This window comes from Pan troglodytes, chromosome 17 (genome assembly GCF_028858775.2).
Source record: "Pan troglodytes isolate AG18354 chromosome 17, NHGRI_mPanTro3-v2.0_pri, whole genome shotgun sequence".
Classification (NCBI taxonomy): domain Eukaryota; kingdom Metazoa; phylum Chordata; class Mammalia; order Primates; family Hominidae; genus Pan; species Pan troglodytes.
The window spans coordinates 61,590,934-61,663,022 of NC_072415.2; the positions used below are offsets into that span (position 1 = coordinate 61,590,934).

The 72,089-nt window shown below is 40.0% G+C and overlaps 1 long non-coding RNA gene, 1 other non-coding gene and 1 pseudogene across 2 annotated transcripts; 2 read left to right on the top strand and 1 right to left on the bottom strand.

Annotated features, from left to right (window-relative positions):
* Positions 1 to 5,212: 5,212 nt before the first annotated feature.
* LOC112206303 (small nucleolar RNA U13) lies at positions 5,213 to 5,314 on the top strand. The gene has a single exon (XR_002940536.2). It is a non-coding gene; the product is annotated as a small nucleolar RNA U13 (small nucleolar RNA).
* Positions 5,315 to 18,773: 13,459 nt separating this feature from the next.
* On the top strand, positions 18,774 to 47,080 carry LOC104003154 (uncharacterized). The gene is made up of 6 exons (XR_675702.5): positions 18,774 to 19,000; positions 19,440 to 19,733; positions 20,028 to 21,534; positions 23,220 to 23,316; positions 37,331 to 37,601; positions 41,217 to 47,080. It is a non-coding gene; the product is annotated as an uncharacterized LOC104003154 (long non-coding RNA).
* A 24,343-nt stretch (positions 47,081 to 71,423) lies between these two features.
* Positions 71,424 to 71,972, bottom strand: LOC100610996 (probable ribosome biogenesis protein RLP24; annotated as a pseudogene).
* Between the last annotated feature and the right edge of the window lie 117 nt (positions 71,973 to 72,089).

Consider the following 72,089-nt stretch of genomic DNA (forward strand, 5'->3'; position numbering starts at 1 on the left):
GATGGAAAAGTAATAGAAGACTCCTATACAATATGAGAGAGCCTGGGTCCTGGTCTTGTTTCTACTGTTTGCTGTGTGACCTGGGGTAAGTCCCTCTCCTTTCTGGGTGTCATTTTCCTCATCTATAAAATGAGAAGGCTTTAGTAGATGCTATCTAATATCCATAACATGGGTGCAATTTATGGCCTAAAGGTGACTTCAATATTTCAGTCAATATGAATCTGAATTGCTCACCCTTTTCCGTGTTTAACTCATCAGAAGGCTTGACTGGGGCTGAAGGATCCACTTTCAATCTCACTCATATGGTTTTTGGCAGGTCTCAGTTTCTTTCTAGCTGTTGGCTGGAGACTTCAGTTCCTTATCACATTGGCCTGTCATAGGAGAGAGAGACAGGGAGAGAGAGAGAGAGAGAGAGGTGTGAGAGAGAGAGAGAGAGAGAATGAACATGAGATCTTAAGACTGAAGTCACTGCCTTTTTATAACCTAGTATTGGAAGTGACAAAGCATTACTTCTGCTGATTGCTATTGGTCACACTGGCCAATCCTGGTACAATGTGGGAGGCAGGGGTCACTGGGGGCTATTTTGAAGGCTGGATATCACACTGTGAGCCTTTAGATATCTAACTTCTTTCAGCCTCACCTTCCCTTCTATTTAATGGGAACAAAATTACTGTCTAGAGATGCTGACTTCATAGGGTTTTACTGAGGATCTAGTGAAATGATAGATGAAAAAACCCTTTACAACTATAAAATACGTTGGGTGAAAAATTTGATGTCGTAGATCTGGAGGGGAGATCTGAAAGTCAAAGAGAGGGAAGAATTACAGTCTTATAAAGGGAGAAACATGGGTTCTCTTAGGTCACAAACCCTTTCCCCCACCACACACTTCTAAGCTCCCCTAGGGCTTGACTAATTGAGACCATATGGAGTTTGGGGTTAGTTTGTTTATTTATTTACTTATTTTTTGCATAATAAGCTTTTTGTTTCCAAGAAAAATAACTGAAAAAATGAGTTTCAATACAAGGTTTGAAAAGTTTGGAGACATTAACTTGTTCTCACCATACAACTTGTTAACTGGTCAATTGTCCATGAATTAAAATAATATGGATTCAATTTTACTGAAATGATACATAGCTTGGAAAAACATTTTGGGTTGCACTGAATTTAAGGACATTGAATGGTGCAATCTAATAAAAATTGCCTTGTGTCCTGAGCTCACATAACCTATTGAGGTCAGCATCAAAGACCATCTACAGGCAAAATGTTCCTGTCTACACACTGGCTGGTCTCATTTCTCATTTGCACATATTGAGCCACCTCTTGACAGCTGTTGCTACACAAATAGGATTTATAATGGAGATGAGAACCCAGTGCTGAGAGTGTAATGTCTGAGGTCCTCTGTTGAGCCTGCAACACATCCCTCTGTGTTACAGCAGAAGGACCCCATCCCCTCCCTGCATGAACAGATATATGGCGGAAGGACCCCATCCCCTCCCTGCAGGGACAGATAGACTATAGCTGTATATAGAACAGTGGTGGGGTTGGTCGAATGCCATAAGACACACATGCTTAAGCAGAACAAAGGGGTGCACATTGAGTCTGAAACAGGGCAAAGCATTCCCACACAAGGTGATAAGTCCAGTGCAGCCTGTGAGGACTCCTTTTCTCTTTGTAAGAAAGTGTTTTAGGCCCAAGTCCAGTTCTTGCACAGCCCAGAAGAGGTTGAAATGCTGTGCACATAAGACTGCTTTTCCCAACGACTTTATTTCGTCAGACCAGCTTCCTTAAAGCAGGACACATATGCATGGGAAACCCTGGGCTCCGATCCTTACTGCAGAAAATGAGGACTCTGTCCCAGGTTCATTTGAAAAGCACAGAAGGACGGTGATTGATATTGCTTGTTATAAACGTCCACCCGTGGTCCTTGTGCTTTAAAGAAGGCAGTCTCATACTGGTGGATTGACTCTCATCTCTTTTTTTTTTTTTTTTTTTTCGAGACAGGGGCTAGCTCTGTCACCCAGACCACAGCGCAGTGGAATGATCATAGTTCACTGCAGCCTCAGCCTACTGGGCTCAAACGATCCTCCTGCATCAGCATCCTCAGTAGCTTGGACTACAGGTGCATGCCACCACACCCAGCTAATTTTTAAATTTTTAGTAGAGACGAGGTCTTGCTATGTTGCCCAGGCTGGTCCTGAAATCCTGGACCCAAGTGATTCTCCTGCCTCAGTCTCTCACAGTGCTGAGATTACGGGAATGAGCCACCATGCCTGGTGACCCTAGTCTCTTGTAGAAGTGACTCATCCTATTCCTATGAGAGAGTAGAGGAGGATAATTATGAATGAAGTGTTACATCAAAAGTGGATCATAGAGGTCCCTGAATATCAGGTAAAAATGTTAGATTTTTCAGGAGACACAGAACCATGTGAGATATTTGAAAAGGGAAGTGACATGATCAGAGCTGAGTTTAGGAAGATTAGTTTGATAAGATTGAACAGAAAGTAGAAGGGATGGGTAATGGTGAAGTAGGTAATTTTGCTAAAATATCCACTCTGTTCAAACAACTAAAATAGCTGGAAAATCTAAAAATCATTTTCTTTTATGTGTCAGAGAATGAAAAAGGTAGTCAGGAACTATGGGCTAAGATCTCGGTGGAGATGAGAAACTAGAGAGATGAGATCATCATCCAAGACTACTTTGTTCTTGAGCATTTACTGAACTTGAAAAGATAGATTCTGTCAGTTGTTTTTCCTCTTGGCTCTCAGCTCCATTTCATCTCTTTGCTTTGTATCTCAGGGCAACAAGCCTGAAAACTACTTTTCCCAGACTTTCTTGCCAGCTGAGTTCTAGTTAGGTTCTGGCAATGGGAAACACTAGAGGAAGACTGAAAATGGAAGAAAGGGATGAGAATATAACAGTGAACCCAGACTGAGAAAGTAACAATCTGTCCTGCCATTCAACAGGCTAGGGCAACAGCCACAGATAAAGCCTTGATAGGTCCTGGATTCTTAATGTTTTTCTCTCTAGTTCCAGAAAGCTGCCAAAGTGTAAAGTTAATGGGAAACAATATTTCTCTAAGGCCATGCTGCAGTTGTATAGTGTCATAATATCTTCTTTAAATCACCACTGCTTTCCTACTCATTGGAAAATACCTTTTCCAAAAATCATTTGTGGTTTGAAATTATATCTATAAGAATAAAACACATCTCAGTTTTGCCTGAAGGATCTGAGCCTGTTTGATATAGAGAAGCAAACTTGATATCCAATCTGTATGCTGAGTTTCAGATAAGTGATTTCTAGACACAACATACCACATATGTCTTAACTTTTTAGTTTCGAAGGAAACAGGACTCTGATCCACTTTGCAGTCCAGATATGATATTGACCCTTTACACACAGCCTTGTTTTGCTTTAAGCCTATTCAAACACTGCTTCACTTTAATTTCATCTAAACTGTACACTTCTCCCAAATCCTGTAATAACGCTGTCTTTCCTGGTGTTTGGTGAGATGCTCCATGGTTCCTCTGGTGTTTCCCTTGTTGCAACAGCCGAATAAATCTGTCTTTTTCGAACTATAGCGTTGCCCCCGTGGTCTTAAGTTGATTGGACGAGGAGAGAAAAAAGCCATTTTTCCACTTCTGACAGTGAGTTATTGTAGGCTCCAACAACTTTGGTGTTGGTTTCTGCAGCATTGATGGGGTTAACTCCTGAGCTTCTTAGAAGCGGTAGGTCATTTTCAGTAGCAGTGCCAGGAGCAGTGGCAATCGTGTGGGCTGGTGGACTACAACCCAGGGGTTAAGGTGGCTTCTTGATCTCTGGGTGATATTTCCTTTCCCTTTCACTTCTCCAGTTCTTGCAACATTTTTACTACCAATTCTCTGATTATAAACAACTAAATCCTTCTCTGCTAGAAATATAGGGTGGTTTCATTTTTCTCAATGGTCACTAGCTGATACAGTATCTAAGGTTCTGAGCTGCACTTTGGCAGCTTTCTGAGACTAGAGAGAAAAACAATAAGAATTCAGAACCTGGCCGGGCGCGGTGGCTCAGGCCTGTAATTCCAGCACTTTGGGAGGCCGAGGCGGGCGGATCACGAGGTCAAGAGATTGAGACCATCCTGGCCAACATGGTGAAACCCCGTCTCTACTAAAAATACAAAAATTAGCTGGGCGTGATAGTAGCCGCCTGTAGTCCCAGCTACTTGGGAGGCTGAGGCAGGAGAATGGCGTGAACCCGGGAGGCGGAGCTTGCAGTGAGCCGAGATCGCACCACTATACTCCAGCCTGGCGACAGAGCGAGACTCCGTCTCAAAAAACGAAAAAAAGAAAAAGAAAAAGAAAAAAAAAAGAATTCAGAACCCATCAAGGATTTCACCCTGGTAAGTAGGAGTTAATCAGGAATAAAACAGCTCCCACAACTGAGCTTCCAGTCCTCCGGGTAGATCACAAAACCCCAAGCCTTGAAATTGGATTAAGATGGTCCTGGTCGACTTAAGCCCTCTAGGCTTCTTAAATTAATCAGTTTTGGAAAATTCTCTATCTTCTCAAATATTGCTTTTGCTTCTCTTTTGGGAATAACAATTAATTGCGCGTTGCATATTCTCATTGCATGTTCTATGTCTTTTACCTACTTCTCTGTATTTTCCATCTTTTTGTCTGCTGTCCATACTTCATCTTGATAGATTCTTTTAACCTAATTTTTAGTTTAATAATTCTGCTGTATCTAATTTGGGATTAAAGCCATCCATTGAATTCTTAACTTTTGTTATTGCCTTTTTACCCAATTCTAGAACTTCCAGGTTTTTTTTTCAAGTTTGTTACCACTTTTTATAGTTGCTAGTTTCTTTGCTTTTGAATTTTTAAAAATTTGGCTTTATCGCGTTTTAAATTTCTATACTTTTAATAATATGCTTAAAATACATAAATCAAAAATTGATAGAACTACAAAGAGAAATAGACAAGTCTGCAATTATAGTGGGATATGATGAAATACCTCTGTCAGTAATTGATAGAAGCAGCAGACAAAAATTATTAATAATGTGGAAAATTTGAACAGCATGATTAACAAAACTACTTAATGTCCATATATAGAGGTCTGCAGTCAACAACCATAGAATGCATATTATTTTTCAAGCTCACACGGAGTATGAAGATGTTGGTTCTTCCAAATGCATATGAAGATTCAGTGCAATCCCAGTCAAACTACCAGGCAGATCCTTTTGTAGTTCGTAAGTGATGACTGGGTTTTCACCCTCATGCATGAGATGTGCCTCTCTCGAACCCTGTTATGATGTAGGCACGTTAACCATCTGACATGAAAACAAAACAAAATACCAGTCAGGTATTTTCCAGAACCTGACAAACTTATTCTAAAATTAACCTAAAAATACTAATATTAAAAGACTGAGAATAGTTAATACACGCTTGAAGAAAAATGGATACTAAAATTAAAGACAATAATTAAGACACCTTTGAAGGAAAAAAAAAGCTTGAGAAAAATTGGCCTACTCACTATCAAGACTTGTAAATTTATAATGATTAAGATAGTGTGATATTGGCATGAAGACTGAAAAATAGACCAATGGAACAGGGGACATAAGCCAAGTATTTATTTATATGTGTATATTAGTATATAAGTATATATAAATATTGGGAAAAGGCTATCTTTTCAATAAATAATGCCAGGACAATTTGATATCCATAAAGGAAAAAATGAAATAGGATCCTTTTCTCACACTATATATAAAAGATAATGCTAGGCAGTCAGTAGACCTAAGTGTGAATGGCAAAGTGGAAAAGCTTTTCGAAGGTAATACAGGTGAATGCCTTCAAGACTTCAGAGTGTGGAAAAACAAGACTCAGAAAGCTCTAACTATAAAATAAAGGATTGATGTGTTTGTTTTTAAGACAATATTAACTACTTTTATTTATATATTTTAGTAATTATTGATTTTCATTAATATTATTTTAATTGATAAATCAATATACATTTATGGGGTGCAATGTGATGTTTTGATACATGTATACAAAAAGGAATTACTAAATCAATGTAATTAGCATATCTAGCACCTCTGTTTTTGTGGTGAGACATTTGGAATTTACTGTCTTAGGTTTTTTGAAATGTATAATACATTATTATGTAATGTGCAATAGACCTCAAAAACTTATTCTTCCTGTTTAACTGAAACTTTGTACTCTTTGACCAATATCTCCCTATTCCATCCCTACTTCCCTGCACCCCCCAGCCTCCAGTAACCATCATTCTATTTTCCACTTCTGTGAGTTTGGCTTTTTTAGATCCCACATAAGTGAGATCGTACAGTGTCTGTCTTTCTGTGCCTACCTTAATTCACTTAACCTAATGTCTTCCAGGTTCATCCACGTTGTTGAAAATGACAGGATTTACTTCTTTATAGGGTTGAGTAGCAATCCATTAGGTTATATACCACATTTCTTTATCCATTTATCTGTTGACAGATGCCTAGGTTGATTGCATATCTTGACTATTGTAAATAATGCTGCAATGAACATGGGAGTACAGGTAGCCCTTAGACATTGATTTAAGTTCCTTTGGATATATACCCAGCAGTGGGATGGCTGGATCATTTGGTTGTTCTATTTTAAGTTTTTTGAGGAACTTCCATACCATTTTACAGAATGGCTATATTAATTTATATCCAGCAATAGGGTACAATGGTTTCCTTTTCTTCACATCCTTGCCAATGTTAATCTTTCCTCAGTTTGGTAAATAGCCATTCTCACAGGTGTGAGGTGATATCTCATTATGGTCTTAATTTGCATTTCTCTGATGATTAGTGATGTTGAGCATTTTTTTCATGAACCTGTTGGCCATTTGTATGTCTTCTTTTGAGAACTATATATTCAGATCCTTTGCCCATTTTTAAAATTGGGTAATTAGTTTTTTTGCTCTGGAGTTGTTTAGGTTCTTTATGTATTTTGGCTATTAACCTCTTGCCAGGTACATGATTTGCAAATATTTTCTCCCATTCTGTGGATTGTCTCTTCCTTCTGTTAATTGTTTAATTTGCTATGCAGCAGCTTTTTAGTTTGATACTATCCCATTTGTCTATTTTATATATATATAAATTTTGTTGCCTGTGTTTTCAGATATCTATATCTATATCTATTATCTATCTATCTATCTATCTATCTATCTATCTATCTATCTGTCTATATCTATCTATATCAATTACTGCCCAGGCCAGTGTTGTGGAGCATGTTTTCTTCTAGTAGTTTTATAGTCTCAAGTCTTATATTTAAGTCTTTAGTCTATTTTGAGTTGATTTGTTCACATGGTATGAGAAAAAGATCTAATCTCACTCTTCTGTGTATGGATATCCAGTTCTCCCAACACCATTTATTGAAGAGACTATCTTTTTCCCATTGTATATTCTTGAAACCTATGTCAAAAATCAATTGGCCATAGATGTATGGGTTTATTTCTGGGCTGTCTAAAGGATTAATATATTGGACTACATTAAAATTAAGATCTTTTGCTCACCAAAATACAAATAATGAGAGGCAAACAGCAAACCGCAAGATGGGAAAATATGTTTGTAACACATTTTTATTTGTCGTGTAACGAATAAAAGGTTTATATCTAGAGTATATTTTAAAACTTCTTCAAATTAATAGTAAAAATACATGTTATCTAATAGAGAAACGGGAAGTGACTTAAATAAGCATATTACAAATAGGATATCTAAATGACCAAGTAATGTATGAAAAGACATATATGCTTATTATTACTTAGGGAAATGCAAATTGGAACTTTGATAAGATAACACTGTGTACTTATCAGATTGGCTAGAATGAAAAAGTTCAACAATTACAAGTGCTGGAAAGGGTGCTCAAAGACAGAAACTGCCATTTATTGCTGACAAAAGAGTAAATTGGTATGCTGCTTTTAGAACACAGTCTTTGCAGTGAGTAGAAGATACCCATACCTGTTGACTATACCTATACTCCTTGACATGTGCCCTATAGAAAGTTATGCTTAGGTGTATCAGGATTCATATTCACAAATGTCCATAGCAGCATTGCTCATAATTGTCTATTTCTGGAGTCTCCAAGCTCCATTAATTACATGCCTATCTTTATGCCAATATCACCCTGTTTAATTACAGTAGCTTTATAGTCAGTCATGAAATTAAATCCCCCAATTTTATTCTCCTTTTCCAAAATTGTTTTGCCTATTATCAGTCCTTTGACTTTTCATGTAAATTTTATTATATTTTTAATTTTTTTAATTTTTTTTTTTTTTTTAAGACAGAGTCTCGCTCTGTCGCCCAGGGTGGAGTGCAGTGGTGCCATCTCAGCTCATTGCAATCTCCGCCTCCCAGATTCAAGCAATTCTTTTGCCTCAGCCTCCAGAGTAGCTGGGATTACAGGTGCCCACCACCACATCCAGCTAATTTTCGTATTTTTAGTAGAGATGAGGTTTCACCATTTTGGACCAGGCTGGTCTTGAACTCCTGACCTCAGGTGATCTGCCCCCCTTGTCCTCCGAAAGTGCTGGGATTACAGGTGTGAGCCACTGCGCCTGGCCCCTCATGTAAATTTTAAAATCAGCTTGTCAATATTTTTAAAGTTGTCTGCTAAGATTCTGATCGGGACTGCATTGACTGTATAGATCAGTTTGGGGGAGAACTGCCATCTTAACACTATTGATCAATCTATGAGCACAGTGTATTTTTCTTCAGTTTCCTTTTGTGTTGATTTATAGTTTTCAGTGTAGAGGTCTTCTACATTTCTTGTTAAATTTATTCTTAAGTATATTATTAAAAATTTTTATTTTCTAATTTCTTATTATTAAAATATAGAAATGTAATGGATATTTGTAAATTGACTGCGTTCTATGACTTTCTTAAATTCATTTGTTAGTTCTTTTTTTGTTTATTCCTCAGAATTTTTTATATACATGATCATATCGTGTCAGTAAAGAAAGTTTTCATTATTCTTTTCCCTTTATTATGGTTTTATTTATTTCTTTGAGCCCATTAGTTAGATACCTCAGTATAATGTTGAAGAAAAGTGGGGGTGGATGACTGTCCTTCATTCCTGATCTTGGGCTGAAAGCACTGAACCTTTCACCATTGACCTTCACTGAATATGAAGTTGGCTATAGGTTTTTCACAGATGCCCTTAATTAGATTGAGTTTGTTCCTTCCATTCCAAACTATGAATTTTTGTAATGAAAGGGTATTGAATTTTATAAAATGCTTTTAAATTTTTTAGTATCAATTAAAATGATGATATGCCTTTTCTTCTTTTTCATGTTAATATGGAGAATTACATTGGCTGAGTTTTGAATATTAAACTAAGTCTGCATTCCTGGCATAAACATTACTTAATCATGAATACATTAGGCTTTATATATATTGCTGTATTTCATTCACCAACATTTTGTTAGAATTTTTGTGTCCATGTTTATGAGAAATCTTGAATTATAGTTCTTTTTTTTCTTGTGTTATCTTTGTCTAGTTTTGTATTAGGATAATACTGACCTTGTACAATGAGCTGGGAAGTATTTCCTCTTTCTCTGTTTTCTGAAGGACTTTGTGTAGATTTGGGTGTTATTTATTAAATATTTGATAGAAATATTATTAAAGCAATCTTGCCCTAGAGTTTTCTCTGTGAAAAAGTTTTAAGTTATGAATTCAATTTTCTTTTGTTGATATAGGGACATTTAATTTATTGATTTCATCTTGGATCGATTTTCTTATTCACGTTATTAAAAGAATTTGCCCATTTCATCTACATTGTCAGATCTGTTAGCTTAAACTTGTATAACATATTCCCTTATTATCCTTCTAATATCCATAGTATCTCTAGTCTTATGCCCCTTTTTTCATTCCTTATTCTGATAATTTGTACCTCTATTTTTTGTTTTGCTCAATCTATTGAGGCTTGCCAATTTGTTGGTCTTTTCAAAGAATCAGATTTTCTTTTCACTTTTCTTTTTTATTGCATGTTTATTTTTTATTTTATTGTTTTCTGCTCTTTGTTATATTTTCTTCTCTCTCTTTACTTTAATTTGCTCTTGTTTTTTCATTTTATAAGGTGAGATCTCAGATCACTGACTCTAGATCTTTCTTATTTTTAACATAGGCATTTAAACACAGTTATTAATTTCCCTTTAGGCATTGATTTAGTTCCATTCCACAAATTTGATATCAATGATAATTTCATTGTTACTCAGTTCAAAATATTTTCTAATTTCTTTCATGATATCTTCTTTGACCAGAAGATTATTTAGAAGTACACCATCTAATTATTTGGGTTTTCTCAATTGTCTTATTGCTATGGATTTCTAATTTAATTTCTTTGTGATCAGAGCACATACATTGTATTATTTCAATCTTACATTGCTATAAACTTCCCCGTTGGTACTGATTTTGTTGTATTCCATGTATTTTCATATGTTTCATTTCCATTTCCATTTGTTTCAAGACATTTTAGAATTTTCTTCTTAATTTCTTCATTGACCCATTGATTATTCAAGAGCATATTGTTTAATTTCCATGTGTTTTTGTAATTTTAAAAGTTCCTGTTATTGATTTCTAGTTTTATTTCACTGTGCCCAAAAAAGATGCTCGATATGATTTTGATCTTTCTGAATCTGTTGAGACTTGTTTTGTGTCCTATACTGGATAATGTCCACGGGCTGCTGAGAAGAATGTGTGTTCTGCAGCAGTTGAGTGAAAGGTTGTAAATATTGCTTAGGTCTATCTAGTCTAATGTATAGTTTAACTTCAATGTGTTTGTTGATTTTCTGTCTGGATGATCTGTCAATTACTGAGAGTAGGGTGGTGAGGTCCCCTACTATTATTGTATTGTGGTCTATTTTCCCTTTAGATCCATTGATGTTTGCTTTATATATTTGGGTGCTCCAGTGTTGTGTGCATATATATTTACATTTGTTATATCCTCTCACTGAACTGACCCCTTTATCATTGTATAGTGACCATTTTGTCTCTTTTTATGATCTTTAACTTGTAGTCTACAATTGACCCTTGAACAACATGCGTTTGAACTGTGTGGGTTTACTTGTATGCAGATTTTTTTCAGTAAATATATTGGAAATTTTTTTGGAGATTTGTGACAATTTGATAAAATCACAGACAAAGCACATAGCCTAGAAATATTGAAAAAAATTTTAAACAGTTAGATACGTCATGAGTGCATAAAATATATGTAGATGCTAGTCTATGTGTTAATTGACTGTTTATGTAATTGATAAGGCTTTTGGTTAACAGTAGGCTATTAGTAGTTAAGTTTCTTGGGAGCCAAAAGCTATACACAAATTTTCAACTGTGCAAGGGGTTGGCACCCTTAACCTTTGAATTATTCATGGATCAACTGTGTTTTATCTAATATAAAAGTATAGCTACTCCTGCTTTTTAATTGGTTTCTGCTTGCATGGAATATCTTTTTCCATTTCTTCACTTTCAGTCTGTTGTGTCTTTACAGGTGGTGATTTTCTTATGGGAAGCATATAGTTGGGTCCTGTTTTTTTTTTTTTTTTAATCCACCCAGTTACTCTATGTTTTATTGTTTTAACTGAAGAATTTAGGCTACTCTTACATTCAGTGTTAATATTGATAGGCAAGGAGTTATTGATAAGTAACTTATTTTGCTACCTGTTTTCTGGTTGTTTTGTAACTCCTCTTTTTTTCTTCCTTTCTTACCATCTTCCTTTGTGGGTAAGTGATTATTTTCTGGTAGTATGTTTTAATTCATTGCTTTTATTTTTAGTGTATCTATTACAGGTTTTGCATTGTGGTAACCATGATGCTTACAAAAACCATAGATAGAACAAGTTATTTTAAACAGATGATGACTTGTCTCAGGTCACAAAGAAAATAAACCAACATAGGAAAATCTAAAAATAACCTCTACACTTTAACTTCATCCCCTCACATTTTGACTTTTTGTTATCTTAATTTATATCTTTACATATTAACAAGTTGCTTAGTTATTATTTTTTGTAGTTTTGACATTTAGTCTTCATACTAGAGCTGTGAGTGTCCTATATACCACAATTACAACATTAGAATATTCTGAGTTTGTGTATTTACTTTTACCAGTGGGTTTTACGCTTTCAGTTTTTTTTTTATTGTTGTATGTTATTGTCCTTTTCTTTCAGATTGAAGAATTCCCTTTAGAATTTCTTACAAGACAGGTCTGATGGTGATGAAGTTTCTCAGCTATTGTTTGTCTGAGAAAGACTTTTAACTTTCTTTTGTGTTTAAAGAATAGTTTTGCTGGGGTATGGAATTCTCAGTTGGCAGTTTTGTTTTTTCTTTCAGCACTTTGAATATGTCATCCCATTCTTGTTTTGTTTGTTTGTTTGTTTGTTTGTTTTGAGACAGAGTCTCACTCTGTCGCCCAGGCTGGAGTGCAGTGGCATGATCTCGGCTCACTGCAAGCTCTGCCTGCCAGGTTCGCGCCATTCTCCTGCCTCAGCCTCCCGAGTAGCTGGGACTACAGGTGCCTGCCACCGTGCCTGGCTAATTTTTTGTATTTTTAGTAAAGATGGGGTTTCACCGTGTTAGCGAGGATAGTCTCGATCTCCTGACCTTGTGATCCGCCCGCCTCGGCCTCCCAAAGTGCTGGGATTACTGGCATGAGCCACCGCACCCGGCCGTCATTCCATTCGTTACTGAACCTGTATGGTTTCTGATGAGATGTCTGTAGCCAGATGGATTGGAGCTCCTTTATATGTTATTTGCTTCTTTTCTCATTCTGCTTTAATGATCCTTTCTTTGTCCTTGAGATCTGAGAGTCTGATTGTTGTATGCCTTGAGGTAGTCTTATTTGGATTGAATCTGTTTGGTGATCTCTGACCTTCCTGTACCTGGATATTTATATTTTTCTCTATGTTTGAAAAGTTTTCTGTTTTGTTTTCTCTGAATAAGCTTTCTACTCCTTGCTCTTTCTCAACTCCTTCTTTAACACCAGTGACTCTTAGATTTGCTCTTTTGGAGTTATTTTCTGTATCCCGTAGGTGTAGTTACTTCCTTTTCATTTTCTTTTTTCTTCTCTTACAATGTGTTTTCAAATAACCTGTCTTTAGGCTCACTGATTCTTTCTTCTGCTTGATCCATTCTGCTGTTAATAGCCTTTAATGCATTTTTTTATTTTAGCAAATGTATTTCTCAGTTCCAAGATTCATTTGATTTTGTAAAAATTATTTCAATCTCTTTGTTAACTTTCTGTGACAAATTTCTGCATTTATTTTCTGTGTTATGTTGAAGTTCACTGAGTTTCCTTAAAACTGATAATTTGGAATTCTTGATCTGAGAGTTCACACATCGCCATCTTGCTGGGTTGATCACTGGCTCCTTTCGTTGTCTGTTTGGGGAGACCATGGTTCCCTGTTTGCTGTTGTTTCTTGTGGACATACATCTATGTCTTTACACTGAAGGATTAGTTAATTATTTCAGTCTTTGCTGTGTGGCTTGTTTTGGTCTTCCTAGAGTGTGTTTGTTTAGAGGTTCTTTGTGGTTCACATGTTGAGCCCCTTTTACCCTACCTCACTGCCTCCTTTTTGGCAGTAGATGGCACCTCCTCAAGCCTAGGTTTGCCTTGATTCTCACAAACATTCAGACTGCTGCCCATCCCGATTGGGCAGGGGCTACCCAGGCTGTGTGGAAAGACTAGGCAGGGTTTCATGTCCAAGGGACCTGTGGACCTTACCACCTATGGTGTGATGCTGCTGAAAAGCTACACTGATTTGGCATCTCCTTTGGCTGAGATAAACAGGACAATTTCAAAGGCCAGGGTTGCTAGTCCCACCTTCTCTGTTCTTCTCAAGCTGCCCTCAGGGTTTTTCCTCCTTTCAGCCACTCAGAATTTTTTCTGTGGTTTAGGCAGGAAAGGTTTTCCAGTGAAGAAATTCGACATGGTGGAAAAGCTAGCTGTCTGCCTGGATCTCACTTTTTCTAATGTAGAAAGTTTGATTCTGTGGGGACTTTTCTGTGCAGTGCGCGGCAGCTTGGGGAAAGGACATCACAGATGTAGAGTTCATTTCTTGTACCATCTACTCAGAGTTTTTCACCTCTCTATGGCCCTGGGGATCATTTTGGCCTCAGATTTGAGTTCTGAGATACTGCTGATGATAATCTTGGCTCTAGATATTTGTTTTCAGTTTTCCATGGGGGAGAGTGAAGCCAGATTGCTTCTACTCTGCCATTTTGGTGAAGTCACTCTTCTCAGTCTTTTACATTTATCGAGATTTGTTTTATGGTTAAGGATATTTTTGTGTACTTGTAAAGAATATGTATTATGCCTATTTTTGTGAATGTTTTACGTGCACTTATAAAATATGTATTATGCCTCTGTTGGGTTGAGTGTTCTATAAACATCAATAGAGTCAAGATAGTTGATAGTGTTATTCAGATATCCTGTGTCTTTGTTGATATTTTGTATGATTGTTTTAGCAATTGTTGAGAGAATGGTGTTAAACTTTGCAGCTATGATTGTAAAAATGTCTACTTCTCTTTTAAATCTGCTAATTTTTTCTCTATATATTGTGAAACTATTAAGTACAAACACAGTTATGATTAAGTCTTCTTAATGAATTGCCACTTTTAACATGAAGAATTATCACTTTTGTGTCTGCTAATACTTTTCTTCTTAAAATTCATTTTATTTGATATTAAAATAGTTACTCCATCTTTTTGTACTTACTATTTACATGATTTATCATTTCTTTCCATTTACTTTTAGCCTATCTGTGTCTTCATATTTAAAGTTAGTCTTGTGTATATAGAATATAGTGGGCTTGTATTTTTTAATCTATTCTGACAATTTTTCCCTTTTGAGTGTTTAGCCTATTATTAGTAATTACATTAAATATTGATATAGTTTTATTTGAATCTATTTAATTATTATTTTACTTGCCTCTTTAATCTTTCTGTCTTGACTTTTTCGTTATTAGAAGATATTTTAGAATTCTATTTTAATTTTTTCATGATTTTTACATGTACTCTTTTGCAATAAAAGCATAATTGCTGTAGGATTACAATATATAATCTTATCTTTCTACAGTCCCTTTTCAGCTACAATTGTACCAGTTCACATACAGTATAAAAACTTTGCAACCACATTGCTGCAGTTCTAGAATTCAGTTCTAAAATTTTTATATGTTTGTTTTGCAGTATTTACATTTTTCTTCTGAGATTCCTATCCTTGCAATTGTTGCAAGCATATTTTATTTTACTCCACTGAGCATGATTACCATAGCTGCTTTAAAATCTTCGCTGCTAATTCCAACATCTTAGGATCAGGATAAAATCTCACTTGATTTTTCTTTTCTTTTGAGAATGTGTTCTGTTTTTTTATTTTTTTACTTACAGTGGCATGATCTCGGCTCACTGCAACCTCCGCCTCCCAGGTTCAAGCGATTCTTCTGCCTCAGCCTCCCAAGTAGCTGGGATTAGAGGTAGGTGCATGCCACCATGCCCAGCTAATTTTTGTATTTTTAGTAGAGACAAGATTTCACCATGTTGGCCAGGCTGGTCTTGAACTCCTGACCTCGTGATCTGCCCACCTCGGCCTCCCAAAATGCTGGGATTACAGTCATGAGCCATTGCGCGCCCGGCCGTGTTCTGATTTTTAAAGCCCTTACATGTTGGCTAATTTTAGATTATAAGTTTAATATTGTGAATGCAATCTTGTACAGATTCTGGATCCTGTCACTTTTCTTGAATGAGAGTTCTTTTATTTTAGCAAGCAACTCTCTTGGCTGGTCCTGTGTTACAAACTCTGTTTCTCATGCAGTGTGGACTCAATTTAAGATCTTTGTCTTTAGCAGAGCTGCTTTGAGGGGATTTTTTTCCCCCCAAATGTATGATTCAGGAGTCAGTCAGCAATGTGTATAGATGGAATTTGGAGACCACATTTCTGGCCCTTTCTCTGTTGGGACTGCTCCCCACCCTCACTCTTTCACAGTCATAATTCTCCAGACTCAATTTTTAGGTTCTCCCGGCCCAAAAGACTATGGTTTTGTGTGTGTTTGTGTTTGTTTTTGTTGCTGTTTTTTGTTGGCATCCTCCCCACCTGGCACACAATGCACTTACTGCAATTAGCACAAGGTTAAAGGTCATGGGAACAGAAGCCTGTTTCCTGCAGCTCTTCTCCTCCTCCTCTCTGGAAGTTGTTCTTGCTTCTGTCCTCCTCCACCTTCCTGGCCTGCTGATTCTGGACCACTAAGCACTCTATGTCTTTACTACACCTTGACATTAGGGCCTTTATGTATGTTTGATGGGATAGCAGTTATGCCGAAGTTTTTGGCAGAAGGATAGACACATTGGTTATAGCTTGGTAGAAGGAATAGGCAGAGATGTTCAGAGTGTGAGTTCAGAGTCACCTTCATGGTAGTTCCAGAGTTTCTGGAGAGCAACATAAAGTTACCTCTTTCTTTTTATCCCTCTCTTTTTCTTGTGTTTTAAATTATCCCATTTCTATTGAATTCTATAAATAGACTCGTGTCTCTATGGTTTTGGTAAACCTCTTTCTACTCAGTAACCTACCTATTAACACATTCTTTCTTTTCTTCACTTGAAAATATTGCTTCTTTCATGACCTCCAGATTTTAATCTTCTGTTTTATCTTTAAACTTCTGAAATCAGGCTTTCATGATCACCATTTCAAACTGCTTTTGCTCCAGACTGCCAGAGACTACCTAAAAGCCAAACCCAACAGATACCATTAATTCTTGTCTTATGCAATTTCCCTGCTACACTTTCCAAGGTGGTTTCTTTTCTTTAAGTCTCATTTTCTGACTTTATGACACTAATTCTCAAGTATCCATCGTGAATAACTTTTTCTTCATTTTTCCATTCAATCTGAATATTCCAAATGATTTAATTCTCATGACTTTTCCTTTTTTTTTTTTAAATCCCACATATTCTCCCTGGACAATCTCATGTATACCCATGGCTCAATTGCCACCCTATTGGGGGCTTTCATAACTAGTTTTCTAGCTGTCGTGGACTGGTCCTTGCCTGCCTGTCATTCTTCACTGTCTACCTCACTCTTATATACACCTGCTCTCTCAGCATCTTCAGCTACTTGAGCTACCCTGAACGATCTTGCAATTTCCACAGCCTGTGCTGCTCTTTTACAGGAGTCTGCAACCCCTGGGCCATGGACCAGTACTGGTCTGTGGCCTCTTAGGAACCAGGCCGCACAGCAGTAGGTGGGTGGCAGGTGAGTGAGCATTACTGCCCGAGCTCTGCCTCCTGTCAGATCACTGGTGGCATTAGATTCTCACAGGAGCACGAACCCTATTGTAAACTGCACATGTGAGGGGTCTAGGTTGTGTGCTCCTTATGAGAATGTAATGTCTGATAATTTGTGACTGTCTCCTATCACCCCGCAGATGGGAACATCTAGTTGCAGGAAAATAAACTCAGGGCTCCCACTGATTCTGCATTATGGTGAGGTGTATATTATTTCATTATCTATTACAACATAATCATAATGGAAATAAAGTGCACAATAAATGTAATGCGCTTGAATCGTCCTGAAACCATCCCACCCTCAAATCTGTGGAAAAATTGTCTTCTGTGAAACTCATTCCTGGTGCCAAAAAGGTTGGGGATTGCTGCTCTTTTACATTTAATAGTGCATCTGGATTAAGGGTCTTCCCTTAATCTAAGGATTATCCCCTGTTTTACTCCGTTTAGTGTTGTTACAACAGAATGCCTGAGGCTGGGTAATTTATAAAGAGAAATTTGTTTAGTTCATGATTTTGGTGGCTGCAAGGTTCATGATTGAGCAGCTACTTCTAGTGAGGGCCTCAGGCTGCTTCCACTCATGGTGGAAAGCGGGAAAGCAGGCAAGTGCAAAGAGATCACACGGCACAAGAGGAAGCAAGCGAGAAAAGCAGAGGAAGCCAGCCTCTTTTTAACAGTTCATTCGTGTGGGAACTCATCCATTCCTGTGAGAGAGACAGAACTCACTCACCCCCATGAGAGGGTATTCATCTATTCCTGAGGAATTGTCCCCATGACCCAAACTCCTCCCTAGGACCAACCTCCAAACACTCATTTAACTTGCATAACAAACCCATAAGTGAAATATTGCTATTATTTCTGAATTATAACAAGAAAGTAAAAGCTCAGTCTTCTTAATGGCTAGCCCAGGTTCACAAGGCAGTGGGGAAAGGGCCGAGACTCAAATCTATGCTTCAGATGTCAAGGTCCACTTTACTTCCACTATATAGCTTGCATCACTTTACAGTGCTGCTAATGGCTCATCATGGGGAGCCAGATAAAAGCATTTAAAGAGGAAACAATGCAGGCCCCAGGTGACTTATACTTTTTATGGAGGGAAGACTGCCACACCAAGCCAATGAAAGTGGCTCAAAATCCTGTGGATGGGCATAATCTTCTTCAAGGAAATTTTCAGATTCTTTTCATCTACTTCAACAGTTTTCAGATGAGATGGTTGCCAGAGAGGGCAGGGCTGCACAGTCTCCATTCCACAGGGGAAGGGAAGCAGCTTTCTTCTCTGGCTTGACCGCTCTCCTCAGTGCTGATGAGACATGCAGACCACATGAAAACCACAGGTTTCTTCAGCTGCCAACATTCGGAAGGCTCAACCAACCACTGTCTCCCCTTGTCATTACTCAGGATAGTCAATATTCATGATCAGAGGCTTATGGGCTGGATGTATAATAAATGCAACATGGGTTATTAGGATTATAAAACCTTAAATTCACTTTTTTCTTCTTAGATTAAAGCAATGCAATAAAGAATAAAAGCTCATAAAAATGCCAACCAGTTACCTTCAGCTCTGTGTATGTGAGGCTGCTCTTTGCAAAGTCAGATACAACAGCAACATACAACAGGTTGATTGAGAAAGCCCAGCCACTGGCACAGAGGTTAGATATGCCCCGGTGCTCCTGAACAGGAGATGGAGCCGGACTCCTATGAATAGCCAATTTCATGAAATCATCTTTGAAAGAAGTGAGTAGCACTTTTTATTTTTACAGGGAGACATTGTTCAGTATATAAGAGAAATTAGTCTTAGAAATTTTGAGAGTCATGCAAGAAAGATGTTCTCTTTGCTTTCACAGACCTTCAAAGGGGATGCTATTGCCAATCTAAGCATCAAATCAAATGAGTTGCTTGATTAAAGAACAGGGCTACCTTGTGTCTTTTTTTTTTTTACAATTTCTTTCACTTTTCAAAACCCTTTCCGTTCTTCCGGACCCATCTTCCTTGCTTCATGGTTTAACACCTCATGCTTCCTTGAGTCAGTTAGCCAGGAGAATAAGAAATTTTGGCTGAGTATTGTTAGAACGGAGGCACTGGCCCACCTAGGAAGTTAGCCTCCAAACAATGTGCTCAGCAGTTCCAAATCTAGTGGCTCAAAGCCTCATCTCCCTGGCTTTGTTATCTACAGGTGCTGACCTGCTTGGTGAATGCTGGGATCTCTGGAAGAGGGAGGCAGACATCACACACCAGCTGGCAAGTGGGAGCTGGCATGCAACATGCCCCAATACCACTCCCCTCCTGTCATCCCTATCTCCTAATGGTGCCTCCTTTTGGCCAAACCCACCTTTGGCTGGAGGGCAACAGAGCCCATTGACATAGTCCCCTTGCATCTGCTACCTGGGGAGAAAAGCAGGATGGACACTGAATCTAGAGAAATGAAGGAACCCATCCAGAAGAATACTGCTTCTTTATGCTTTTGTAGGTGAGTACTGAGTTGTCATAGAAAGTAGTTTTTTAATTGTGTGTTGTGGTCAAAAAGTTCAAGAAAAACTGGGATAATAGATGGAATTGTTCTGGATTTGCAAGTTGAGGGTTTACCAGAAGCTGTAGCCAGGCAAAGCTGGGATGGGCAGGACTGACTCCAAAGAAAGTCTTTCCTTTACCTCCATTCGACACTGGTTTCTCCTTATGCCGACTGCCTGTGGATCCTACTGCTGTACTTGTTGACCCTTGATATGTTTTGTTTTATGCTAACATTTGAAACTCTTTATTTTAGGTGTACAAATCAGGCCTACCCATGATATTCTAAACTCCTTGAGGAAAGAAGTGGAGTCCTGGGCTTCTGATGCAGCCTCCACAGTGCTCAGGGGATAGCGACACTGGCACCCTATAGATATTTAATTACATGTGGACTGGAAGAGACCAAGCAGCTTCCTGGTATTTCAATCAAATCCGGTGCTCTAGACCTGTGGCTCGCTCTGAGCAAACTATAATGAGTTGAACTTGAATCTGATTCCTGCTAAGAAAGGTTTCATTTTAATAGGCAGTAAGGCTATGAGCTAACACCAGAACTCATTCGAGTTACTAGACTCACTGAAACTCCTCACAGGATCCATCTTTCATGTTTTCTAGATTTTGGTATTCTTATCTAAACTGCAGACCCAGAAACCCTATGGACCCTACCTTTCCAATTATATTTCTGGGAAGAGTCATTCTCTGCAGAGCTGAAGCACGTAACAGAAAGTTCTCAACCTGAAAAATATACCTTCTGCACCCAAGCCCCACTTTCTGCCACTATTTGGTAATCTCAGGTGGGTGAGGTGGTCTCTGAACTTCAGCACTCTCATGGTCAGAGCCACAAGGGGTTACTGGGAGGCTAAAGGGAAGTGGCAAATGTGGCTGAGATTCAGAAAGAAAAGTAGCAAGTGTAGAGAGGCAAGGACTTTTCCATCTTTCAAATTCCTTAAAGGAAGCCAAAGTTCATTTTCCAGTCTCCTTCAGATGCCTCTCCAATCCTTCACAGCAGCGCACACATACCGCAGAAGGAACTCACCATCACAAAAAGATGACAGAGCACTGGGGGCTGGGGTGCCACTTGTGTTGGCTGAGAGCCTGGATGCATGTGAGGTCAAGCCTGACCTTGGGAAAGCTGCTCTCTGGACATTACTTGCTGTGCCACACACACAGCTTGGGTTTCTGAGGAAACAACACAGGCTCTAAGGAGGAACTGGAACGGGGCCCAGGGTATATCTTTTACAGCCCTTACTTTTGAGGAAAATAGAAGACAAAAGGTTTTTAAAAAACACAAAGTGTATACACAAAGTTTACAAGTTTGTGTGTTTTAACATCTACTCTCCTTAAGAATAAGTAGACAGGAAAGATATTACCTGATATGGGTTAAATTGTGTCCCCAAAAACATGTTTTGAAGTGCTAACCTTTGGTACTTGTGGATATGACCTTGCTTGGAAATAGGTTTTTGCAGACGTAACCAAGTTAAGATGAGGTCATATTTGATTAGGCTGAACCCTGAATCCAGTATGACTGGGGTCCTTATATAAACAAGAGAGACACACGCAGAGTGAAGATGATGTGTTGAAACACAGGAACAGTGTCATGGGATGCTGGGGACAGCAGTTGGAGTGATGCATCTATGGGCCAAGGGAATGCCAAGGATTGCCAGCCATCACCAGGAGAGAAGCATGGGTACTGATGCCCTCACAGAGCCCTCGGAGAGAGTCAACCCTGCTGACACCTTGATTTCAGACTTCCAGCCTCCAGAACTGTGAGAGAATAAATTTCTGTTGTCTTAAGCCACCCAGTTTGTAGCACTTTATTATGGCAGCCCTGGGAAACTAACACACTACCCTTATTTTCATGCTGAGGAATGTAAGATAGTTTTAGGCACCACCTGCTTCTATGCAAGTTTTATGATCTCTCCTCCTAATACTGCAGAAATTATGGGTTTTACCATCTTAGTATATAGCATAATATATCCAGCACACATTATATATTTAGCACTTTATTAGAGTACCCTAGTTTGCTCTTCTGAAAAACTGTGAGGCTGCATTTGATGCTTTCTAAGGCTTTTTTTCCCCTATGTATTCTCTGATCAGAATACCCTGCTCAATGAAGCCACTGGCAATGAAGCTCATTAAAAATGAAATCACTTAGGCAGGGAGTTGGAGAGTGACTCATTTAAAACATTGCCTCCTGGAAACTGAAGTTCATTGAACACAAAAGCTTTTGGAGGGACTCAGATTGGTAGGGACTCTGCAGTCTGACAAAAGGGTCTGGTGACAGGGAGCATCTGATCCCATCTAGGGAGGGTAGGGAGAGGGAGTCCAGAGAGGGAGGCATAAACAAGCCTTCTTCAGACATGCTACCTACGCCTCTCCCATGGCTCCTGCATGCTTGGATGTTACACTTCTTTAAAGAGCAGGTGACAGGTTGCCCCTGGGACGCTCAGAGCCAGGCAAGGTGGGACTTGGCCCTGCTCCCCCTTCTTCTATCTGAAAAGTTGCCCTCAGTCCCACGGGGCCCCTTCCTGTCACACCGACACAGCTTGCTGGTTTTTGTTTTCTTTCACTGTCATTTTTCTTTTTTCAAAAGTTCCTCACAGGAAGTGTTTGGCAGGCAGCTCAGGCCCGGGCTGAGATGGAGAATCTAGCAAACTTGTCCCGCTGATTGATTAAACACTGAGGAGGCTCCAAGACCCAAGCATGAAATTCCTTGGCTCTGATTGTGCTAAGGGTAGAGCTCACTAATGAATGGAGTCTGATTACAGCCCAGCCTCTCCAGTGCCTCCTGTTGCCCCAATTTGGGGGATTCTTCTGCTTCGAGTACATCATGGAAAGCAGCACAGAGTTCTCAGCAGGATCTGCGATGTCTGATCCAAGAAAGATTTTTGTTGTTGTTGTCGTTGTTTTTTTAATCCTGATCGTTGCTCTCAAACCCTTCTCTACACAGCTTGGCGTGGGGGGTAGTTGATTTCCAGTGAAACCAGGTGGAAGCAGTGCCACTGCCACCTGCGAGGAGGAAATGGGCAACAGTCTGCTTCATCCGTCCTGAACATTCAGGCCTGAATGTTCCAAACTGATGCTAAACTGAGACTCTCTGAAGGCCCATGGGGAAGCCTGGCATTGTGTAACCATTTCTTCTCGCAAGGCTCTCCCCTCACATTCACAGCCTGCCACTTAAAGCTTTGGGAGACAATGTAGTTGACCTGTAGTTCTTCCTGTATGTGGTTCCTGGTCAGTCACTGGGCAAGGAGGAGGCTGCAGGCATTGTGCTATCCCCTTATCTCTCTCTCTGTCTGTCTCTTATCTAGTTAAAATCAGCAAATGGAGCTTGGTCCTTCGTTTGTAAAGTAAGGGGGTGGAAAATTATCCCTAAGTTACCTCCTGGTTTAGAAAAGTCTTAATGCTGTTTTATAATAACTCACCCACCTCTCCTCTTCCATGAGCTCAGAGCGGCCCAGCCCTTGGAATATGTTTCTGCCACAACAAGGAATATAGGAGGAGTTGAACAGGAAACCTGCCTCCTATCAGATTCACCTGAGGACGTGGTAAGACATGAAGATCTGAATGGATGCTTTATGCTGCTCTTATGGGACTCCCCACCTCTTTCCCTATCTGAATGCAGATACCTGCATTCTCCTAAACTTGGGATGGTTGTCTGGGATTTCCAGCCATAATTCAGCTTTGTCCTTTGGTAATTGCATTTCGTGTACTTGCGTTAGACTTTGTGAGAATTTGTAGAGCTACCTAGCCCACACATACCATGCCCTTCGAGGACTCTTAGGCACATAGACCTACTTTCCACCATCAAGTCCTGGGCTCTCCTAGAGGAACTTGGCTGCTTTTAACACTTTCCTGGATCTGGTATCTCATGTGTCCTCCTGACTCCCTTCCCAAGTTCAGAGGTAAATTTTCTTGGGCTTAGGATGGATCTCTGAGTTGGTTGTGGGGCTAGTTTGCCAAACTGACAGATTGGGAAGTCCAGCCACTACGGTGCTGGTCTGGTCCTTCTTGTATTTTCTGGCATGAGAATAGAACTGTCTTAAAAGATTGGCGAAGGACTGAATCAACAGTTGTGACCATCTTTGAATGTCAGGACGGTGGTTCTCAACTGATACGTGTGGCTGGGTATTAGGAAGGTAGATGTAGTGTGTGCGTTGGCACATATCATTATTACCAAGATACAATTACCAAATGGGTGTGTGTGTCATAACTACCAAAATGGGATGTGTCTGTGAATGGGCTAAGACAATTTGATATATCCATTCTATTCCTCTGCTTTTCTGTCTTTTAAAGCTTCCCCATTCTCTTATCCCAACTCTTTTGCCTCTCCCCAACACACAGATTGAGAAATATTGTGTTAGAGGAAGGTAGGGGCAAAGAGATAAGAAGTTCACTACATAGTTCATCTGATTACCTGTCTTAGGGAAATGCTAGCCGATGTAACAAACAAACCCTAGAATGTTACTGTCTTATGTAACAAATGTTCTTTCCTCACTAATGTGATAGTTCAGTGTAGTTGTTCCTGAACAGTAGGCTGATCTCTTTTACACAGTAATTCAGGGACCCATGCTCCTACCCTCTCATGGTTTACATCTTCTACCTTGGAGTTCTTTGCTGCAGGTGGCTGAGAAAAGAGAGTATGCAGAACTCCCATGCACTTCTCAAATTCCACGGTCTGGAAGTCAAAATATATCACGTCCTTAACATTCTGTTGGAGAAACAGAATTATTGGCCCTTCCTGGAAGCAAGAGGGGTTGTGCTAGGAAATGTAGTGGGTGACTATGTGTCTACCTCCCAGCAATACTCCCACTATAGATGTGCACATATTTTGGTGTTCATCTATCCATCTCTGTCATAATTGCTCATATATTTATCAGAAACTTCACATCACAGAGCTCAGAAACTTTCTTTTACTGTGAATTTTTATATAAATAAAAATAGAATTGGTAGCCAGCTACAGGAAAAAAAGGGGGTAAAAATATGAATCAGATCTGTGCATAAATCTTGGCTTCAAAATTTAATAATTGTGTAAATCTTGGGCAATTTTCCTAAACTCTTTATACCTCAATTTACAGATCTGTGAAACAGGGATAATAATATTTCTTTATGAGGTTAATGGCTGCAGATGACATAAATAGAGGACTTGGCATATAATAAGTGCTCATTAAATAGTAGCTTTTATTTCAATCTCAATAAAATCATTGCAAATGGATTTTCATCAGTTAAGACGTTACTGTTCAACTCACAATATCCTAAAGTTTGAGACTTTTCTTCTGTAACCCAAGTTAGAATTTACTTATTCTTAGAAGGTTAGAGTTAGATGGCCCTTGAAGATTATCTGATTTCTGGGGACATTAGATGACTTTTTCAAGGTCACAGAGGTAATTATTGGCAGAGATAAGACTAAACTTTAAGTCTTTTCACTTGTAGATCAGTGTGCTAGCCAATTCTTTCAGTTAAACTTGGTGAAACTGAGTACACTGAACTTGTAGCCTCCAAGTTGGAGCTTTTGAGTGACCCATTTGGCTGCCCAAAGCAGGCCAGGGACACACAGCTGTCCTCCCCCCTGCAGTCCTGTCTGTTTATTCTGCCCACTTGCTGAGGAATGGGCTGTGGACAAGCTGTTTGGTTTGTTGCATATGATTTCTAGGCTAGCTTTTATTTTCCTGAATTGCCCATCATTTTCACTATCATGGTGCAGGGATTGTCTTCAGAAAATGAGCTTTGTTCTTTCCAGAGAGGTTACTTCTAACCAGTTATTAAAATAGGGCTTTCAGTTCATCTTCTCCTGAAAAGTGGTAGTGCTTTAAAGGACATAAAAAATAGATTCTCTAAGTGCCATATTTTAAACCAATATTTTTCTTCCTACCCCTCCTTTTTCAAACCACTGGAGACCCTTTCTTTCAATGGCTTTCAGGCTATTAATATTAAGAACATGCCATATCCATATGTTGTGTGAGTGAGCACGTATGTATTTCTCACTCAGTAAACACATTATAACATTCTATAGTGAAAATCCAACATGACTCAGCATCATTGTTTTGAGAAAACTGAATTTCTGCCAATCATTTCTAATAAAGATAGTAACCTTCAACTCTGACTGGTCACATGTTGACCACAAGAAGAACGAGCAGAGTAGCCATTGTCTGTCTGCTGTACACTCAGGCAGTGTCACATAGGGCCTGGTTATAGCATTATCCTCGCTTTTTTCTCTAAAGGGTGGCCTTTGCTAACCCTCATAGAGAGGACTTAGTAATCAGGAAATATGATCTTACTGCCTTTTGCACTTTGGAGAAGTCTTCTAGAGTTTCTTTACCACTCAAAATGACAAGGTGAAGTCCCTTTTCCCACCTCCCCAGACTTCTCCAGATTACATACTCTAGTCTTTGGGAAGGGATAATGGATTCTTAGGTAAAGAGACCTAGAGGGTCAGAATTTCAGAGACAGGAATTATTTCCAGCAGAATTAATTGCTCTATACCACACTTCCAAAGTGTGGTTCAGGCTCAGACCTTTGGATGGAGGATAGCCTATGAGGTTCCCTCTCCTATCCCTGTCTCTCCCCCTTTTTCATGCATCCCTCCCTTCCAAATTCATCAGTCTGGATCTTTCCACCCTTTGCCCCATGGAAGGTGTTCTTCCTCCTATCTTATTCCCAAAAAGAAAAGCAGGATCCTTTGTTCCTCCTTTTCTCATAAATTATCAGGCTTCAGTCATTCGCCGGATATTAATAAAAGTGCTTCCCTGGTTTAGCTATGATAGACTGGGAATAGTGGGTTCTGGTCCCAATAACAACTTGTTTTCCTCACTGTTCAGCTAGGAAGCAGTCACATGTTACCAAAGAGAGAGTTCTAAAAGACAGTACCGTCCAATATCATATGAAGAATGGACAGTCCCACAGTTAACATGGATTTAACTTCACTTCTTTTGAAATATTAGACCTTGACATTATTGTGTTAAGGGGAATTTGACTTGTTCCTTTGGCCTAACTCACCTTGCAAGGGTTTCCCTACCCCACTTACTGTAAATGTCTGGCACATTTATATTGCTACCCAGAAACTCAGGCACTAGTTCTGATTATTTTCTTCTATCTTAATATACCTATGCCTTTAAATATGATGATCAGTGTAAGGGTTGTTGCCACTTTATCCTCCCACAAAAGATACAAAAAATATATAATATACATGTAATACCCCTAATACAAATATTATTGCATGGACAAATAACTTGAGTTTATAATTAGATTGGGAAATTGTATTAGTTATGCCTCCTATTGTTGCAAGTGGCAGAATGTCAGCTGGGACTAAGAAAAAAAAAAGGATTAACTCATATAAATGTTAACTTCAGGGGGGTGTATTTAGCTTCAGGCGTGGCTGGAGCCAGGGTTATCAAGCAGTATAATCTCTCTCTTCCCGTCTTCTTGTCTCTCATCTCTGTTTGCCTGCCTTGGCTTTTTTCACAGCTGCTGGCAGCCACAGGTGTACTCTGTTGTTACAGTTCCTGAACCCTCTTGGACAATGGTCCAGAGATTATCCTAACTTAGGCTACTCAATTCTAGAATCACTTATTGGGAAGGGGGATAATTCTACTGATTAGTCAAATCTGCGTCTTCTGTCAAACTCTAGGAAGGAGGTATGGGGGGATTAGCCCCACTTCAACCACAGAGATGAAGCCAAATTACTTTAGAATGGGGAGGAGCTGTTTCTTATAGGAAGGGATGCTATACAGGTAACAGATCTTCACATGTCCACTCTGGGAAGTATGGTATTTCAATGGGAAACCATAAATGGTACCATACAGGGTGTCATTAAATACTGGAGTGCTGAACTCAGAAAGTCAGTGTAGAGGGAGCTCCTAAAGACAGCGAAGTCATGGAGAGTTGAGGGTAGTCAGAGGATGTTTCATACAGGAGGTGCTGTTTGTCCTGGATTTTAGAGAAAGCTTCCAGAGAGATAGTGGCTAATAAATGAAATAAAGACATAGCTAAACACTGGAAATGAGAGGCGGGAGTCTAAGGGAGTGGGAGAATCATTTCAGAAAGAGGAAGAAGACCTCGTCAAGGACAAACTTCTTACTTTACAGGCCTGTGAGCTGGCACTGGCGGCATGAGGAGCACTGGGCATCTGACAGGTTAATATCTTTCTGCTTTGTAATATAATAGAAACCTCTCTTATAACTCTTGTTCTGGAAAAACAACATAAATATTTATTTGTTGGTAATTCACACTTTATATGCAGTGTGTGTGTTGTATTATCTCAAGAACTGTGTGATCTTTTGCCCTCAGAGTCACATCATGCCCTGGGTGGAGTGTCACAGTATGATGAGTGTGTTCTCACTCTTGTTCACAGCCCATGGTTCCGCAGGTGGACAGAATAAACAGACAGGACTGTAGAGTGGAGGACAGCTGTGTGTCTCTGGCCTGCTTCGGGCATGATTATAAGAAAGGCTTTGCTCCTGGGGGAGCAAAAAGCCTTTGTATCTTACTCTGGGCTGTGCTCCCATGTTTATTTTAGGAGCAATGGAGATGCAGAACCCAGCATGACACTTGGATGACAATTTATTTTTAAAGGGGTTATAAATATGTAACTCCTCTAGCAAGACATCAATGCTTTTTGGGTCTATTTTATTTATAATCAGTTACCAGCACCCTCCCTCTCTCAAAAATAAGCTGGATTATATTTTAATGCAATTTGCATTAGAGATTTCATTTTCATTTAATTATCAGCATTTTCTTTGCTGGCATGTAAGACATGCTCCCAACAGTCGTCTGTTTCAAAGACGTGCTAAGAGGCCCAGTCACAGGGATCCTGGGGTGCGTGCTTCTCACTGAGGCTGACTCAGGGGCAATACCCCTTTCTTACTTCTTGAGACACTCACTCCTAGTTCTCCTTCTTGTTATGGGACTTTCTTTCTAACATCATAAACAGAAACCCTGGCAGAGAGGAAGAAAAAAATAAAAGACAGAATGACATAAGTAGTTATATTTTGAATAACTTTCCATGTTGGAGTATGTGAGCTTGAGAATTAGCCATGGGTGTGTCTAATTCCAAGATAAATTATTACTGCTAATCTTGGGCAAATTACTTCTCTGAATCATACATTTCTTATTTTTAAAATGAAGATAATACTTCTTTCATGCGTGTCAGTGTGAAGAGACCACCAAACAGGCTTTGTGTGAGCAATAAATCTTTTAATCACCTGGGTGCAGGCGGGCTGAGTCTGAAAAAAGAGTCAGCAAGGGGAGACAGGGGTGGGGCTGTTTTATAAGATTTGGGTAGGTAAAGGGAAATTACAGTCAAAGGGGGGTTGTTCTCTGGCGGGCAGAAGTGGGGGTCACAAGGTGCTCAGTAGGGGAGCTTTTGAGCCAGGATGAGCCAAGAGAAGGAATTTCACAGGATAATGTCATCAGTTAAGGCAGGAACAGGCCATTTTCACTTCTTTTGTGGTGGAATGTCATCAGTTAAGGCAGGAACTGGCCATCTGGATGTGTACGTGCAGGTCACAGGGGATATTATGGCTTAGCTTGGACTCAGAGGCCTGACATTCCTGTCTTCTTATATTAATAAGAAAAATAAAACAAAATAGTGGTAAAATGTTGGGATGGCGAAAATTTTGGGGGATGGTATGGAGAGATAATGGGCGATGTTTCTCAGGGCTGCTTTGAGCGGGATTAGGGGCGGCGTGGGAACCTAGAGTGGAAGAGATTAAGCTGAAGGAAGATTTTGTGGTAAGGGGTGATATTGTGGGACTGTTAGAAGAAACATTTGTCATTTAGAATTATTGGTGATGGCCTGGATACGGTTTTGTATGAATCGAAAAACTAAACGGAATAAGAGAAGGAGAAAAACAGGTATTAAAGGTCTAAGAATTGGGAGGACCCAGGACATCTAATTAGAGAGTGCTTAAAGAGGTTCAGCATAGCCTTGCCAGCAAAGATTATTTATTTACTTTAAGAGTTAAGAATGGCGGTTTGGGGATAGCACCAGGAGATATCAGCTGTGATGGCTTGGAGAAACAGTGTAAACTGGCAGTGTAAACAAGAGCAGGACATGTATGAGTAGTTGAGAACGGTGAATAGGAGTATGACTAGACAGAAAATAGTGGGGATGACAAGTTTTTTGGGGCACAGTCTAAGTTGGTCTGGTGTCTGGGATGAGACTGGGGCCTAATAAAAAGGAGCATCTATACAGGAGCTCAAATAGGCTGTACTCTGTAACATTCCGAGGACAGGCCTGAATTCTGAGAAGGGAAAGTGGTAAAAGTATTGTCCAGTCCTTTTTAAGTTGGTGGCTGAGCTTGGTGAGGTGTGTTTTTAAAAGACTTTTAGTCCATTCTACTTTTCCTGAAGACTGAGGACCATAAGGGATATAAAGGTTTCACTGAATACTAAGAGCCTGAAAAACTGCTTGGCTGATTTGACTAATAAAGGCTGGTCTGTTATCAGACTGTATAGAGGTGGGAAGGCTAAACTGAGGAATTATGTCTGACAGAAGGGAAGAAATGACTGCGGTGGCCTTCTCAGACCCTGTAGGAAAGGCCTGTACCTATCCAGTGAAAGTATCTACCTAGACTAAGAGGTATTTTAGTTATCTGACTCAGGGCATGTTGAGTAAAGCTAATTTGCCAGTCCTGGGTGGGGGCAAATCCTCGAGCTTGATGTGTAGGGAAGGGAGGGGGCCTGAATAATCCTTGAGAAGTAGTAGAATAGCAGATGGAACACTGAGAAGTTATTTCCTTGAAGATAGATTTCCACGATGGAAAGGAAACGAGAGGTTTTAAGGGGCGGGCTAGTGGCTTGTACTATAGCATAGCCTGCCTTTGCTGGTGTGTGGCGATTAGGCCTGGTGGAACTGCCATCAATAAACTAAGTGTGATCAGGGTGAGGAACAGGAAAGGAGGAAATATGGGGAAATGGGGTGAACGTCAGGTGGATCAGAGAGATGCAGTCATGAGGGTCAGGTGTGGTATCCGGAATAACGTGGGAGGCCGGAATGAAGTCCGTGCCAGGAACAATGGTAATTGTGGGAGACTCAACAAAGAGTGAGTATAGCTGAAGGAGCCGGGAAGCAGAAAGTATATGTATCAGGTATGAGGAAGAAAATAGATTTTCGAAGTTATGAGAACTGTAGAGTGAGTTGAGCATAGTTTGTGATTTTTAGGTCCTCTAAAAGTATTAAAGCAGTGGCAGCTGCTGCACGCAGACATGAGGGCTAGGCTAAAACAGTAAGGTCAAGTTGTTTGGGCAGAAAGGCTACAGGGTGCGGTCCCGGCTCTTGTGTAAGAATTCTGACCGCACTAACCATGCCTAGGAAGGAAAGGAGTTGTTTTGTAGAAGGGATTGGGGTTTGGGAGATTAGCCAGACATGATCAGCAGGGAGAGCACGTGTGTTTTTATGAGAATTATGCCAAGATAGGTAACAGATGAGGAAGAAATTTGAGCTTGACTGAAGTAATGGGGGCTGTCTGTGAAGACTTGCGGCAGTACAGCCCGGGTAATTTGTTGAGCCTGATGGGTGTCAGGGTCAGTCCAAGTGAAAGCGAAGAGAGGCTGGGATGAAGGGTGCAAAGGAATAGTAAAGAAAGCATGTTTGAGATCTAGGACAGAATAATGGATTATGGAGGGAGGTATTGAGGATAGGAGAGTATATGGGTTTGGCACCACGGGGTGGATAGGCAAAACAATTTGGTTGATAAGGCACAGATCTTGAACTAACCTGTAAGCCTTGTCTGGTTTTAGGACAGGTGAAATGGGGGAGTTGTAAGGGGAGTTTATAAGTTTTAGAAGCCATGCTGTAGCAGGCAAGTGATAACAGGCTTTAATCCTTTTAAAGCATGCTGTGGGATGGGATATTGGCGTTGATTGGGTTAAAGGTGATTAGGTTTTAGTGGGATGGTAATGGGTATGTGATCGGGTTGCCAGGGAAGGAGTAGAGATGTCCCATACTTGTGGGTTAAGGTTGGGGGATACGAGAGGAAGACGCAAAGGAGGCTTTGGGTTAGGGAGAAGGGCAGCAATGAGATGCGGCTGTAGTCCAGGAATAGTCAGGGAAGCAGATAATTTAGTTAAAATGTCTTGGCCTAATAAGGGAACTGGACAGGTGGGGATAACTAAAAAAGAGTGCATAAAAGAATGTTTTCTAAGTTGGCACCAGAGTTGGGGAGTTTTAAGAGGTTTAGAAGCCTGGCTGTCAATACCCACAACAGTTATGGAGGCAAGGGAAACAGGCCCTTGAATAGAAGGTAATGTGGAGTGGGTAGCCTCCGTATTGACTAAGAAGGGGACGGACTTACCCTCCACTGTGAGAGTTACCCAGAGCGTCTGTGATGGTCCTGTAGGCTTCCGAGGTGATCGGGCAGTGTCAGTCTTCAGCTGCTAAGCCGAGAAGATCTGGGGAGGAGTCAGTCAGTCAGAGAGCCTTGGGCCAGAGTTCCAGGGGCTCTGGGAGCGGCTGCCAGGTGAGTTGAACAGTCTGATTTTCAGTGGGGTCCCACACAGATGGAACGCGGCTTAGGAGGAATCCCGGGCTATGGGCATTCCTTGGCCCAGTGGCCAGATTTCTGGCACTTGTAGCAAGCTCCTGGGGGAGGAGGTTCTGGAGGAACCCCTGGCAGCTGCGGTTCGGGCATTTGGAGTTCTTGTGTGCTGGAGATGTGGCTGGGGTTTGTCTCACAGTGGAGGCAAGGAATTGCAACTCAGAAATACATTGCTACTTGGCTGCCTCTACTGTATTATTGTACATCTTGAAGGTGAGGTTAATTAAGTCCTGTTGCGGGGTTTGAGGGCCGGAATTTAATTTTTGGAGTTTTATTTAATGTCAGGAGCGGATTGGTTAATAAAATGTATATTGAGAATAAGATAGCCTTTTGACCTTTTAGGGGCTAGGGCTGTAAAGCGTCTCAGGGTTGCTGCCAAACCAGCCGTGAACTGGGCTGGGTTTTTCATATGTGATGAAAGAGCCTAAACACTAACTGATTTGGGAGAGGTTGGATAAAGAAAAAGGAGCATTAACCTTGACTATACCTTTAGCTTCAGCCACCTTTTTAAGAGGAAATTGCCGGGCAGGTGGGGGAGGGCTAGTCGCGGAATGAAACTGTAAGCTGGACCAGGTGTGAGGAGGGGAGGTGATAAAAGGATTATAGGGTTGGGGAGTAGAGGCTGAGGAAGAATTAGGACCTGGCTCGGCCTGGTGAGGGGCAGCCTGGGGAGGAGGGGAGAGACCAGATGGGTCTGTAGAAAAGGAAGATTAGAAAGACTCAGCGACGCTTGGGGTTGGGACTGAGAGAACAGGCGGGAGGGAAAGAAGGAGGATTTGGGACCAGTCGCATTGGGAACAGAGAGTAGGGAAGGAACAATGTGTAAAAGAATGCCTGGATGTCAGGCACCTCAGACCATTTGCCCATTTTATGACAAGAATTATCTAGATCTTGTAGGATGGAAAAATCGAAAGTGCCGTTTTGTGGCCATTTAGAGCCATTGTGAAGTTTGTACTGGGGCCAAGCGGTGTTGCAGAAGAAGATAAGGCATTAGATTTTAGGTCGGGTGTGAGTTGAAGAGGTTTTAAGCTCTTGAGAACACAGGCTAAGGGAGAAGAAGCAGGAATGGAGGGTGGAAGGTTGCGCATAGTGAAGGAGGCAAGCCCAGAGAAAAGAGAGAGTAGGGACACGGAGGGAAGGGGTTCAGGGGTTCTTATTCTCCAGAAAAGCGGGAAAGGGGTTGGGGCGTGGAAATAAGGGGTTGAGGTGCAGAGATAAGAGGTCAGGGCATGGAAATAAGGGGTTGGGGCACAGAGATAAGAGGTCGGGGCATGGAAATAAGGGATCGGGGTGCAGAGATAAGAGGTTAGGGCGTGGAAATAAGGGGTTGGGGCACAGAGATAAGAGGTCGGGGCATGGAAATAAGGGATCGGGGTGCAGAGATAAGAGGTTAGGGCGTGGAAATAAGGGACAACTTCCTTATGGCATTGTTAAAAACCTGAAAAGACACCAGGCAGGTATGTAATGCACCAGGCAGGTAGGAGTCACCTGCCTACTTTCCTCCTTTTACGTAAGGCAGAGACAAGGATTTTCCAGCCAGTGAAAGAAATAAAACATTTATCTTATTTTGGGGAGCTGTGTATTAGTCAAAATAGGTTAGATTATGCTGCAGTAACAAACAGTCCTGTATTAGTCAGGATTCTCCAGAGAAACAGAATCAATAAGATATATACATATATATTGATACACAAGAGGAAATTTATGAGGGGAATTGGCTAATGCAATTATGAAGGCTGACACCCCATGACATGCTGTCTACGAGCTGGAGAAGCAGGGAAGCCAATAGGGTGGCCCAGTTCAGGTCTGAAGGCCAGAGAACATGGTTGATGGGGGTGCTGGTACAAGTCCTGGAATCTGAAGGTCAGAGAACCTGGAGTTCTGATGTATAAGGGCAGAAGATGAGTATCCTATCCCAGCTCTCAGAGAGAGAGAAAGACATGTGCGCACATGCAAGAGAGAGAGAGAGAGAGAGAATAAACTCACCTTTCCTCTGCTTTTTTGTTCTACCTGGGCCCTCAGCCAATTGGATGGTGCTTTCCCACACTGGCTAAGGGTGGATCTTCCTTATGCAATTCACTGATTCAAATGTCCATCTCTTTCAGGCCCAGCTTCACAGGCATACCCAGAAATCATGCTTTACCAGCTATCTGGGTATTCCTTAACCCAGTCAAGTCGACATCTGAAATTAACCATCAGAAATCCCCAAATCTCAGTGGCTGCAAAAACAAAGCCTAGTTTTTGCTCATGCTACAAGTCCATTGTGGGTCAGCTTTATCTTTATTCCTCTTCACTGTAGAATTCAGGAGAATGGTGCAGCCTCTATCTGACACATACTAATCATAGTGGCAGAGGGGGTAAAAGCCAATGAATTTTGGGTAAGTAGACTCTTTTCCCAAAGTGACACTTTGCCCACATTTCATTGACCACATCAAGCTACATGGGTAAGCATGATATTGAAGAAGGTAGAGAAGTTGAAATCTTTATCCTTTTGTGGACTGGTGGGGCTGCCTTGTTGAGACCATAAGTTAAAACCAAGATTCTGAACCAGAATGGTGCTTGAGAATTACCCATGGAGCAAAAAATACATATATGATAAAGCCCCAATGAATCAAGATCTTGTAGATGGCCCAGGAAAGTACAGTTTTACTACTTTCCGCAGGTGTGCACCCTCCCGATAACAACCAATGTGTTAAAAGGTTAAGGTTGACCTAAAAGTCAAGAAAATTAGTAAGCTGATTATCTTTGAAAGTAAGCATTAAAAAGAGATAACTCTGCCTTTTCCTCTAAATCTTACAAGTCTCTTTTTCTTCAATCTTTTTAATATTATACTTTAATTGACTTTGTTCCAAGGCTTCCTTATTTATAATTTAGGAAGCAGGTTAATACTTTATATTTCTCTAAGGAAAATAAAGAACCAGGTTGCTTTGTATTTGTTTGTGGCTTTCCATTGATTTTTCCATGGGTCAGTGGTTCACAGTAGAAAACAGCATTACCACCTTTGACTTAAATCTTTCTGGGATGCATGAAGATAGATATTTGGTTTGGGTACTTCCCCTGCTGTATAGATAGTCTTCAGTTAGCTTTTCATGGCTTTGTGAGGCAATCAGGAGTATTGGGTTTACCTTGCCAGCACACTCATTTTTTTCCTGTGGTGCAAAATGAGGCTATGAAAGAAAACCCTTGGGGATGAGGGTGTGAGGGAGGAAGGCACAGCAAGGCAAAGGGGCAGGTCTAAGTTGAGCACCCTCACTCAGTCTAGATTGCTTGTTGGATGGTGATGGTTCTTCAATCTTCATTAATCACATCCTTCAGTTTCAGAGGTCCTTTTGACCATGAAAAGAGACTTGAGTCCCTTTCCCCTTATAGTACTGGGGAAAAGACCCCACTTGTATACCAACCCTTGTGGGATGTTTAGTGAAAATACCTTACTGAGGGGAGGGGGTTGGCAACCTCTACTTTCTTGGAGTCAAAGAACACGTCATTGTTCAGGACTACAAAGAAAGAATTCTCAATGGGATACTGGAGTCAGTGAGACTTCCTCTCAGTCTGATGCTTAATCTGGGGTTTGAGTTATTCCTCCATTTCATAAAGTAAAAACTGAACTGCAGAAATTTTAAACAAGTGTTCAAATACTTTTAGAAGTCAAGGATACAAACAGTTGTAGGACCATGGTCTAGCATTATTTTGTTCTTGCATCCCTTATAATTTTGTCTCCTTGTGTGTTCAAATGCCTGGGGAGTGCCTGATAGGGCTGCCTGGCCCTGTGTCTTGGCAGAAGTTCTGCATTGAGGTTTCAGAGCAGCAGAAGTCCCTTGACTCCCCATTCATGCTGCCAGGTGAATGGCAAACAGCTAGAATTCTACTGGCTGAAATACTTTTTAGCTTAAGGTTTCAGTTTTTGTTGTTGTTGTTGTTTGAGACAGCATCTTGCTCTGTTGCCCAGCCTGGAGTGCAGTGGCATGATCTCAGCTCACTGCAACCTCCGCCTCCTGGGTTCCAGCGATTCTCCCACCTTAGCCTCCCATGTAGCTGGGACTACAGATGCGCACCACCATGCGTGGCTAATTTTTGTATTTTTTAGTACAGACAGTGTTTCACCATATTGGTCAGGCTGGTCTTGAACTCCTGACCTCGTGATCCACCCACCTTGGCCTCCCAAAGTGTTGGGATTACAGGCATGAGCCACTGTGCCTGGCAAGGTTTCAGTTTTTGATAAAGAGGAAATGCCTCTAGGAGAAGCCAAATCTCAGAATAAATTAAACAGAAATGTATTTCTGACAGTTCTGGAGGCTGGGAAGTCCAAGATCATGGTGCAAGTAGATTAAGTGTAATGAGGGCCCATTTCATGGTCTATAGATGGTGTCTTTTGCTGTGACCTTACATGGCAGAAGAAGGGAGGGATCGCTTTGGAGTCCTTTTTTCTAAGGACCTAATTTTGTTTGTGAGGGTTCTGCACTCATGATCTAATAACTTCCCAAAGGCCCCACTTCCTAATATCATCAACCTGAGGGTTGGGATCTAAATATATGAGTTTATGGGTGCACAAACATTCAGGCTTATCTCATAAAAACCTCCCACACTCATTACCTGTGATTCTTCTCTTTCTGGCTGGCTAGAAGGAGATGGCCCCAAGGTGACTTTCACAGCCACAGGGTGAAGATGGCTGAGCTTCTGTCATCCTGGTTCCCTGAATGACTGCATGGAGGAGGGCAACCTCACTGAGTTACTGGCCCATGCAGTACTAGTACTGTTGTGTGGAGCAAGATGTAAAGTTCTATGCTTGAGCTATTATGCACATTGGGTCTGGTTTTTCAGTAGATAGGGGTTAACTTAACACAGTTTGAGGATGAGGAAATGAACTGTGAAGTAAAGTGAAAACTACCAGGTCAGGCAACCCAATCTGAACTGGAATCCTAGATTCACTATTAACTAACTCTGTGTCTATGGCTAGTCTCTTAACTTCTTATAGACTAAATTTTCACATCCATAAAATGGAGAAAATAATTAATTTTTTGTCTTCTTCCAGGGTTGTCACGAGCTCCCCAAACAATAAAGCACTTTACGACATAGGAGGCATTATTATTAAGCTGTTTTCAGTCCCTGATACCTGCATGTTGTAGGACCATGGTGCATGAAGGATTTTAAGGAGGCACTTTTGAAATGTGAAAGGGACATAGACTGTACATCTGGAGCACAAAGGCAGGTTTAACCAGCTTTGTCCTGCTCGGCGCCAGTTGGAAGAGAGCATCTGGCTTTGAAGTGTCTAAAGCCAGGCGTGACGCTGGATTCTACAGCTGGTATGTGTTTCCTTAGACTTTCTGAGGGAAAGAGAAAGGAGTGAGAAGGGAATGTGGAACTAATTCCCACATTAATTGAAGACAATAAGGAGACAGCAGAATACTTGCTTCAGTCATGAGGCCCCTGGAACAGAAGAACTATGTCACATACCAAAGGACAGCATAACCCACAATAAACCCCCACCTCAAAACCCACAGACTATTACCCCATACTGTGGCATAAACTTGAGATGCATAATTGTATTAAGCCAGTGTCTTCTGTGACTTGTGCTTGACCCCTGCCTAACCTCCAGGTAAAGGAAAAGTGAGAGCCATGGCTCCATGACTAACTCCCTTCCCTCTGCCCTGTTGGATTCCCTGGCAATCTGCAGGAGTGTTCTGAGACAGAGGCTGCAGTGGTCTCTGGGCCACTCCAGAGGAATAGTGACCCTGAGTGTGGTGTCAAGGTTGGATAAGGGGGCTTAGAGCACCTCACTAAAAGCCTTCCTTTCCTGTCTGATTGCATACAGCCAGGGCAAAGCTGGTGGGGTAGGGCTAAGGACCTTTCATACCTAAAAGACCTCTGAAGTTCATCTTGGTTACAACATATTTCTTCCACTTCCTTTCCTACCCCAACTGAAAATTCCACCTTCCTGGACTCAGTCTCAGGAGCATTTATTTACATTTTATTTTAAGATAATTGTAGCTTGACATGTAATGGTGAGAGATACAACAGAGAGACCCTGTGTACTCTTTGCCCCATTTTCTCCAATGGTAACAACTTGTATAACTATAGTACAATATCACACACAGGAAATTGACATTGATATAATCTCCTGACTGCATTGAGATTTCACCAGTTTTATGTACATTCATTTGTGTGTGTGTGTGTGTGTGTGTACGTGTGTGTGTACTTAGTTCTAGGAAATTTTATCAAAAGTGTAGACTTGTATGTCACCACTACTGTTAAGGCACAGAACAGTTTCATCACAAACATCCCTCCTGCTATTCCTTTGCAGTCACTGCCACGGCCTCCTTTCCTTTTCTCTCTACTCACCCCCAATCCCCACAGTCAGGTGTATTGAAAACCAGATTCATCTTAAAATACCTGAAATTAAATTAGTTGGTGAGGTTCTTTCTCCTACAGAACTATAAAGCTCAGCTATGAAGACCCAGAAGCAAACATTGAAAGCATGTTCCGAAGGTGGCTCGAAGGCCTTGGTCTCTAACCTCCTGTCTGTGATTTACTGTCTATTTCTTATTGGAAATGTTTCCTAACCTATTTGAGCCTCTGTTTTTTCATATCAAAAATAAGGATGTTAAATCCAATGACCTGTGATGTTTCATGAGATAATACCTGAAATGGCACTGTATATTCTAGATAACCAAACAGTGGATGCATTGTCACATATATTATTCATTTAATTCCTACTTCAATGTGGGATTGATATTGTTGACCTGTTTTGTCATAGAGAAACTGAGGTTCAGAGATGCCTCAATGTGCTCTTGATCAGGAACTTGGATGCCAGAAAATCTAATTTCAAAACCAAGTCTAATGAAGCTTAAAGTCTGTTCTCCTCTGCCCTTTTTATAAACACATGACTAATATTAATGAAAAGAGAAGAAAAAGTTAATTAGGACAAGTGTGTGCACGTTGACATGTACACATAGATACATAGGCACCAATCCATATCCAAAATGCCATTTCTGTACCGAGTTCTTTCCTCCTATAGAGCCTGCAAATTAATCTCCCAACCATCACTTTTAAAAACTGCCTACCGTTGTTCTAAATGTAGGTTTTATTATTGTTCAGGTATGGTAAGGCCAACAGATTAGAGGATGACTGCCATTTAAAAGACAGTTTGCTACTTACAGTTCCCAAGAGGACCAGGCACACTGTACCATGCCACAGGGTCACAGGGAGAAGCACCAGGGTCGGTCATTAGGCAGAGTGAAGGGACAATGTGGCAAGAGCCTTTATTGTGGTTTCTGTGGGAAAGGCAAGGCAAGCAAGCTTAGGATTGGTTAGTTTGAATAATTTCAGCAGGCTCTGGAGCATCGGAGTTGTCTGTAGTTGTCTGGTACCTGGCCCTGTGGTGATTAGAGCAGAGGAATAGTGACCCAGAGTGTGGAGGAGAGAGGGCCCTGGTTGCATATGAAGGAGGAGATAGGTTGGTTTGCATATGAAAGATGTACGTACAGATGAGTCATTTCTAGTAATTTGGGAGAAGCTGTCCCTTGCAGGTCAGCAAGTTCCCAAGATGTGAAAGCATCAAAAACACAGAAAATAAAAAGACATGATTAATATGACTCTCAGATTAGAGTTTTCCCACTTAGGAGGTAGAGTTGCGTTCCAATACGTTCAGGTTTCCAATACATTCAACTGACCAACGAATGTTTGGTCAGTTAACCAAAAAACTGGAAGGAGCAGTTTGAGTAGCATCAAAGGCTTAAGCAACCTGTGCAAAATTTGGAAAGGCCAATCCAAGGTTTGATGAGCAGACTGGGACATAAAATTTATTGTCAAGAATTGTTAAGAAGAGACTACACTCAGAACCATTGCAGAGAAGGTGAAATCCATCTCAATTCTTCCTTTTCTGTGCCCATTATTCACTTCTCCATTCCTTCTCCTCAAGGGCCTTGCCCCTCTTTTTCTATCTTCCTCCTGCTCACACTCAGTTGCCCCAATTCCCTGCAGCAGTGCTGACTGCTCTGCCTTCAATCTCTCCAAGTGCCCTAGGCTCGAAAATTACCTCCCCTCCCCAGTTCTTGTCACCTAGTCAGGTTCCCACTGTCTCAGTACGGAACATGTTTTCTTTTCTTTTTTTCGTAATACCAAATATTTTATCTTTAATGAAATAATCCTGCAAAATAAGTCTTCTATAAATGTATACAAATCGAGGAATTTTTACTTTTATTTTAAGTTCAGGGGTACAAGTGCAGGTTTGTTACACAGGTAAACTTGTGTCATGGGGCTTGGTGTACAGATTATTTCATCACCCAGGTACCATTAGTTATTTTTCCTGATCCTCTCCCTCCTCCCACCCTCCTCCCACCCTCCATCCTCTGAAAGACCCTAGTGTGTGTTGTTCCCCTTTGTGCATCCATGTGCAGAACAGGTTTTCTTAAATATTTTGAGAAGTTAGAATGCCAAGAAATGTGTGTGTGTATGTATGTATGTGTGTACTTGTGCTAGAATATCCAAGGAAGTTGTCTTTTTTAAAGCAAATTCTGTAGCCAGACCATGCAACAACATATTTGGAAAATCAACATGGAGTAAATTAATCAAGTATCATTGCAATGAGAAATTTGTGTAGTGTCTATTTTGAGTCACTAATATATTTATCAGTGCTTGGAAATGTCAGACCAAAAAGAGACTTTGATCCTTTGAGACGTCCTAGATTATTACGTCACCTAATAGTTATTAGTGGTTTTGATGAAGCCATGGTGCTATTAGGCAAAGGCTCCAAACAAGCTATACATAGTAGACAATTATCTCTATATATGGATCTAAATATCTGGTATGAAGAGTAATACTCTAGACTTGTTGGTTTCTTTTTCTCTTTGATTTCATGAAAGATATGGCATTATTGAGAAATAGAAGAATTTTCACTTATTTTTTTATTTTTGAAACAGGGTTTTGCTTTGTCACCCAGGCTGGAGTGCAGTGGCGTGATGGAGCTCAGTGCAGCCTTCAATCCCTGGGCTCAAGGAATCCTCTCACCTCAGCCTCCCAAATAGCTAGGACTACAGGTACACACTACCACACCTAGCTAACTTTAAACTTTTTTTGTAGATATGGGGCCTTGCTCTGTTGCCCAGGCTGGTCTTGAACTTGCTGCCTCAAAGGATTCCCCTGCATTGGACTCCCAAAGTGCTGGGAATACAGGCATGAGCCACCATGCCCAGCCTACCTCATTTGTTGATAGCACTGATTCCTAGCAGGGTTATTTTCATTCCTGGCTTAAAAAAAATAACTTACCCTATTTGCACACTGGAGTGGAAGTAATGCATTCAGTAATTTCAGAACCTGAGTGTTGGCTGACATCAAGCAACTGAGATACACTGCAGCTGCTGTTGGAGAAGGAGGCTGGAGGCTGACTCATGTTATGTTGGCTGGCAGGAGTTTGAGACCAGCCTGGGTGGCATAGCGATATCCCTGTCCTGTCTCTAGAAAACTAAAAACATTTAAAAAAATACTGGCTGGATTTTCTAGCCTGCCAGACTAATCTTCTTGAAAGATTTAGACATAAATAATTTATTTTAGCCTTTGTCATTATTACTGTTATGATTGTAAAATAATGAATCTTTTAAGTATTTTTTGAATGCTCAAGGTATATCTCTGAAAGAGTACCAACCAAATGCTGATATTAGGGATTAAATCCAGTTTTGAGAGAGACAGCAATTCATTCAAACTTGTTGCATGCAGGATCCTATGTCAAAGTGTATATGAGACGGCACTCCGCTGGGTGGCGGCTGCTGTGGTTTGAATCATATGCCTTAGTATTGGTATTTGACAATAAGAGTTGTCAAACTGAATTTCTAGTTGGATGTATAGCCAAGAAAAGAAGAAGTTCTGAGGGAGCGGGGAACTTTGAGGGGTGGAGTGGTCCCTCCATGTACCCCTATATTACAGATTGCAGGTTCATACTGAGGATTTTACCTTGAGCTTCTGGGCTCCCCAGAACACTTGTGTGTTTCCATAAGGGCCTAGAAGAAGTGTCTTCTATTCCCATGGACACAATGCCAGAATGTGATTCCCTGGTTTTATTTTAAGCTCTTTCTTCCACCCAGAAACACAACCCACCACCCCTGAGAAAAGATGGGAAATAAGTGGATTAAACCAAACATTCAGAAGCTGCTCAATACATTTCCTTGTGCGCTAAAGAGGAGGTACAGTGCTGGGGTCGAGAAAGCAGGGAAGGAGTCAGGGCATGGGCACCCAAACCACTTATTGGCCATGTGTTCTGAGACAGGCTTCCTTCCTGGGCCCTGTCTAAAAACAATGGGCATAATGACAACACCTACCTTATATGGTTATTGAGAAGAAGAGGAGTTAACGTATGTAAAGGGCACGAACAGGTGTTCGACTTATATATGGTAAGTGGTCAGTAAGTGTAGTTTTTCTCTAAAAGACAGTTCTCCAGGCAGAGCAAGTGAGGAGGCCTTTTTTCCGCCCCTCAGCCATTCAGAACTGGAACGCAGTTGTATTTGCCCATGCATGGAGATACTTCAGCTTTCCCAGAACTGAGCCCATTTGCTAACACTACCTTTTCCCTAAGCTTCCCCTTGAGTACCCCTCTCTCCATCTAGCTGTGAAGCTCTGAAATGAACTAGATCCCCAAATGGCTGGTGGAAGCTGTTGGAATAGAGGTGTTAGAGGAGAAGGCAGAGAAATGTGACAGGAATCCAGCAGGATGTAGGAGTAGCCTGAATATGCAAGGGAAAACCTTGAGGTCTTGGCCAGTTTACTGTTTCTAGGGCTAAATGTACCACATCAAAGAAGGGAAAGGGAAGTTGTTCACCCAAGATCTTCAGTTTTCTTCCCCATGGCCTCATTATAGTGCCTTGTTTCTCTCTTGGGACTTCTGTTTTCTCTGCCTTGTATTATCATTGAGTTCTTAATGTTAACATTTTTGCTACAATTGCAGTCTTAATGGAGAATATGTTAAAGAACATGTAGAGATACTAAGATCAGACAAATTTCTCCAATTTCCTTGTGCTTAAAAAAATGTGTTAAGTATTTACTATCTCTTCTTTCTATTGCCTTCGAAAGAGAAAGACACATTTGTTGGCCAAGGCATTGATGTGCTTCCAGGGGTAGTGGGGTGAGAAGTCTAGTGGAAGGAGGTAGTTTTGGTGGGTGAAGGAGGTGGAGTGAGAGAGAGGAAAGGTGAGGTAAGAAAGAGAACTTGCAAAAGTTGAAGCTTTTACAAAGCAGGGAGGAGATGAACTTGTATCAGCTGTGGTGATGTGGCTTTGGGCGAGATGCGGAAAGAGACGAGAAAAGAACTTCAAAGGAAGGTATTGTTATGCATTGGGTAGTGCGGGTCTCTCTTCACTTTGTCCTCCCTTTTAAAATGAAAAGGTCTTCATTAAAGATGCTCATTGCTCTTCAAGTCTTTGGAGTTGGGTTTGTGTTGTTTTGGAAATCTCGCCATGCTAAGTTGGGTAAGAAGAACTCACTTTATTTTGGAGAAGTTATAGGTCCCACTCAAGAAGCAAAACAAGGAAAGTTGAAGCTAAAAGGTGCCCCAAAATGTCAAGGATTGAGTGTGGCCACTTTACCCCCAGGTCTCAGCAGGTCTGAATAAGCCATAGTTCTATCCAACAAATATTCACTGATGCCCTTGGAAGAGAGGTAACAGACAAGTATATTAAGGCTTAGACAAGGAAACTGGCAATTCTCACACAATGAGCACCAGACTGTGGGAGCCCAAAAGAGAGACATCATTTGCAGACTTGAGAAGGGGCCCAAACTACGTTCTGAAAAGTGAATAAGGTGTAGGAAGATAAAGAAAGAAACGGATGGGATGGGTGAATGCACTGAGCTGGGGAGAGGGAAGTTTTTCTCAGGCCAGCTGCATCTTCTCTACTGGGCCTGGGGAGAAAGGTGTGCTGTGGGAGAGAGACTCCCTGGACCAAGGCCAGGCAAAACCATGGACTGGACTTGTCTTGTTCTCATGATGTGAACTAGATGCTGATGCTGTAGTGAAATTCTTGCACAATGATGTTCACAGACACATTTCCCTGGACATCTGTGTCTCCATGGAGGCTAGGCTGATGGTCCTGAAGAGGAAACTCTGATTCCAGCACTGGTGGACTGTAAGGCTGAGTGAACAGCCCTCATTCAGCTTATGTGGGACTCCAAACCTCCATGAGGAACCTAATTCACTGGGAGTAGCGACGATACCCATAGAGAAAGGTGGTGGGAGTTACTGATTGGATGACATTAGGGACTTGGGCCTCAGAACAGGGGGACATTTTTCCATTTGCTCTGGGTCTTTTTCCAACTTAAAGTCAGCCAGATATGCCACCTCTTCTATTTGGCCCACACTTAACGACTTAGTTCTGACTGCTGCCTGCCTGTCCACACATCCTATGCCCAGGTTAGACCCATGCTTCTTAACTATCCTGGAGTCTGGACTACCAAAGAGAGAAGTAGCCCATCTACTTCCCCTGGTCTTCCCTTCGTCATCTCTGTCTGCCCCCCAGCAACCCCAGGAAAATTGGGAATCTGCTTCCTAGGCTGATCTAGCATCAAACAGACATAGGAATTTTATGCCCCACCCCAAACTCCCGAATTAACAAACTAATTTTTTTGTTTATTGCATTGTTTCTTATGCATCCCCCTCCCTCATCCACATGTACATGACCATGGAGACTTCATTTACTCAAGAAATAAATGACAGGAAACAAAGTAACATAGTGTGTTTTTAGCAGGAACAAAAGCCTCAATGTGAAGGCCTCAGAGTTGAATTTCTGGCTCTTACTAGTTGGTGGGAAGATTCTGTGGGGTATAGTGTCAGGAATTTTCCATTCCTAAAATCAAACCTGATAATTTGAACACCAGAAGAAAGTCTAGCATATAGTGAATGGTTGTGCTTTGAAATTCAGCAGAGAAATGGAATGGATATTTTGAGGGATTATAATGAGGAGAGAAGTGATTTATTTATTTTTTTAAAAAAAGATGGACTAAACTAGAGCATTCATATATACCAGTGGGAATGACCCCATAGTGAGTAATAAGTAATGATGCCAAAGAGGGGACAATTGCAGGGACAAAAGCCGGGATTAGCAAGAGGCACACACTGTCCTGAAAAAGTCCAGGAGCTGGCCTTTGATAGGAGGAGGATCAATTCTTTCACTGTGTCAGGAAGGAAGAAAGAATTAGGGTGGATGTTCTCGTGGCTTGGGAGATTCGATGGTGGGAAGACACAGGTGCTTCTGTCTGATTGATTCTAGTCTCTTGATGGCTTTTGGGTGACATCAAGTTCTGCTGAGTGTGGTGTTGGTGATGGGAGTATGCACTGGAGATTTGATGACAGAAGATGTAAAAGAACTCCAGGAAATGTACAGTGGAAGTTACTAGGGAGTTGAGTGCTTATCGGGATTTTTATCATTACATTGAGGTTACCTGACATAATAATATGAGTGGGGTTTAAAACTAGAAATTCGTCCGGGCATGGTGGCTCATGCCTGTAATCTTAGCACTTTGGGGGGCTGACGTGGGTGGATTGCCTAAGTTCAGGAGTTCGAGACTACCCTGGGCAACATGGTGAAACCCAGTCTCTACTAAAATACAAAAAATTAGCCGGGCATGGTGGTGAGCAACTGTAGTCCCTGTTATGCAGGAGGCTGAGGCATGAGAATTACTTGAATCCAGGAGGTGAAGATTGCAGTGAGCCAAGATTGTGCTACTGCACCCCAGCCTGGGCGACCCAAAAAAAAAGAAGAAGAAGAAACGTTCAGCTGTTGGGGAGAAGGTTCAGGGTTCAGAGTGTGTGGACATTTTGATTTGACAAGGGTTGGGGTTTTTCTAGGTGTGTGTAAAAAAGGGAGGGGGTGAATTTGTTAAAGATGTTTTCAATGGACTGACTGTCATTTTGGGTCAGGGACTTTAGGCTGGGTAAAGTGGAAAGAGAAATAATGAGGGGGTAATAGAGAGTGAAATAGTGGTGGGTTTCATGCATAGAGGTTTCATTGAAGTTGAAGAATTGTTAGTGACTAGGAGTTTAATGGTAGGCTGAAGAATGACCTCCAAATAGATCCTGCTTTTGCATCTGGAATCTGTGAATGTTACCTTATGTGGCAAAAGTGACTTTGCAATGTGAGGATGCTCAGAATCTTGAGATGGGGAGATTATCCTGGATTATCTGGGTGGACCCTAAATGTAATCACAAGTACCCAGCTGTACAATGATGATGGTGAGTGTGTGTGTATGTGTGAATGTGCTGTACAAGGTGGATGGCCAAGGGGGTGGGTTACTCTGAAGTGGACCTGAGTCAGTATCTAGACTCCAACAATTACTAGTAGTATAAATTTGTACAAATTACTAACCTCAGCAAGCTTTGATTTTTCATCTATAAAATAATGTTGATAATCCTGTTCACTTTATAAGGTATTATGAAGATTAGGTAAATTAATCTTTATAAAGCACACAACATAATCTCCAGCACAGAGTAAACATATTGTTATTGTTATTTTGTTATTATTTTGGAAGGAATTCTGCATTGCAAACACTGAGATGTAGCTTTTAAGTTAGCAAGTGCCTGTTTGTATTTAAGAAAAGCAGCTCTGCAGAATCTTCATAGTCAAAAAGAAATGCTGCACCTAATCAGGGAGTATTGATTAGAGGGTGTGCCCCAACCTCTGAGATGTCTCTGCAATCTGTTCATAAAATGGACAGTGAAGCATGAAGTCATAAAATGTTTTATGGAATAACCCATGAAAACTTCAACACTTCTGTAATACTTCTTAAGAATAATTTAAACCATTCATATTTTATTAGAAAATGCCAGTGCTTATGAGTTAATCAATTTCAAATTGATTTTATTTGTGTAAAATTGGCATTTTAGAAAGTGAATTTATTGCTCACAGTTACGTCTTCCGATGTGAAATTATTGCAATACTGGTAATAAATGCACTCTGATTGAATCTATGTCATTAATCAAATATTCCCAAATTGAACTCCTAATAGTGTCTCATAAGATTAAAAAGACACAGAGGATGTTGGCTGCGTTTCAAGGTCTCAACTAAGGAGGAAGAAGAAATGGTGACTCTAAAGGACATTTACTATTTTTTTTTTTCTTTCTGGTCTTTCTTAACTGCTTCAAGCCTGTAACCCCCTCCTGTGTTTGAGAAATCTACCACCTTACGAGTCTTGGTAGGAAGCAGGGTTCACCTCCTGCTAAAGAAGGTGGCAAGGTAGCAGTCCAAAAATGACAGATTCTTTCCTGGTTTCCCTTGCAGCTAGAGTGTGCATGTGAGCAAGGCTCAATCCCTCAGATAACCTCCACCCTCTGAATCATTGCTAAATGAGGCAAACAGGTAGGCTCAGTGGAGAATTCATTCTGGCAGCAGACGCAATGGCAGAGGCAGAGGCAACTCTAAGTCTGGTGGCACGGGCTGTGCAAGGTGGCATCTAGCATTCTTCAGCTGCAGCAGGGGTGTTGCTTAATTTGCTTAAAATCAGTCATAAGTAGGATGATGAAACATCCTAGTTTGCCAGAGACAGTTCCAGTTTATACCTGTCATCTAGTGTAAGTTTTGATAGCATTCTCCTTTGCTTTCAAAATTTTCCAATTTGGAAAGTAAATGAGATGGTGTGTTTACTTTCACCACGGTCAGGATTCTCCAGAGAAATAGAACAAACACAAGATAGATAGATGATAGGTAGATAGATACATACATACACATACATAGACATATACATAGATAGATATTTATTATGATGATTAGCTCATGCAATTACAAAGGCTGAGAAGTCCAGCTATCTCCTGTCTATAAGCTGGAGATCCTGGAAAACAGCTGGTAGAGTTTCAGTTCAAGCCTGAAGGCCTGAGAACAGGAGAATGGATGCCATATATACCATTCATCCAACACTCCCTACTCCCTTTACTTGATTTATTTTTTCTTCATAGCACCTATTACCACATGATCTGTTTAGAATATGTAGTTAATTCTTATTATTCTTGTATCCCATATTTGTGAGTTTGCCTGCTTGCTAAAATTTATTTGTAACTTCAACATCAATACTGGAGTTACGTTTTTTTTTTTTTTTTTTTTTTGAGACGGAGTCTCGCTCTGTCTCCCAGGCTAGAGTGCAGTGGTGCGATCTCGGCTCACTGCAAGCTCCACCTCCCGGGTTCACGCCATTCTCCTGCCTCAGCCTCCCGAGTAGCTGGGACTACAGGTGCCCGCCACCACGACCGGCTAATATTTTGTATTTTTAGTAGAGACGGGATTTCACCGTGTTAGCCAGGATGGTCTCGATCTCCTGACCTCGTGATCCACCCGCCTCGGCCTCCCCAAGTGCTGGGATTACAGGCGCGAGTACTGGAGTTACTTTTGTGGTCATTTGCAGGCATGCACAAAGCAGCAAAATATGTGAGTCACCTGATGCACAGGTTCCCAGCTAGGGTTGAACAAGGTAATCATCTATTTTCTTGTAAACAGGTGTCCTTTTTGTGATATATTTAGTGCCATGTTTTTTTTCCCACATTTTTGTTGGTGATTTCTCTGTTTAAAATGGCCCCCAAGTGTAGTTCTGAAGTGCTGTCTGGAGTTTCTATGTGCAGGAAGGCTGTATATGCCTTACATACAAAACATGGTGTTAAATATGCTGTAGTCAGACATAAGTTATATTGCTGTTGGACATGAGCTCAATGTTAATGAATCAATGGTGTATATATACATATTAGATAAGGTACCTTTAAACAAAAACACACATAAAACAAGCTTGTGTATTAATCAGTTGATGAAGATGTAATCAAGGGCTCACAGCAATCTAACTCCGTACTTTTCTTAAGAGCAATGGTTTAGTCTTCACTAATTCGATGTTTGTGGCAACTTTATAGAACATACTTATTGTGAATAAAGAGAGTTGACTGTATTTATTTATTTCTTTACAATTAGTCCTTTCTTAGCCAAACTCCAAGAGAATATATATATTGTCATCTTGTTTTCTGCTGTCTCCTTGGCATTTAGAACAATGTCTGGGACACAGCATTTAATAAATTTTTTTTACCTGGATAAATAAATGCACTTCAATGGTCTCAAAAATGAGCATATACTTATGTTTATGCATATTTATTTATAGAGTAAATAAAGACACTGTCAGTCTGTATATACAATATTAGAAAAGCTTAATTTTCATACTTTAGATAAAAATTAAATAAAAATATAATATCTATTTTTTTCTGTATCCCAGTATCTTATTTTTGTGTAACTGTGAAGAATATGTTCCTCATTTTTGAAGATCATTACACTTGACAGCTTCTAGACAATGCTGAAGGTTTTACATGAGATGGTTTTGGTTATATTGCATGGTATGACACTGGGAAGCTTTTACGTTAAGTTCTGCCCAGAATACTACATTTGGAAGGTGTCTTCGTTCCTTTGTGTTACTATAAAGAAGTACCTGAGACTGAGTAATTTATTTTAAAAAACAGATTTATTTGGCTCACAGTTCTGCAGGATGTATAAGAAGCATGTGCCAGTATCTGCTTCTAGTGAGGGCTTCAGACTGCTTCCACTCATGGTGGAAGGTGAAAGGGAGACACAGTGTGTGGAGGTCATATAGCAAAAAAAGAGGCAAGAGTAGGGGGAGCTGCCAGGCTCTTTTGAACAACCAGCTCTTGTGGGAACTAAGAGAATAAGAATTCACTCATTACCACAAGGATGCCATCAAGCCAGTCATAAGGCCTCTACCCGCATGATCCAAATGCCTCCCATTAGACCCCATCTTCAACACTGGGGATCAGATTGCAACATGAGATTTAGAGGGTCAAATATCCCAATTACAGCAGAAGGAACTGTAGATTCTTGGTGGTCCACTCTCACAGACAAAGCATTACCTCTTCTATAACATCTGTCTCCTGCTTTCATCAATTTTTACTTCATAGCCACTTCCTTAATGTTTGGACAATTTTACCACTTAGAAATATTTTTCTTTTAATGAGTTGAAATCTGTCAACCTATATCTTCCAACGATAAGACCTAAATTTGTCCCCTTGAATGCACAAATCAGTTTCCTTCCTCTGGCCTATGATGACTCCATATACATGTGTGGAGAGCTATATAGTTGCTTCCACGTCCTTGACTTTAAATTTTTCCAGTTATTTCAAGCACTATTTTCAAAGGCTTCCTTTTTTGAGGATTGTGTCTTGGCAGCTCAAAAGAGAGAAAGTCTTTAAACAAATTTTGTGGGAGCAAAATGACAATCTACAACAAATTGGCCAGTGAATACAGCTGAAAAACTTTTAAAGAACAGATGTGTTCATTATGTACAATATTAATTTAAAAATTTTTAAAAATCTTCAAAAACAGCAACAACAACAACGGAATAGTTGGGTCTAATGTTCAGTTTTAGGTTGTTTTCTGTTCTATACTGGTAGTAATGACTTCTTCCACCCCATTATCTCCAAACACTCCACAGTTTCACAGTTTATTGTACAGTAGTCTGGCATTAAAGGTGCCTTTGGTAACACAGGAGAAGAGATTGGACTACAGAGAGATAGCAGCAGATACAGAGACAAAATAATTAGTATAGTGATAGAGAATTCAACAGGAAAAAAATTTACAGAGTATTAACAAGGGGATCACGAGCATACAGAAAATCCAGAGAAATTTTAGGAAAGTCGCGTGGAAATTTGAACTACATCATTTGGATCCTAAAAGACAGGATATAGTAGATTGATTGCAAAAGTGGCCATAATGCTTTCCTTCCCTGTATGCACACCCTTTCAATGTGACATTGTAACTACTTCCATTGAGAAGCAATGTCTATTTCCCACCTCTTGGATCTGGGCAAATCTGGTGACTTGCTATCGCCAATAGAGTGCTTCCACAGCAATGCATACCATTTGCACTGCTTCCATTATTCCTTGTCTTACTTTCCTTTTACCTCAGTTTACCTGTCCTGTGTTTACATCTACCAAATATAGCATCAACACTTAATTTCTTATCTGTTTTGCTTCCCAGAGGATCTAGATTAAGGTGTAACAAAAAATTAAAAGGAGATAGTTCAAAATTCTACCAGTAATGTAAAAAACCCCAACAGGAATATCCAGTTATCCTCTAAAATCCCTAAATTATAAAAGGCAAGCCAAACCATCATTAATGATGTTTAATTGATGTTTAGTATAGTTTGAATTAAATTTAGGTCAGATGTCTCATAAAATAGAAATCTTTTTATTATGGGCTCCTTGTTTATTTGACAAAACTCAAGAAACCTTCTTTTATCCATTTGGTCATTACCTTATGTCTATTTTGTGAATCTTGGAATATAATTTTACTATTTTAATGATTATGATTATGAGAATGCATAGATGTTAGAACTTTCACTTCTGTGGCGTATATTGTTCTCCAATATTTATGTTAAATGAAACTATCCACCTTCGCCCATTAAAATATAATTCCATGGGACAACAGTATCCATTAAGATATAATATATTTTATCATGCCTTTAAGATATGTGTACAGTAAGAATAGATTTTACCTATAGTGGTAGAAAAATGAAGAATGCAACTGCTATTATAAAAGTATTGTCTTCTTTTTGTATATAATTTTTTCTTTTAGTTCTTGGTATCATAATTTTTTAATGGTTAGAGAAAAAAATCCATCAACTGTTTACCCCTACCGATTCTTATTCTATCAATAAAATAGCAAACATAGCTTCTTTTTCCAAAGAATTCTGTATTTCCCATGTGGTGTCGTAGAGGGAATGCAGCCCTTCTCTGGTAGTGAATGTTTAGGAAGGGCTGGAGAAATCCTCTGAGACAGTGGGGACCCCAGGGGCCTTGAGGAGGGGTTGAGCAATAGGTCTGTGCTAGGGAAGGAAGGGGAGCAGTGGACACATGCTTGTGCAAGGTGAAGGACAAGAGAGAAAGGAGGGAGAAATGAAGAAGAGGGAAAAACAATAAACAGCAAAAACAGAGAAAGAGAGAGACAACTATGGAGGAAAGAATCCCAGTCTTAGCTCTCTCATGAGCTGTAAGCAGCCTTAAAACATCACTGGTCATGTTTCCATACTGAGGAAAGTAAAATCATTTTATCCTCATTTTATTGGTGGTAAAACAAATGCCTTTTTGATAAAGTGACACATGACTTCTCCTGCCCCCTAATTTTTTTTTTGCTATGCTTTCTTCTTTAACATAGAAAGGAAGAAATGATACCTATATCTCTACTTATCTATATCTATATCTATATCTATATCTATATCTATATCTATAGAGAGAGTGTCTGTGAGGGCACATTCAAGGGATAGCTATCTAGGAATCTTAGTATTTATTCTCTGAGGCTTTAACTGTAAAATCAATTCAAATCAACAGATATTTATTTAGAGTCTATAAAATACAAATTTATTTAGTAAGGAGTTAGGAGGTTATAAAGTAATGAAAGTACATATCTCAAGCCCTAGATTATCCGGAGAAGTCCTGATATAAAACATTTTACTCACTATCTCCATAACTGCATCTGTCCCTGTCAGCCTAAGTAATCAGTTTTGGTTTAAAAAATAGTTAAAATCACATAAGACACCACCTCTGTCTTTGAATTCATCTGGGGAACATCATACATGAAGTGCTAAAGGACAGAAGAAGTAATCTGAGGTGGCAGCCCCACGTGGATGGGTGGGATTGGAGAGTGGAACAGGCTGGTTCTCCTGGAGTGGCAGAGTCTCTCCTTTCCAGCCCTGAGTGTGGCCAGTGCTGAGCAGTGGGTGGTTTTGGTTGCAGCCCTTGGTTTAGCTAAAACAATTCTGTAGTGTAGGTAGGCATTCACCATTGTTAGAAGCTACTGCTTGTCTTCCAAGATGGTTCCAACATTTTACACTCCCACCAGCAATGTTAGAGAACTCCACTTACCCTACATACTCACTAACTCTCATACTGCCATTTTAAAAACATTTTTAGCCATTCTGGTGGGTTTGTAGTAGTATCTTACTGTGGTTTTAATTTTCATTTCTCAGATGAGCAATTACCTTGAAAAATTTTCTGTGGCCTTATTGGCAATTTGCATATCTTCTTTTATAAAGTGCCTGTTTAAATCTATCACCTACTTTTATTTAGTTACTTGTCTCATTATTATTGATTTGTAAAAATTCACTGTATATTATGAATACAAATCTTTTGTCACATATACGCCAGCCGTACTTTTGGATGCAAAAAACAGAACTTGACTAGTGGTGACTTCAACGACAATATGAATTCTTTGTTATAACAAAAACTCTAGAGCCATGCAGCCCTTGGCTAACTAAGCAGATCTGCCATCCTTAGCAGTTTGGCTTTTCATGCTTAGCTTGTGACCTCATGTTGCAAGATGGCTGTGATTGCTTCAAGCATTATGGCTGTGATTGCTTCAAGCACTATGCCTGAATCCAAAGGCAGGAAGAGTGAGGGCAACAAGCAGGCAATATGAAGAGGTCCTTGAGTGATCACTCCTTCTTTCAGTGGAGATAAAAATTATTTTTCGGAAGCACTCTCAAACTTCCTCTTAATTCTTATTGGCCAGAATTAGGTATCCTGCACACACACATACCAGCAATAGGGAGCCTGGGAAATAAGCACTGGCAATGGTTTTCTGTACTGTAGCCATGATTAGATTAGACAATTATAATTCATGCCCCGGAGCTGGGATACTGCAGGAACCCAGGTGCTATTAGCTAGAAGAGAGGAATGCTTGTTGGGTAGGTACAACCTAACATGTAAATATTAAATGCCAAAAGCTATGTGTTACTCTCCAATGCAGTGAGAGATCCTTTAAAAAATCTGTAAGCCCCTGGTAGGCTTATGGACAACTTAAAAGTTAGGAAACCAAGTTCTTCACTTAAATCCATAAAACAATGCCACCATCCCAAACTCCCATTAAATAGCTGATTGTAGAGAAGCCCTGCTGGCTTGAACATCTACATCAAGTTGTTAGTTCTGATTACATGTTATTGCTGCAATAGGAAGGCAGAATTAATAACTACATTGTCTAAGGGACAAGGCCAAGTGACTCCAGTAGAAGAGTTGAAGGCAAATGGAGGTTAAGAGCCATTTGCTGGGTTTCCCTGAAAGTAGAGCTTGAGCCAGGGGCATTTTAGGTAGTTTATTTGGGAAGTGATCCCAGGAAACAGTAGTAAAGGGCTGGGGAGAGTGAAACAGAGGCAAGGAAGGCATTGCAAAAACACACTAAGAGTCGGCCATCTTTGTGGGTGACTATAGCTTAATTGTGCTGGGAGCCTCAGGACCGGCACAGAATACATGGCAAAATTTCATGCCCCAAAGTTCTACAAGTGTAGATCAGCTTTGTTGGCATCACCTTGACTGTGATATACCTGCAAATTCATGGGCATCATCCTGACATCCTGAATCCAAAATGTGGTGGAAGTGGAGAGGGGGTGGGTCAGTATATTGTATTTCAACAAGCTCATCAGGTGAGTCTTGTGCATGTTCACATTTGAGAATCACCAGTCTACTCCCCAGAGAGAGTGTTGATTAATTAGCTCATGTGCCCACTGGTCATACCGTGGGGGGTTAAGTCCCTTCTACTCTCAGGTTGCTCATGCATTACTGTATCCCTTACCTCTCATCAGAGAAGCCCCCAGAAGAAAATAAGAGATCTCAGTGCAGCTTAGGCATGGCCCCTCAAGGTACACCCACAGAGTGCCAGTTTCTACAGTGGCGGCTGGAGTAAAAGGTGGGTCAGAAGAGTGTTGCATGAGAGATATCTGACTCAGGAGAGGAGAACCAGATTTGGCCAGCTTAGATCATGACAGCTCCTTCAATTATCTGAACTTCATGGAAGGAGTCAGGAAATCACTTTTTAATGCATTAAGCTCTTTATAAAAGGCCCTAAGCTCCTAGGAGAAAACACACTATGTAATTGCACAGGACTTCAGTGTACAGAAAACATTAACAAGACACATGAGAAACAGTACTTGTTTATGCTGTGGTATATCCTTGAGGCAGGTGGAGTGTTTCCATCTGTTGAAGTAGCCTCTGCGATATTTCCCTGTTGGGATCAGGTTAAAGAGAACAGATTTCTCACTTTATTGGGAAAAAAGCTTCTCAACAGCAGATATTTATTTGCCCTCCCTCAATTTCTTTGGGAATTTAAAGCTGTGCAGTTTACCTTCTCTATTTCTTTCATATTACCCCAAGAACACTTGATTCTCTGCCAGCCATTTGCTTTTGTTCCAGTTTTTTCCTTTCTGCTTTGACCTTAAAAAAGTCACTATGGTCATAATTTTATTTGAATCATTTGAAGAAAGGAAGAAAATTTTACCATAAGACTAGAGTTAATATGGGCTGGTGGGGCAGGGATGATGAACTCAGGTGTCAGGTGGAGAGACTCACCCTATAAGTCCTCTGTAAGTGATGTTTGATTCAACACATGGAATTTCAGATTTTTATTCAGAATTATCGTTAGGCTGAAGAGGCAATAAAATGAGTTGCAAAGATTAAGACAGTAAACATATTTGCAGGCTTTCTCTATTGTGGATAGGAGGTACATTAAAACTCAATTACAAGATTTCAGCCATTGCAATATGGATCTTAAGAGTCCATGTGAATAGAGGTTTCCCTGGGGAAAGATGGCCAATCTTTTCCTTATTTTCCCCATCTTAGTTCTTCCATTCCAGTGCACAAGTCCTAAGCACCAACTGTGTCTGGTGATGATGCTTAGTGGATACCTGTCACTGGGGCCTGAAAGTGCCCACTGTACTGGTCCCCTGGCATGGACTGACTTAGTGCCTGAGAAACCACCACCACCACACACTCTCTTAATTATAACTCAAGGAACTCCAAATTCTTAGGTTTTATTTTTAGTGTCCTTTTTAGATGTTTTGACATTGGCATTGGTGCATATTTAAGCCTCATTGTAATTCTTTATTTTGGTCCAGAGTCTTGTACTGACTCTAATGATCTCCTGCTGCCTGGCTCTGGCTCTAGAAATTTTTGCTCGTCTCTGTCACCTTCAGTTTATGCTTATGGGGGAGCCAGAAATAAAATATGATTGCTTTGTCATCAAACAGATATTTATTGAGTGCTTCCTATGCTCCAAGCATCATATTAGATGTTAAAATATAAAAATGAACAAAACATAGTTGCAGTTTTGATGCAGGATTTTTCTTGGCCACTTTGCCAGCCAGGGACCTCCAGCCAGAGGTGCCCCTGCCTAGGCCTCCCTAAGCCCCAGGCCTGACTCAGGAGGTGGCCTGCCCACCAGGCCCACCAGGCTGCATCTGGCTTGTGTGCCAGCTCAGCCCATGGCTGAGCTGGGAGTGACCAGCCCACCTGTGTTATAGCTTATACCTGTATTCAGTGGTTCTGGCGTTCTTGTCCCATGTCCAAGAAGAATGAGGTTATGCTGACAATTCAAAGGGTGAGAAGGGCACAGAAGAATTTTACTGAGCAATGGAACAGCTCTCAGTTGAGAGGGGATGTGGGAGTGGTACCCCACCCCTGCAGTGAGGTGGTTTATCTCTCAGTGTGGCTGGGTCCAGGGCTTTTATGGGCTCAGAGTGGGGAGTATGTGCTGATTGGTGTGTGACTGTGCAAAAAGGCTAAAGAAAAGGCATCACTCAAAGGTGGGCATGACAGTGTAAAAAAAAGTTTAGGGAAGGTTAAGTTTATGCAAAATAAGTAGAGGGTGGGGATCAATCACAGGAAATCATGCCAAAGAGGAAGGCAGGTTCTCAATCTAGTCTGTAGATTTATCCAGGTCTGGCTTCAGCTTGAAGATAGGGCTTCACCAGGGGACCTGCCCCTGTCTGCCTAGGCATTTTTCTGCCTCCTGTTGCTATCACTTTTAGAAAAATTAGAATGTAGGAAATAAAGATCTGAGCATCAGTTACCATCACAGACCATTGAAGGAAACAGCATGGTGATTTTGGTGCACAGAAAGGTATCCATTCTTCTTGGAAGAGGAGAGGAAGGACTTGTGAAAAGTTCACAGTGAAGGTAAAAATTGAGCTGGGCTTTGAAGGATGAGTAGGAGTTTGTTGCCTGAACTACAAGGGTAATTTTTCAAGGAAGGCAGATCAAGTGCATAACATCTTTGGGTGATGCAGAAGAGTCCAGCAGTGTTGCAGTATATTGTGCTTTAGGAGGAATTGAAGGCAGGGAGACCTGCAGGGCAAGTCAGTGGACAGGGTCTGAATCTCTTCCTCCAGTAATTAAGAGGTCTGGAGTAACTTGGGGGAGTGGTTGAAAGACCTAAGTCATAGAATTTTGAGGAGTGAGAGAGGTAGAAAAAGTAGAGTAAATATAACTTACACTTTTACATATTTTGACAGAATGGAAGAAAAATGGATGGTTGTATTTAGGGAGAATATCCAAAAGAGTCCCCCCACCTCTTTTTTGATGGAAGAAGAATTTAATAGAAAGGGAATATTTGAAAGGAAAGGAACTAATTCAGTGCATGAGTTCCAGAAGATGAGGAAGAAAACTGGATTGAGATTAAGGGTGAGTCTTAGAAAGGATTAGGAAATACTTCTCCATGTAGACATTGAAGAAAGGAAGGAGAAGTTTTGGATAAATGTACTTATGCTTCTGGAGGGGAGGATGGAAGAAAATCAAGGGAGTTCATGCCTGGTTACTTCTATGTTATTTGAAAAGCAGGAATCAAAGATGTTTGGGGCGAGAATGGTGGAGGAGAGTGTTAGCATTTTAGATCTGCTGCTGTCACATAGAGGAATGAGATCTGCATAAGGGAAAGCATACATTTAAAAATTCTAGAGACTTCACATTTTAAGTGTGAGAGAGGAAATCTTCATATGAATAAGGGGGCTGGATGAAAGAGACCTGGCCGTTTTTCCTAAGTTTCAACTTCCCTGTGGGATATGTGTCCATTGATCCCTGCCTCCCATGTCTGGCTGGCCTCTAGGAAGGGGCCAGCACCACTAGAGTTGTTGTCAGATCAGGGATAAATCTTATTCTCCAAACTCCCTTGATCACAACTGAGGCAAGTCTGGGTTTTCAAAATGAATGGATCATTCATTTACAAGTGAGATCCATTTTAGAATGGATCATTCATTTACAAGTGAGACATAAACAGAGACATACAGGAAAATATTAGAAACAAGAACAGGTTGCAAAATTCAGGTTTCTGAAATTACCTTTTTCTAGGTCATTCCCAGGCTCACAGGCTCTTTCACCTTCCAGAGCTTATCCTGGAAAACGAATTTGCTGTAGTCTAGCCTCCAAGACTGACTTCCTCCCTAGCTCCAGCTTGCCTCTATGGATTCATGGTTTCATAGAATGGCCCACTGTTCAGGCCCTGTTGCCTGGACTCCCCACAGTCAAGGTGGCAGAGAGACTCACTCTCTGCTTCCATCTCTTCCCATCTTCCACTGGGAAGTTTTCTCTTTAAGAAGAAGTCCCATTTCCCTGCTTGCTGGCAAACCTGTTGAGACTGAATGCAATGAATGAGATCAACATTCTGAGCCACTTTCTAGACACAGGGAATCACTTGGAACTTAGTAGAGGCCCAGTGGTATAATGCTATAATAAAAATATTACCCAAACACCAAGAGCTGCGGTGAAAAGATTTTACCTGGAAATCCAAACATTGCAATTTTTATACAATGAAATTAGTCTAAAAGGCTTTATAAATAAATTCTCTACTTTAAATCATACCACTTTAATAATCCAAGATTAGTTTTTTAGTTTACGTCCCCCAAGGTTGTGACTGATCAGTCTATGCTTTCATGGTTGTTCCATCTGACAGATATGTATTGACAGGAAAATTCTCTTTTTGAATAATAACTGTAAAAATATAAACTATTTTTCTTATTCCTAAATCCTACACCGTAAGTAAACTACAGAACTGGACTGAAACTCAGCTTTGTTTGGCTTCAAGTTTGGTTTACAGTTAAGTTAAATAAGAAGTGCTTCTACCAGAGACCACGGTCCACTGCCAGCAGCAATAATTGACAAACATCCCAGCCGCTTTGGGAAGGTTTAGTGTATTGTCTCAAACATTGCTCCCAGTGCATCATTCAGACTCATCAAAACAGTGAAGTCCTTGTACTCATGGAGTTGATGTTCAAGTGATGATGACTGGGGTCCCTGGGCTTATTCAGGATTTGCAGTCAGCTTCCTGTCCCATTCATTTCCTGACCAACCACGGCCAGGACTTACTGTATCTGGGAAGTCAAGTCAGGTTCCACAGATTACAGACTGGGATGTGAGAGGAACAGGGCTAAGCCTCTTTTGGTTGAAGATTACGATAAATGCTTAAGGCCTAAGAGCAGATTGGAGGGATGGAGCTGATGATAGGATAGAAAACTGGCACTTTGCTGAGCCTGGACCAGGAAGCTCTTCTCCTGTGGTGCAGAAAGAGAAATTACTGTGGTCTCAGTTAGTAGTGGGATTTTACAATAACTTTTATGTAAGCAGAAAAATTACTTGTGTACCATTTTTATTTGATTTCTTGGAAAGCACAACATTCTAATTTTAAACATCGTTTGCATCAATTTTGTGAGTCTCCATAATTTTCTGTTTACAAATGTGCAGATCCTTTTAAAAATATTCACTAACAGAAATAATCTTACCTGATTTTTTTAGTATCATGGTTTTAACTGTTTAAACAGTTCAGGCAAATTTTAAACCCTGAAAGTTTAGTTCTGAGGAAAAATTGAACACACTAGGAATCAAGAAAAAAAAAAGAAGAGGAAGAAAAAGAGGCAGCAACATGACAAATACAAGATCAGTAATATGGGTCCTGCTGCTAGGGTGTTTTTGTTTTAAGGACATGTCTCACTCTGTTGCCCAGGATGGAGTGCAGTGGCATGATCACGACTCACTGCAGCCTCGACCTCTTGGGCTCAAGCAATCCTCCTACCTCAGCCTCCCAAGCCCCTCGGACTATGGATGTGCACCACCACACCTGGCTAATTTTTGAAAAATATTTTGTAGAGGCAGGATCTCACTCTGTTGCTCAGACTGATCTCGAACTCCAGGGCTCAAGCAATCCTCCTGCCTCAGCCTCCCAAAGTGCTGAGATCACAGATGTAAGCCACCATGCCCAGTCTATGTTTTCACTCTCTGACTCTGAGGAGACAGCGCTTATGGAGAAAAAAAAAAAAATTCTGGGCTCTAAGTCTCTGTTGGTTATACCTTTTAGCTTTCATTAACTGATTATGTAACCAATTTATCTGAGTTTCAGCTTCTTTATTTGTGAAATGATGGAGCTGAACCATATGACCACAGAACCCTTTCTCTTTTCACATACAAGAAATTTGGATAATTCCTCTTTGGGCCTGAAATAACAACATAAACTTTGAAAAGTATTTATGTTTAATTAAAAAAAAAAACTTAGTTGTGTTTAATTCCTCAATTTAACTTTGGTTGACTAAAACCTCTTAGCTTTGGATTTCCTAGGGCTCGTGAATAGTACCTGATAACAAATCTGTGTAAATGAAGGTGAAACTATGCTGTCATTAGTGGCCTAAGGCTTCCTTAAGCAAGTCAGACAGTCCAGGGAGCAAACTGCTCTATACCAGACTGGCTCTCATGTTAGGTATCAACTCCTAGAAGTCACCTCCTGTGACAGAGGGCCAGATACCTGCCACTATTTCTTAATCATTGACTTAACCTATAAAGACACTGGAATGGAACCAGAGCATTTCTTTCCAGAGGAGAAGCACTGGCTGGAAAATTAATCAGCAGATTTGCTTTGTGACATGCACCCCTCCCACAGGGGAATACAGTGCAAAATGCTCTTCCATATTACCATTCCCAATGCCAAAAGCCAGGTAGCCTTCCTTTATGAGTGTGGCCCAAGGATTACTTAGTGGAGAGAGACCTTGACAGTAAGTCCCATCAGGTTCTTGGCCTAATTGATGGATTAACTTGAAAAACTCCCTTCTCATGCTTGTTCTCCAACGTTTTTTTTTCCCACCAACTAAATGAGGAAGTTGGGCTATTTCAACATTTTCCTAAGTAGATCAACATCTTCCAAAGAGTGTTACACTTGAAGAGTTAAATAAAATAAATCTAATGAAAAAGGGTTCCATGGTGAAATGTTTTGGAAATAGTGCATCAAACAATGTAAACAGCTTTATTACTACAGAACTTCTTGTGGCTTCTACTGTGCAGATGTGATTTTGACTCTCATAAGGGAGTTAAAATGAACCTTTCCCAAAATTTATTTGAAAATGATTTTTATTGTTAGTGAGGGAGTATTGTGTGACAGGAACTGGGGTTCATCAAGGTTGTTTCAGCATTATGAATCCAGGAGTAAAAGGTGATGCAGTAATCATTTTAGAAGGGGGGTTGAAACATCTATCAAACCCTAATATCCTTCAAGGTCCCCGTGAAGATCCACATCCTCTGGGAAGCCACTCTGTATTTCACTGTTTTCCAACAGGAACCTTCTTCTCGACTCAATGAAGAGTTCATTGTCTATGACCAAATGAAAAGGGAATTATCAGAGTACTTTTGAATAATTTGGTGCAGTTTTTCTTTGGCTTCTATTGACTCCCCAAGCTTCATATAATGATGTTTTTTATTCTCAATTTTCTGAAGTACAGCTGTATGAAAAAGTCAATACATAAAAATCCAAACATATAAGGCATAATAATGAAAGGAGAACTATTCATATCACAGAGAACTCTTCACTTTACAAAATGATTCCTTCCAGGGTTTATTTTAAAGAGAAAGGAAGTTGGAGACACTGAAGGAAATTCATTGATTGTACTTTTTTTTTTGGTCTAAGTTCTGCAGGAACTAGCCTTTTAGTAACTTTAGGCTTTAAAAGTATTTTCTTACATGCCTGTTGAGCCTCCTGTTAAGATTGAGGCCCTACTGAAAGCCAGTGGTTGATTCAGCATATGGAGGCTTAGAGATGGCATACCTCTATCCTCACACTGCCTCTGGCCTGCTCTTTGGCTCCCTGCTGAGCAAAGAGGACTTTCCCACTAGCAGAGCACTGTTTGAAGGCAGCCAGACTCTCCTAGAACTTCATTATTCATTTTCCCAGGGTTGCTTGCAGCTTGGAGACTTATTTATTTTTCAGATATTATTATACTTAATTAAAAACCTTGGGAAATAAATTTTTTTTGGCCATGCATCTGAAACATATGTTCTATTTTGCCAGCTGTCCAAGTAGCTAAGACTTTCTAACCCCTAGTTGGGAAAACTGTTTCTACTTTAGACAGCTACAATGAATCAAGATGTACACAAACTTGATTTTAAAGGTGTTTCCTGCCTTGTTAACCCAATCATTATAAGACAAAGGAACAGTTGGATCGTTGCTATGTTGGCAAAACGCATTAGCTTTCTTGTAAGGGTGATTTGCCACTTCAGGGATAATTAGGCCACTTAAACGCTTATCTTTGTTAGTCAATGGACTGGGAAGTCTTTATCCTTATCATGAGTGATGTGGTTCAAAGAAAATCTCAGTTCTAAATGGAGAGTCTGTTTCAGCACAAGTAGTGCCTACTAGGTTGCTGGACATTTTAATCTTCAGAATTTACCAACAGCCTGGTTTATGTAGCGCCGAGACTTATCTCTAAAATATTTCTTCCTTCTCTAATTAAGTAGAATTTTCTATCATTGGTTACTCTTTTGTGTGTGTGTGTGGCAGGGGATGGGGAGGTTAAGCAATGATGTTTTGTAAATTCATAAATTTAGGGGAGGAGTAATCAATTGAAACACAAAATCCTGAAAAAAAAAATGTTCTTTCCCCGGTTCTCTTCTGCTGCTTGTTTGAGAAAAGGGAATGTAGCATTGAGTAAGGGGTGGAGAAGGGACCAAGACATCCCTGCATCCCACCCACTTACCCCTGTAGCTCAGACTTGCGGTGAGATGCAGGTGACAGGAGATGGGTGTGCTTGGCTAATTTCTCCTATGACTGTGAAACATTATTACAGTCCCAGGGAGTAGGGGAGTCCCATCCTGGCCCTGGCTCTGTGATCATGAGGATAGCTCAACTTCTCCATTTTCTCATGGTAAAGTATTGCTATATCCCTTCCTTTCTTGGGTTACATGTGTCAATGAAGAGTCAAACTTTGTAAAACATTTAAAGAAATTTATTCTGAGCCAAATATAAATGACCATAACCCCTGACACAGCCCTCAGGAGGTCCTGAGAACATGTGCCCATGGTGGTTGAGGCACAGCTTTGTTTTATACGTTCTAGAGAGGCATGAGGCATAAATCAAATATATTTAAGAAATGTATTGGTTTGGTTCAGAAAGGCAGGACAACTCAAAGAGTGGGGGCAAAGGGGGGCTTCCAGGCTATAGGTAAATTTAAACATTTTCTGATTGACAATTGGTTGAGTTTGTCTAAAGACCTGGGATCAATAGAAAATAAATGTTCAGGTTAGGATAAAAGACTGTGGAGACCAAGGTTATTTTGATGTCTTATAGTGGCTGACCTTAGAGACAATAGATGACAAATGTTTCCAATTCAGACCTTTAAAAGATGCTAGATGCTGACTGAATCTCTTCAGGATTGGTAGGGCCTGGAAGAAAAAGATCTAACTATGTAATTAGAGCTTCTTTACAGATTCACATTTTCCCCCACAAAGGACAGCTTGGCGGGGCCATTTCAAGATCTGGCAAATAAACATGTTTTGGGGTAAAATATTTTGATTTTCTTGCTTGTCTCATAATGTTATGCCAGAGTCAGGGTGGAAAGAAAGTCACAATATATAGGGCTAAATAAAACCTGTCTGACAGGAATTTATGGTTTGTAGGGCATGACTCCCCAGATCTTTTAGATAGCAATTTGGGCAAGATTAAAAAAAAAATTGGAGCTTAGTCCTCACACAGAATGTTGTAAATATATGTTTAAAAAATATATTTATACAATACTTTTATAAAAACATGTATTGTAAATAAAGCTGGCATTCTACCGAGATTGTATATTTGAAAAGTATAGATTATGATGATTAATGGGCAAGGAGCATGAATTTTTCTTTGCTTCTTTTATATTCTGTTTGATGTACATGGAAGGAACACAGGTATTAGAATTGGACCCATCTGGTTTTGAATTCTGACTTTGCTAATTACAGAACTCTGTTTCCTCATCTATAAAACAGAGATAGTGATATCTCTTTCATGGGGTTATTATGAAAACTTGGAAAATTCTATTGCTTTGAATTGCATTCTCCGGATTTGTGACAAGCAACCTTTTCCTAATACCTTTTCCCCCACTTTGGGTCAGTGGGAGGATCTGTGGTGCTCGTGATGTTTTATATCTTGATCTGAGAGGGGGTTACATGTGGAGAATTTATTTTATAAAAAATTATTGAGCTGTACATTTAAGGTCTCTGCCTATATGTTATTTGTAGTAAACGGTTTGCTAGATAAATACCATTTTTATTTAAAAAATTCAATGCTGGATGGCTAGAAAGTTTCTGTAGGCCATAATTAAAAGACATGTCATTATTCCAGAAATCCTAAAATGTAGACAAAAGAAGAATACAACTTACAATTCAGCACTCATGTATTCATGCATTCATATATTGTTTTCATTGCGATATAACTGATAAACAAAATGTATAGAGTTTAAATGTACAATTCAATAAGTTTTGATACCTATATACATTCATGAAATTAGAGCCCCAATCAAGATATAGACCATTTCTATCACTGCTTCAAGTTTCCTTGTGTTTCTTTCCAGTCAATGGCCTACCTAGAGGAAACCAATTGTTCTTTATGTCCCATTGAATTAGTAGCGCTTGTCCTCAAACATCTTAAATAGAATAATGCAGCATATATATGCTTGTATTTGTCTTCCTTCACTTGTCATAATGTTTTTGATACTCATTCAAGTGTTGAATGTACTAATAGTTAATCTTTTATTTTATTAATATACCACATTTATGTATCTATTTCCCTATTATTGAATATTTGGGTTGTTTCTAGTTTGGGGTTATTATGAAGAAAACTGTTCAACATTCCTGTGCAAGTCTTTCTTGAAATGTGACTTGTCTAAGAAATCTTTGCTTAACTTCAGGTGATAAAGATAATTTCCTGCATTTTCTTTTAGAAGCTTTATCTTTTTCTTTTATGTTTATGTCTATGATCTATCAAATTAATTTTTGTGCGTACTGTGAGGTAGGGATCAAAGTTCATTTTTTTTCAGCTGCATTTGTTGAATGAAACCTTTTCTTTCCTCATTGTATTACCTTGCCTCACCTATTGACTGTCAACCAGCTGTAAGTGTGTAGGTCTATGTCTGGGCTTTCTATTCTGTTTTGTTGATCTCCTTACTTACTCTTATGCCAATAATACATGGCCTTGATTACTGTAGTTTTAGTGTAAGTCTCATTATGTAGTGAATATATATGTATGTATGTATGTGTCTCTCTATCTATCTTTAGGTAATGCTAATGCATTTATAAACCTCTCTACAATGCAGATGAACTGCATCTAGTGTCCTAGGTGGTAACTTAATTTTATGTTTGATGAGAAAGAATCACTCATATTTCAAAAATCTTCTAGGGTAATGTACCTTAAAATACAGAAGTGTGTATGATACTCAATAAAAAATGTAATGCTGTTTATTAGATGAATTTCTAATGGCTTTGTTGACATTTCTATCCTTACTAGGAAGGCGGTTCTGAGTGGTAACTCTGATCATATCAAGTAGTGGCTTTGGGTATAGAGTCATTGGTGACTATGTTTTTATTTATTTTACATTTTGGTCCCCAGTGGAACTTATAGCAGATTTGGTTGCCTTCCCAAATATCTGTCTTTCCCTCTTTTCTTCTTTGCTGTTTTTTATACTTCATTTTCTTCTTTTCTTCTGTACATTTTTTTTCAAAGAAAGTTATGCTACAGTCTCAACCCAAGGTAAATACAACTAGCCTTAAGGTAATTAGGTGGTCTAAATTGCCTTTTGTCAGTGATTGGTTGAGATATGGGAAAGTGATGCATTTCTAGCCAATGAGAGGTGATGGAGAAGCAGCATTGGGATTCCTGTGAAAGAATTTCCAGGTGACAAAAAGAAAACTGGAGGTTGGGGGCAAAGTAGTAATTTATATGCTGCTTCTGTGGCTTCTGGATGTTGTCATGTCAGACTGTGCTGCCTGGAACTGTTGTAGCCATCTTATGATCATGAGGTCTACAGGATAACTTGCTGAATTAAACACAATAGAGAGAAGAAAGAAATCTGAGTCCTCAAAGAAATGGATGGAGCTAAAAATCATGTCCTAATCTGTCTCCAATCTTCCAGTTATAGGAGTTAATACATTTTGTTCATTGTTTAAATCATTTGAGTTGGGTTTTCTCTTATTGTTTCCCAAAGCATGGTATCTGATAAAACCATATTGCATTTTAGCAGCTCTTTGATGAGCTAAGAACTCATACTGAAAATGTTAAATGAACAAACCATTAGCTTAAGAACTAAAGTATGAGGAAAAGCATAATTTATGGTTAAATTCTAGCTCTTGGGATATATGATTCTAAAAAGAGGAAAAACACTTTATAAAGTATGAAAAACATTGCATGAAGTTTTTATTGCTATGTCTTGGAATACAGTTACTTATGATCCAGGTAACTGTGGATGAATTGAGTAGAAAGTGGAGATTAAGAGAAATAAAACCAGCTGCAGATACTGACAGAACATCTATAATCATACATTTCCTTTGCCTGATGAGCCATTGGGCTGAGAGAGTTGGGTAAGGTCTGAGCTTGCAAAGATATCAAGTGGCTCAGCTAAGGGGGCAGAGAGCAAGGCAGGGCCAGACAGAAGCAGCTCCAGTTTCTCTATAGAAGGGGCTTAAGGGATATAGGCAAATTGGGGCTTGGAGTTGCTTTTGCAAATAACTTTTCCTATCTGTCATCTGTGTCAAAGAATAGGGATAGGACAGTAGCCATGGAGTTAATTACCTCGTTTGGCGCAATGACTAAGGCCAGGCTAGTTGTCCTGTGTTGGGTTGAGAAAACCCACAGTCATTAAAAGCAAGTCAACCTCAACATCTATAGCTACTTTATTTTAAAATGAAGTTATTACTTCAAATCAAAAGTGCATAAAGAATTTCTGAAGAGTTTCTATGCCAGAAAATTTCAGTTCAGGTTGGTTTGAAATCACAGGTAGTCTTTCAGTTTTCAATTTCATCAGAGGTGATGCTTCATAATTTGAACTTTTGATGCTGAAAATTGAACTGAAAATGAGACTTGAGACTCTCCTATAGTTCAACCATTCTGCCTTATTGGTATTATTATTATTATCACTAGGTTATCTTGTCCAAGGTGGAGAAGAAAGAGAGACCCAGTCTTTGCCTTTGAGGTATACAACCACAATTCCAGGAAATACGTTTTTCAAATAGCCTGTGCATGGTGGGGAGTGGGGTCTTCTATTGACTTGAGACATGGTCTTTTCCACACTCAGGCACAGGGTCTTTTTTGCTCAATTTCTACATTTTAAAATTCTTCCAGTGGAAAGAGAATCAACATGGCTCTTAAAGAGGGGACAACTGCATGGAATTCACAGAGCAAATTGCCTGATTTTATTTTAACCCTTGTACACAGGCAGGGTTGGGAATTTATTGGAAGACCTGTCTTTCTTGCTAACGTGTTAACATGATATTCCTCTTTGGTTAATACATTTAAGTATTTACAAAGGTCTCTGGAAAAATAATGTGAAAAACTAGTTGCAACTCATGTTTACCCAGCCATGAGATGAATCTAGGATTTAAAAAAAAAAAAAAGTATATCCTTAACTCATCTAAAAACCATAGACTAAAGAAAAAGACCCACAGTAAATATTTTCTATTTTAAAGTTAATATTAGTGACTACTATCTTTCTTTGTGTTGTCAGGTTCTCTCTCTCTGTGGTGTGTGCGTATGTGTGTGTGTGTGTGTGTGTGTAGTAGTGCAGCCTTCAAGATAAAGCTTTTTCTGCCATCCTTGGTATACTTTTTAACTTGAGAAAAAATACTACCAGCTTACAAAAAATTCAAGACTGCATCTAACTAATCACAGAAAGTTGTATAAAAGAGCTTAGCCCTAAAGCATATGTGGGTCATACTAAAGTAGATGCCAGGCAGGACCCTGGGCTCATTGTTCAGAGCCTGTTTATGTCATGTTGCTGTAGTCAGTGGGTTAGTGGGTTCACTCATAACATGCTACATATTGATAATGTTGAATGGTATGTAATTTTTTTACCCTTATTGCTAATGTGAGACACTTCTGGTTTGACCGGTATCTGTGAGGGGCAATGAGAACGGTTCATTATTATCAAGTGAAAGACTTAAAAATATTGAAGCAGGGGTGCATCCCATGGGCCATGTCCTTCTCCACCCTTAGAGAGGTACCAAGTTTGCTGACTCCTTTCATACATCAAGATAGTGGAGATTGGGGTGAGCAAATGGAGAAATCAGGACCAGTGATTTTGGAAAGAGGTTGAGGGAGGGGAAGAGTCAGGAGAAGATGATGCTCTTAAAGAGGGCTCTTGGGAAAGAGAAGAGAGATTTGGACTACTATGAGTGGGATTCTGAGAAGAAAAATGGGACAACATAATCTTTAGTATTTGTGTGTGTGTGTATGTGTGTCAATCAATTTATATTTCCACTTTCTGAAGTCTTCAGAAAAGCTCCAATCAAAATTGCCTTTTGCCACTGTCAACAGCAGGAGATGACCCAGTTTTATAAATGAAGGAGTGTTTATTCCACTTTACACCAAATGTTTTTGCCACTTGCCTTTCAAGCTTCCAGATTAGTTATTAAAAAGTTTCTTCAAATTATTCTCTGGTCTTGTTTAGCTATTAGGCAAAGGGTCCTGTAGCTTAGTGAAGGTCTGAGAGTGGGCACCTGGCCCAGATCTGGCTGATTGGACTAAAGAGAACTCTGTTGGAGGCTTCTGGAAGAGATGTTTTCTAATAGAAAGAGAGGGTTGACTATAAAGAAACGGTTTCCTTCTGTCCTGGATGCCTCTTTGCTCCTGCTTTCTATGGTGTTGTGATGAACATGACTGTATTAGTCCGTTCTCATATTGCTATAAAGAACTGCCTGGAACTGGGTAATTTATAAAGGAAAGAGGTTTAATTGACTCACAGTTAGGCATAGCTAGGAAGCCCTCAGGAAACTTACAACCATGGCAGAAGGTGAATGGGAAGCAAGACATCTTTTTCACAAGGTGGCAGGAAGGAAAAGTGCCAAGTGAAGGGGGGAGAGCCCCTTGTAAAACCATCAGATCTCTTGAGAACTCACTATCAGAAGAACAGCATGGGAGAAGCTCACTCACTATCAGAACAGCATGGGAGAAACCACTCAATTACCTCCATCTGGTCCCTCCCTTGACATGTAGGGATTATGAAGATTGCAATTCAAGATGACATTTGAATGACCATGAAGTGGCCCTCCAGGGGTGGAAGGACAGCCTGCTGATGGTGGAATGGGAGGGCGGAAAGCCTTGGTCCTTTGTGGCATTGTTGAGCTATTGAATTAGTTCCAGATTGTCTACTTTGGAGCACTGGTTCCAGTCTTCTAAGTGCTGTTTCTAATTGGTATACTTCTCTGTATTTCTTGGCTTTTGTTAATCAATAATAAATTCCCTTATGGTTAAGCTACTGACATTTAACTCTGACATGGAGCCAAAGGTGTTAGTAACTGGCACACAACACATTAGAAACTTTTGCCATTTGTAACCACTTCTTATGTGATCAAACAAAACAGAAATATATTGGAAATTAGAGCTTATAGAAAACTGCAACTGTTATCCATAACATTTAGTTTTCAATGTCTGTGCTCATCAGAATCATCTGGCTTCATTGATTGACTTCATAATAGGCAAATATCACAAATGAAGTCAAATTATAAATTTTAATTAGTAAAATTTTGCAATCTGCCTGTCTTACATTGGTTCCAATTAAGATTTCATTTGAAAAAAGCTAAAATAATTGAAAACCACAGCAAAAGCCAAAGGGAAGCAGGGTAGTTGAATTAATGTTTGTGTATATATGCATGTACTAATCACTGCATTCATCTGATCATTTAAATTCATTAAACCCCTCCTATGTGACATTGACTGTTCTGTGGGCTAGAGATTGAGAGCATAATAGAACACAGACTCTGACATCTATGTCAGGAACTCCATTTTGGTAAATGGCAACCACAATTCAGTAAGATGTTCAGGCTGAAAGCCATGTTGTCATTCTTGAATAGTATGTTTCTCACACATCCTATTTGTAATCCATCAGGAAAGCACTTTGGGTCTCCTTTTACAGCAGTACCTGACTCTAACCTCTTTTCATGTTCTTCATTATCCTCACCCTAGTTCCAGCCAACATCATCTTCCACACTTATCCTTCTCTATGGTTTCTTCCCATATGGTAGCCAGAATGATTAAAAAAAAAAAAAAAAGAACATAAAGGAGGTCATGACATTCTGTTCTTTTTAGCTCTTCCATGGCTGTGTAGTACTTTTCTTATTTACTTTTTAAGTGGTTTTATTTTGTGTGCAAATAATGAACAAATATTGTACCCATAAATTCTACTTTCCAAAATCAGGAGCGTTTTTAAAAGAAAGACACATAACAGCTTTTAAAAGGCACTGGGATTCCTCTGCTTCTGGATCATTGCTAGGCTAGAAAAATAAAGTTTGTTCTACCAGGAATCACAAATTAGAACTGAGTATTCTCCAAATTGGAAATTCTAGAGTATAGGGTCACTCCAGGCAAAGATTATTCAATTCTCATCCCCAACTACCTATCAGAAGGGTTAAACAAGGTCAAAACAGTCCAGCATAATTAGGCTTCATCAAACAATGTCATTATGCTCTTCTAAGATGCAAATAAACCAAACAGGAAATACTAAAATCAAAATAATATTTGACACTGTCATACAAGTTGTTAGTTCCTTGTTGTATCCTCCCCTTCTATAACATTAATAAAGAGAATATTTTCTGCAGAGAATATTTTATTTTATATATCACTAGCCATGAATTTTTGCCATTAGTTATTATACAAATGCTGCCTAGTGCCATTATCCAAATGGCATAAGCATTTTATGTCCACAATTCACTTCTATAGTTATAAGTAGAATTTTCATGATTTACGTAAGTACATCTGTCAGTGAAGGTTTAACACTGAGATGCAATCTAACATCCGTGTATCTGATGTTTTGTAGGAAATATATATTTTAATCTCCTTTCATTTAAGTGATCTTATGTAAAAAATAAACTAATAATTTAGCAGTTCCAAGTCTCCAAGGGGCATTTTCAAATGTACATAAAAGAAATGATTACAGAGATGTTTAAGAAGCATCTTCATGTCCACATCCTCTTGTAACTGCTGTACCATTTTCTCTTCCAACTGCTTCCCTTTGCCTGCAAGAGGGGCTCAGATAAGCTGGATGTTTTGCTTGACTTATTTGATATCCTGAACTTTCTGTAGCTCTTTATTCTTCTTCAATCTGTTCATTATATATTTAGCTTGGTGTTTCTGTTTGATCTCTTCAACTCTCTTCATTGCATCAATAGTTTTCTTCCATAGCTCTCACTGGTATGTGATAGGTTCATTTCTATGTTTTTCAAATTCAAATGAATTATCCACTGTAAGCTCTTCACCAGCTGCTTTCCGGAATGCTTTGGTCCACCTAACTTTGCGAGGATTGCACTTCTTTTTAAAGTTTTTATGACATTTAGATTTACAAAATCTGAACACCTTACAATCGTTGCAGACAAACATCATGCCGTGGCCAGGGTAGATGGGCCCCGAAGAGAAATAACTTTTTTTTTTTTTTTTTTTTTTTTTGAGGTGGAGTCTCCCTCTATCACCCAGGCTGGAGGGCAGTGGCGCGATATCGGCTCACTGCAAGCTCCGCCTCCCAGGTTCACGCCATTCTCC